Genomic DNA, 64,692 nt, shown 5'->3' with positions numbered 1-64,692 from the left:
GATTCGTACGATTTTCGGACCGTGTGTGGAGAGTGCCGACATTTTTCGTCCGTCCGAGATTGGTCGTTTGGTCAATTGGACAGTTTGGTTTTGTCCTGATCCCGCCGGTGCCCATTGCGCATCGTAATCAGATCGTTCGGCCATAGGGCCGCACGTTCAGATTATCCCCCGATATAGCCATGCCTGTTAGTGGCATATCGGGGAAAGATCCGCTCGTTTGGCGATGTCGCCAAATGAGCGGATCTTTGCGTCTATGGCCACCTTTAGACTGACACCCATTTGCTCTTTTTCTGGCAGTTTCCCCGTGCCTTCATGCTTCATGGACATGAATTCTAAGGCTGGATCTACAGCTGCAGGGGTCAGGTCTATTGTGTTATTATTATTATTATTAACATGTATTTATATAGCGCCAACATATTGCGTAGCACTGTAAAGTAAATGTGATTATACAACTACATCACATGAATTACATACATAGAATATATGGAGTAACAAACATCACAATCAATACAGGTACAAAAAGGTGAGGAAGGCCCTATGCATAGGCATGCAGTCTAAAGGGAAGGGAGTAATACACAAGGTGTGGGAGTGGGCAAGATCGAATTAAGTGGGTGAGAAATGTGGTATTGCGTTTGGTAGTTAAGCAGAGTGAGGGTAGGCTTCTCGAAAGAAGTGCGTTTTCAGAGATTTCTTGAAAGTAGAAAGGTTGGGAGAAAGTCGGACAGACCGTGGGAGAGCGTTCCAGAGGAGGTGTTCTGCCTGCTCATCGACTGCTATCAATCCTATTCCCAGAGCACAGGATGCGTGAGTTGTGAGTATTAGTGATTCTGCCACAGAGGTTGCTGACAGTACTGCTCTACCCACATTATCTTATAGGTGAGCTGACTCAACATCAAAAGAAGAACCCCAAAGGGAGTGAAAACCCCAGAAGGAAGAAAAGTCAATCTCCAGGTTTAGCAATAAAATCACATCCAAAAATTAAAAACTAAACCCCATGAAAAAATATTTAAAAAGGAACAAATCACTGGTTATTTCATATAGGAACACATTAAGAATAATGCTGTTAGGCACCACACACACAGACCAAAAATGTATGCGGGTGCCCACTTCAACCAACTTTAAACGACACAACTGTGAAGTCACCAAACTTGAAAGATTAGGCAAACATCAAACTGCAATATTATAACCGAGGATAGAAAGATGGCACTCCTGTTAAAAAGCCTATGTTTGTTAATGAAGCCTATGAGTAAGGGAGTTACTCCCGAAACGTGTCAGGTTTGTGACCTGTTGCAAGAAACCGCCTTTCTTTTTAACAGTGGGAACGCTGGTGGCAGAGCACCCGGTAAATTAAAATGGAGCTGCACTAAGGAGATCACACAGGAGGTGAGTCTGGAGCGGCCCAAACCTTTTTTATTATAACCATATGTCTAGTTCAGCACCACAAATACAGGTGGCAAATTGCTCCAATTGAAAATGTTCATTTAGCCCCACAATGTTGGACAATTTGATGTTTGGGGAATTCACATTTGTGTAGTTTGTGGTGTAAAAGCAGGTACCCAGGTATATAGTTGCTCTGAGTTTGTTGGCAAATTCTTTGCCTAATATCAATATTCTTAATGTGTTTCTATATGACATAAACATTGCTTTGTTTCTCTATTTTATCATTGGGTTTCATGTTTGAATTGTGGTACTTTTTGAAGATGTGCTTTTATTGGGATTACTAGGTTTGGAAATCAATTATCTATTCATCCCTATGGGGGTTCTCTTTTCCTGTTGTAATATTGCAACTATAAGTACTGCTGCACCCTGCACACTCAGTGAGTGCTACTGATTCTGCCTCTAGCAGGCATTATGTGCAGCTGCAGGGGTCAGTCCTCTGCCTTTACCAGGACTGATGCAGTCACCCCAGTGCAAGCAAAACAGAAAGCTAATGCCAGTGTTGGCTCTTTTCCGCAGGCTCAGATCAGCCCCTGTCCGTCCCAGACTGGCAATCTGTGGATTCTGGCAAATGCCAGAGGGGCTGCGTAATGTGCCATAGAAAGTCAGTATTTATTGGGCTGGTTCTAGGCTGTTTGGGCCTCTGTGAACCTGAAATTCCAGGGACTATTTTGAATCCCAGTCTAGACCTGGCCCCCATGTGCCATTAGCCTAAATGCTTCTGTGTCCTGCCCATTCATTGAGTATTGCCGATACTACTCCAAGCAGAATTATGTTTGACTGCAGGCAGGCTCCCTTTTAGTGTTGATTCTGCTTCCAGCAGACTTTATGTGCAAATCTGCTCTCACTGCTTAGTGAGTACTACTGATTGTACTCCTAGAAGGCAGGATATGCAGCTGCAGTTGGAAGCAGAGTAGAAGTGTTGACAGAGAAGTGCTGGCACTGACCCAGACTGTACAGACTGGATAGGGTTTGTAATGTGGCTGTGAATTCTTCTGTCCCATTTTAGGGTGGCCCTGGAGCATCTGGATGTTGATATGGTAACTTTGAAGAGATTGGACCCAACAACACTTTCCTGAAGCCGAGAAACACAACTTGGATAACAAAGTGAGCTTATTCATGTCTAGCTCTGTTATTTACTTGCTGATAAATAGGTCAGTTACTCCTTCACTGGAAATGAATGGATCAGTATAGGTTTGTGATGTTCTGGACTTGACATCCCCTTTGACAAAACCAATAAGATATTAGGATTTAAGTTAACCATCCAGGCATATTAGAACAGTATAATGCATGTTCTGTTTTATTCTCATCATTTGTAAATAGGTGACCAGAACTACTTCCTTCTGCCTCTGGCAGACATTTTCCATAGTAGGAATAATCCTCATTCCAAGTAGCATTCATTCCTCATGAATTTTGTTACCCTTAGAGAACTCACAGTTCTTGCTAGACAAGGAGAAGTACCAAGGGGACGTGTGTGAGGTGGGTTACATTTGTGCTCTGATGTGACCAGTGGGAGGTATCACAGAGGAAAAAACAGTGAGAACTTGTTTTGTCCTCTTTTATACTTGAGAAATCTGCAGTTATGGCTCTTGTAATTTAAGTTTTAGCACTCAGTCTAGCTGAGCCCTAAATAATTGTACTGGGCTAAAATAAGTCACCCTGGGAAATGTGACAGATATCACCTAATAATGTATACAAGAGAACCTTTGAACTGCTTGCTGAGGGGACATGGGGGGAGCACAGTTCCATAATTCTGGTTACTGCAAATTTATGTGTGGGATACACAGAAATAAGAGATAAAAAGGTTCATAAATATCATGGAAATAAGAAAAGACATGATTCTTTCCTTGTTCCTCGCTATGCTTCCCAATTGCACGGTGTGCTCCCTTGTTCCTCTCTCTGCTTCCCATTTCTTCTCTGTGCTTCCATATTCCTCAATCTTCTTCCCATTTCCTCGTTGTGCTCCCTTGTTTCTCAATCTGCTTCCCATTCCCTCTTTGTGCTCCCTTGTTCCTCGCTCTGCCCATTTCCTCTGTGTGCTCCCTTGTTCCTAACTCTGCTTCCCATTTCTTCTCTGTGCTTCCATATTCCTCAATCTGCTTCCCATTTCCTCTGTGTGCTCCATTGTTTCCAATCTGCTTCCCATTCCCTCTTTGTGCTCCCTTGTTCCTCATTCTGCTTCCCACTTCCCCCATGCTCCCTTGTTCCTCACTCTGCTTTCCATTTCCCAAATGCTCCATTGTTCCTCACTCTGCTTTTCATTTGCTCTCTGTGCTCCATTGCTCCTCACTCTGCTTCCAATTTCCTCTGTGTGCTCCCTTGTTTCTCAATCTGCCTTCCATTTCCTCTGTGTGATCTCTTGTTTCTTAATCTGCTTCCCATTTCCCCTTTATACTCCCTTGTTCCTCACTCTGCTTCCAATTTGTTCTTACTCTGTTTTCCAATTTCCCTCTATGCTCCATTGTTCCTCACTCTGCTTCCAATGTCCTCTGGGTTCTCCTTTGTTCCTCACTATGCTTCCCTTGTTCCTCACTCTGCTTCCCATTTCCTCTGTGCGCTCCCTTGTTCCTCACACCTTTTTATTTCCTCCCTGTGCTAACCTGTTCCTTATTCTTCTTCCCATTTCCCTCTGTGCTTCGCTGTTCCTCATTGTTCCCATTTTCTCTCCATGCTCCCTTGTTCCTAAATCTGCTTCTTATTTCCTCCTTGTTCCTCACTCTGCTCAGGTCCTCTGTGCTCCTGTATTCCTCACAGTGCCTCCTTTTCTTATTTAGGTTTTAGATGTTAGACTGACGTAATATGCCCGCTGTGTGATGTGTAAAAAAAATTGAGAATTAACTGCAACAGCTAGTTAAAACCATAACACTTTTATTCACACCAGTGGTTTTACCCCAGGCAAAATCAATGGGGAGTAAAAAGGGAGGGGCCCCTCCAAAAGTCTTCAAAATAAGTTTTTTTTTTTTTTAATTTTTAATCTGTACATATCATTGAGACTTGCATTATACTCCTTTTATAACATCATGTTGCTTCTCACACATCACTGCAAACCAATAATCACTATTAGAAGAGATACCATTTAATATACATTTAATAAGTATTTAGCTTGTCATGTCAAGACCATTTTAGATTCTCTTTTCTCTCTTTCAATTTTCCCTCTAATTTCACCTCTTCCTCCCTTTAGCTACCTGTGACTCTCAAATTTCCTATTTCCCATGGATTATTTCCCTATTCTATTTTAGCCTAAAGGTGGCCATAGACGCACAGATAATATCGTACGAAACGAATTTTCGTCCGATATTCGTTGCGTGTATGGTGGAAAAAGAGCCGACCGATATCGGCAGAAGACTTGGATATCGGTCGGCTTGTCGATCGGGCTGGACGGAAAATTTTGATCGGGTGCCTTTGAAGGGACCCAAACATCGGCCATTGTTAGTGCTGAATCGTCAGATACAGGTAGAATTCTATTGTTTATTCCCGTATATCTACCTGTATATCTGACGATTCAGCTCTACACGTGTGTATTGAAACGAACGATCTTTCTTGGAAAGAACTTTTCCAAGAAAGATCGTAATTGTTACATCTATGGCCAGCTTAACTCCCGCCAGCTCACTGTGAATCTTTTTCTAACTTCCCATATATACCGTTCTTTTCAGATTTGCAATGATTTCCTATCTGTCTCTCCTTTCAACCCCCTGTGATTCTCTTTATAATTCCTCATTTCTTATTCCCGTCTCCCTATGATTATATCTGATTCCCCATTTTTCTTTTCTCCCCATCAAGCTGCTATTGATTCTCACTATGAGCCCCATTTGTCCCACTCTAATTCCCCTCTCCCTGATTCCCCATGTCTCCATCCTGCTGCCAGTGACTCACTCTCTAATTTCCCAGCTTTCACTCTCCCTTCTGCTCCCTTTGATTTTGATTTTTTTATTGTCTTCCTCTTACCCTCTCTTTGCCTCATTGTTTTTCATTCTCTTACTGATTCCCCATATCTTTCTCTCAACCTCTGACTCATTGTGATTCTATCATTCTCTCACTGATTCCCCATTACTCTGTCTCTCTCCCTCTCGCTCACAGTGCTCCCCTCCCCCTGGATGCCTCCCTCCTGCTCTTGATGTCATACACTGTACAATAAGGGGAGCTGGTGATGGCGGCTGAAGGCAGGCAGAGGTGCTGGGGGAAGGCCACTTAGTGTTCCTGATGGAGAGTGGTGGCTTCTCTCCAGGGGACCAGGCGCACTTGGTGCTCTTCCTGCACAGGCTCAAGCAGGTGTTTGATGTGTGCGATGAGGATGCGGATGGATTTATCAAGGTGGAGCATTTCATAGCTGTGGGCTTACAGTTTGCTCAAGGAGATGAGGTGAGAGGTTTCCATCCATGGACTAAGAGTATGGTGAGCAACAGGGCTGAATCCCAATCTCTGTCCCCACCATCATAGCTAATTGTCCCCTGGGCAGGAGATGGAGTGACAACTTGACATGACAGGACTTGAGATTGTTCCTATTATTATAGAATATTATCTTTGTATCTGTCATACTCTGCCCTTTACATACAAACCAGTTTGTCCCTTTGCCTGTCTGTATCTGTCCTGCTTTCGTTGTATGGTTAGCTGTATTATCTGTCAGTCTGTATCTATTTATTATTGTATGGTTAGCTGCCTGTCTGTCTCTCAGCTTGTCTGTATTTGTCCTGCTATCAGTGTATGGTAAGCTGTCTGACTGTTTGTCCTCTGCCTGTCACTCTGTTTCTGGCGTACTAACAGTGTATGGATAGCTGTCTATATGTCACTTTGTATATGCCTGTCAGTCTCTATCTAGAGAACAGTGTATGGCTGACTATCTGTCTGTTTGTATGTATGTGTTCTGCTGTTAATGTATGGTTCGTTTTTTGTCTGTCTATCTCCCTGTCTGTCAGTCTGTACCTGTTATCTATATATATTTATATAGTAAGCTCTCTGTCTAACACACATTACCTGGGCCAAATTCAACATACAGTCATATGAAAAATTTTGGGAACCCCTCTTAATTCTTTGAAGTTTTGTTTATCATTGGCTTAACAGAAAAAATGCAATATGCATTGTCACAAAATTAGTCCCTAACTAGCCACACAGCCCCACAGTATGATGGAACCTCCACCAAATTTGACAGTAGGTAGCAGGTGTTTTTTTTGGAATGCGGTGTTCTTCTTCCGCCGTGCAAAGCACTTTTTGTTATGACCAAATAACTACATTGTCTCAGCAGTCCAAAGCACTTTGTTCCAAAATGACTGTGGCTTGTCTAAATGAGCTTTTGCATACAACAGCAGAATTCTGCACTGAAATCAATTTCTCAGAAGAGCAAACAGATTTTTTTATATTCAGTTTTGAAATCTGACACGGGGCTAGACATTTTGTCAATTTCCCAGCTGCCCCTGGTCATGTGACTTGTGCCTGCACTTTAGGAGAGAAATTCTTTCTGTCAGGCTGCTGTTTTTCCTTCTCAATGTAACTGAATGTGTCTCAGTGGGACATGGGTTTTTACTATTGAGTGTTGTTCTTAGATCTACCAGGCAGCTGTTATCTTGTGTTAGGGAGCTGTTATCTGGTTACCTTCCCATTGTTCTTTTGTTTGGCTGCTGGGGGGGAAAGGGAGGGGGTGATATCACTCCAACTTGCAGTACAGCAGTAAAGAGTGACTGAAGTTTATCAGAGCACAAGTCACATGACTTGGGGCAGCTGGGAAATTGACAATATGTCTAGTACCATGTCAGATTTCAAAATTGAATATAAAAAAATCTGTTTGCTCTTTTGAGAAATGGATTTCAGTGCAGAATTCTGCTGGAGCAGCACTATTAACTGATTCATTTTGAAAAAAAAATTTTTCCCCATGACAGTATCCCTTTAAATACCTTTTCTCATGATTGACACACCTGCCTATGAAGTTCAAGGCTTAATGAGCTAATCCAACCAATTTGGTGTTGCTAGTAATCAGTATTAAGCAGTTACATGCATTCACATAAGCAAAATAACAAGGGAACCCACATTTTTGCACAGCCAGTTTTTCACATTTGATTTAATTTCATACAACTGAATACTGCTTCACTAAAACTTTCTTCAGAAAACACCCCAGTACTCAGATGTTCCTGAGAAATAAAAGACATACCACTGTTATATTTTTTGTTGTGGAATAAATTATTATGCAGGTTGAGAGGGGTTCCCAAACTTTTGCATATGATTGTAGATACTGAATGATGGGTAAGTCATAGGGGCCTGTAACAAGTTGTTTATATAAGTATTTTCACATTGCCTTTACTGATTGAGTTAGTACAGCAGGGGCAGGGGGTGTTGCAAGGAAGGCTGTACATGATCAGCATTGTTATAAATGGCAAACATTTGGGTTAGAACTGTAACGCTTTCTTGGCCTATTCTGCCAATTAGGAGTTAAGGGTCACCAGCTAGGTAGTGAGCATGGGTTACATTGCGAATCTTCACCCAGGGCAGAGCCTTCGCCAAATGGAAGCTTCCCCTTTAAACTGTAGTTGAACTACAACTCACAGGCATATAAGTGCAAATAGAATAATGGACGCCAGGAGGTTCTTTAAAAAGGTAAAACAGGAGCAAGATTTATAATGCCAGAGGCAAATGACCACAGGTTTACTTACAAATATACTGAGGACACAGCAGGTGGAATCACTTTGGACAGTACAAGGTTCACAGTCAAACAGGTGCGACTCCCAAAGGATATTGCAGATAGGTGTACATCAATTCCCAGTTCAACCGACGTTGCACAGTGAGGGGATCGGGATCTATCAGGTAGGGTACAGGTAGTCCTTTGCTCACCTAGATGCCTATCAACTGAGTTCCCTGCTCTAAAGGCAAACTGGCCTTGTGGGAAGCTACTCCCTACTACAATCCTTGTTGGAGCGACAACTGCTCTTTCTGCTACACCTCTCTGTCTTTCTCTCCTAGAGAGACTATAACAAGATCTTACTATCTTAGCTGGTCCTCGTTCACGGGGTTACCTGGTCCCCGACTTAGCACCAAAGGTGTCAGGTCCCTCTGGGGTAAATGCTTACTGGGGCCTATGGTGATCCCAGGCTCAATGGGGATTCACCTAGCAGCAGCACCAGGAGCCAAAGAGGAAGAGGACACTCCCTGCACAACACTATATAGCAGTGTTGCAGGGGAGTGTCATTACACTCTTTGTCCAATAGGTGTGGGTGTTACACTTTACCAGTTACAAGGGCTTGGCCCAATAACAAGGGAAAAGAGAACTACATACAAAAGGTAGGGGATTAACTCTATAGGGATAGGATATCCTATAGGTCCCTACAGAACTATTTCAGATGTGAGCCTGGTGCCAAACCACACATAGCTGTCCATATCTTGGTGAGCGTTGCGTCCCTTTTCCCCGCTTTCTCATAATAGCTTACCAGCCACCAATGGGCACATATGCTGCATCAGACATATATAATGGCATCAGTGACAGGAGGTTGCTGGGGCTGTACATGCACAAGCAAATACTAACCATATACCCTGCCACCATTTTCATAAATACCCACAATCGATCGCTGAGAATTATGCACAGGCCAAAGGCATCAGCAACTTATTTTAGTCAATGATTCTATCTGCCAGCCTACATGTCCTTAAAATGCTATCTCCACTCACATACACCACAAAAAAGAAAAAATCAATGATCCCTTTACATATTGTTACAGGCCTCTTTACTTACCCATGATTCTATTTATATGTGTCACATGGTATAAAGGAAATCGGGACAAAACCCCACCTATTAGTCTGACGTCAGTGGTAGGAAAGCTTTTCGAAGGGTTAATAAAGGATAGATAAGGATAAAAGATACTGGACTTTATAGCAAATTATAATACTATGAGTGTATGCCAGCATGGTTTTATGCGTAATAGATCTTGCCAGACTAACTTAATTTCTTTTTATGAGAAGGAAAGTCGAGCCCTCGATTCTGGGATGGCAGTGGATGTGATTTACTTAGACTTTGCTAAAGCATTTGATACAGTGCCACACAGAAGGTTACTGGTTAAATTAAGGAATGTTGGCCTGGAACATAGTATTTGTACCTGGATAGAGAACTGGCTAAAAGATAGGCTACAAAGAGTGGTGGTAAATGGAACATTTTCTAATTGGACCAGTGTTGTTAGTGGAGTACCGCAGGGCTTTGTACTAGGCCCCTTGCTTTTCAACTTGTTTATTAATGACCTGGAGGTGGGCATTGAATGTACTGTTTCTATTTTTGCAGATGATACTAAATTGTGCAGAACTATAGGTTCCATGCAGGATGCTGCCACTTTGCAGAATGATTTGTCTAAACTGGAAAACTGGGCAGCAAACTGGAAAATGAGGTTCAATGTTGATAAATGCAAGGTTATGTACTTTGGCAAAAAATATAATGATTACACTTTACAATTACATTAGAGGACATTATCGACCAATAGCAAGGAACCTTTTTACCCATAAAGAGGATCACCGTACCAGAGGCCACCCCTTTAGACTAGAAGAAAAGAACTTTCATTTGAAGCAACGTAGGGGGTTCTTCACAGTCAGGACAGTGAGGTTGTGGAATGCACTGCCGGATGATGTTGTGATGGCTGATTCAGTTAATGCCTTTAAGAATGGCTTGGATGATTTTTTGGACAGACATAATATCAAAGGCTATTGTGATACTAAACTCTATAGTTAGTATAGGTATATATATATATAATTTATATAATTTATGTTAGGGAGGGGTGTGTGTATGGATGCTGGATTTTCATCTGGAAGGGTTGAACTTGATGGAATTTGTCTTTTTTCAACCCAGTTTAACTATGTAACTATGTAAGTATATACATGATGAGTCTCTCATCTAAGCTACATGCAACAGGCCACTACCCATTTACCCATGATTCTATTTGTGTTTTACATGGTATAATCAGTGCACCCATCTGCATTCTTCTCTAATACATGCTATTTATGCTTATTCTGCATACAGTCATATCTACCCAACATTTCTTATCTAGTCTTATCTAGGGTGGTTCACTTTTAAATAAACTTTTAGCATGTTATAGAATAGCCACTCGCAGAGACAGTCCAGAGGCAAGAGATCTTGATGCAGGCAGTTCTTAGAGTGAGGACACTGAAGAGGATGCCATAGATAGAGGATTCTGACCTTAATTTTGATTTAGTGGAGCCTCTAATTAAAGCCATGCAGGCAAACCTGGAGATGCAACATATTGTGCTTTCAGACCAGTTGGGACCAGAAGCCAGACATGTCTCTGAGTCAAGTAGGAGGCAGGTTATTCCTATTTGAATCAGAGTGGGCTTTGCCAGTTTCAGAGCTTTGGGCACTAAATATAGTGTCTCTAGTATTCATCTCAAATTGAAAAGCAGTCTTGCTTTTTCATGTCATCAGACAAGCCAAGAGCACCGATATTGGTGGAAGCCTTATTAGATATTATTCAACATCTGCTTTCAAAACATGTAATTATTAGAGTTCACCAAAAGGAAAAAAATCCTCAGGAGTTTCTTCCCACGTCTTTCTCAGGGCAGAGAATTTACAATGGTAAATGTAATGTAAATGTAAGTTTGTTCAAGGTGCAGACACTCCGATCCATAGTTCGAACTCTGAACTCAGATGACTAGTTAGCGAATGTTGAATTAAAAGATGTGAAGCCCGATCCACAGAAGCCGCAGGAAACTCCCGAGATGTTGTATTCTGGGAGAAACATTCAGTACAGGGTTCTGCCTTTGGACCTAGTGACAATATTAAAATTCATTGTCAAAACCTGTAGCAACTTCTTACACAATATTGCTAAAATCTGTCACAAACAACAGCAAAGACGCTCATGCATGCTCTCATTCTAGCCCATATAGACAACCGCAACTTTCTAATAACTGGTTTCCCTAACTCCCATCTTTCCCCACTACACACTATTAAATACTGCTGCCAAAATTGTTCTCCTCCTGTCCAACTAGCAGTCATGCAGGTTTTATATAAACATAAAAGGTTGAACTCAATGAACGTGTGTTATTATGTTTTTATGTTATTATGCAAGAGTACAGACTCCTCCAATGAAACGATGCATACTCCTCATAGGCACATTGGTGTTTCACCTTGTCTTCCAGATGACTGATATGATAAACCAAGTTGTGAATATAATCAATCATCCATCCCATCACAACAGCAAGAGTAATTCAGCGGGTGATTGGCAAGCTAGTCTCCTCCATAGAATCAGTGGCATAACTGGATATTACTGGGCCCCACAGCCAGAGGAGGGCCATTTCCAGCCGGGGTGCCCTAGGCAACCCAGCCGGCCAACTCACCCCCTCCTTCCCCTGTGGCTCGGTGACATTGCACGCGTATGGGATGTAACATTGTATGCGCATTGACGTTGCGCGCATGATCAAAAGGGGAGCGGGCAAGCTGGGAGTAAGGTGCGTCCGGTCTAGAGGTAGGCAGAAGAGGCAGCTGCTCAGCGCCCCTCAATCGTTGCGCCCTAGGCAGCTGCCTCTTCTGCCTACCCCTAGTTCCAGCCCTGCCCACAGCAAATTCTTTTTCAGGCCAAAATGTCTAGAGGTTGATCTGTTTTACCAAAATGTATTGAAATTGAACATGAGTTAGGGCCTCATGGGGCCCCTATACCTCCTTGGCACTCCTGCAGTTGCAGAGTCTGCTTCCTCTGTAGTTACGCCCCTGCATAGTATCGTAGTCTTGAAAAAATTTAGCAACTATAACAACAGTAAGATATTTGTCGAAAGATTAAAGTCTTGTTTTTGCTTGACCATAATTATTTTTGATTGGGCAGAAAACAACTTCAAAGAATTAAGAGAAGAAATTATCTCAGTTAACACATGCTAGGCAACAGGCTAAGAGGTTTCTAAATCAGCAAGTATTCCTTGATTTCCAGAAGGAAGGGTGTGGTTCTCAATAAAACAGAAAGATGGAAGTGTGGTGTTCCTGGACCCCAGATCTTTGAGCAAATCTGGTAGATGCTTTTTGCTTAAATGGGACTTCCCGTTGGCTTACATTTGTTTCTTCTATATTGCTCATCCCTTGTACACTAAAGAAGATCAGAGAAGCCTATGTTCTCATTGTCCCCTGGTGGCCAAGTAGGATTTGCTTTCTGCAGCTCTGAAATCTAATGGACACCATGCATGAAGAAGTTCTTTTGAGCTATAAAAAGAATTAGGCTTTTCTCCCGAATCAAAGTGGGATCTCAGTGGGATCTCTGTAGTCCTCAGAATGTTGATGTTGCCTAGTTTCGTGCTACTCAGGAAGTACAGATCATCGTTCTGACTCTTAAAATGTTTTTTTTACAATAATAGAGATACAGTACATGTCCACTGTATTGATATTGGAAATCCGAGTTTCTGTCCTGCAAAGTGTTTTTGATGACACCAGATTTGATTCTTCCCAAAGTGATTTCCGATTTTCATCATAGCCAAGATATAATATTAGCTACATTTTTTTCACGATACTACGTCTCAGATGTAGAACCATTTGAAGACATTTCACCAGTCATCTGACTGGCTTTCTCAATTTAGAATTAAGAAAGTCAGTCGGGTAAATGATGAAACATCTTTAAAAAAAAACACAGCAAGTCCAGTTGATTTGACTTATTACTACAGATATACTCAGGAAGTCTTTGTTCATCAGGTAGTTGAATAAGCCCCAAATATTAAAGCATATTTAATTAGGGCTAATACAGAATCCTGGGTTCCCCGTTCTCAGGCTTCTTTAGAAGCAATTTTATGGTCAGCGGTGTGCTTGTCCAATGTTGATTTTCCTCAGTCAGATGTTTATTCTTAGGCTGTGTCTAATATCGAAAGTTCTGTCTTTCAGGGATCATTACATTTGCAATCATCATCCACCCCTTGTGGTTTTATGCTTGTTACATCTCATTCATTGCCTACTGCCATGCAAAAGGAACTGTGAGGCACTGGCCAAGGCTTTCCAACAGTTTGGCCTGGTACAGTTAAGATGGTAGACTGGAGAAACTTTTTTTTTACTAGGTATCGTTTTCTGTCCTTTCAAACAGGCATGGCTAAAATTGCTGTGGTCAAAAGGGTGACTGCTTTAACAATGTGTATTTGCATATCTATCTTCTGATTCAACCTGCAAACACCACTAACCTTGGTGCATCTGTCACCCTGCTATATTTCTAGGGGGTACCCCCAAATAAGAACCCCAAAATCTTACATAACTAGCCAAATCTGGGCTGACAGGGCAGTCCCAATTGTGGGGGCCTACAATATAATTATTGTCCATGCTGTTGGATAGTAACACTGAGATCTGTTCCCAGGTGGAGAAACTTGCTAAACGTTTGGACCCAAATGCCCAGGGACGAATCGGCTTTAAGGATTTTTGCCATGGAGTACTGGCAATAAAAGGTATGAGTCCAGACTACTTTGGGATGATTTGTACACAGGTAGGTTAATAAATGGACAGAGAGTAGTGCACACTGTACTGTTCAGGCATCATCCCATATAGAAAAGTGCTGGGCTCATCCACTGGTCTGATGACTCAAGCTCTGTTCTATATGGGATGATATTGAAAATCACCTTCAAACAGAAAGTGCTAACCAGGGCCGGCCTTAGGCCAATTGGACCAATTGGGCCCAATTGGGCCCCGCACCTCTGGGGGGCCCCGCACCACAGGGCAGCACAGATAATATTTCCCTCAGCACATGATGCTGCCTGGCCTGCCCCCAACTTTGAGAGTCCAGCCCATCCCCAAATCCATAGGTCTAGCCTGCCCCCAACTCTCATAGGCCCAGCTTTCCTCCAACCTTGATAGGCCCTGCCTGCCCCCAATCCAACCAAGCCTGCTCCCAAGCTGAATCGACCCAGCCCCAAACTAATTGGCCCAGTCCACTCTCCTATTTCCTCCCTCTCTCTCTTACCCTGTGTGCCCCTATTATGTGCCCCTATTTCCTCCCTCTCTCTCTTACCCTGTGTGCCCCTATTATGTTACCTTGTCTGCCCCTTTCCTTTCTATTTTGTGCCTGTATGCCCTTATTTTCCTAAATACTTGGTGTGTCAGTAGCCAGCAACACTTTGTCTAGGGGCCCCGCCAACATGGTCCCAATTGGGCCCCACATTTGATAGGACCAGCCCTGGTGCTAACTGCAAGGTCAAACCACTCTCCCCAATGTTTATGAACAACAACAATTTTGCCTTGGAATTTCCCTTCAAACAGGAAGTGGGAACTGCAAGTAAAAAAACATTTTCTCCAAGGTTTATGAGCAACAAAGTAATAATAAATGAGTACTAGTAAGGGAGCAGTACATTACACAGTTTTGGAACAGTCAGAGACACGTTTTCCTGTTCTTCTTGTTCCCAGTATCACAGCAAATATTGTGGGAGGGACGGAGATCTCAAATATAACTGCACCCACCACATGTAATATACAGGTAGAGCTTCCCTATTATCTGTAATACTGGGGTTTTCTGGATATGAGATCTTGCCGTACTTTGAATCACCATACTGTAAGGCTATAAAAAATCATTTAAACATTAAATAAACCCAATAGGATTATTTTGCCCCATGCAGCTAAGTCAGGATCAAGTATAAGATTCTGTTTTATTATCCTTATAATAAAAAGGAAATCATGTTTTAACAATTATAATTATTTGGGTAAAATACACTATATGGGAGGTTTAGGATAAAGGATCCCATAACTGTACTATATATTGACTGGAACCAACTTGTACTTGCTTTTTCTAGGCTGCGACGAGATTGTGAAAGGTATCCTTGGGGTTACAAGCACTGCACCCCTACATTATGAGACGCCGTATACACCATACTATTACCAGGTATCAAGGGGGGGGTAATTGTATATTCATATGGGTTGACCTGAACCTGAGATCTCACTTTGTAGGGTCGATGCTTATGCTGGTATAGATTCATGGTATTTAGAAACATCCAAAAATCAGGTATATGTCTGATATGTGCAAGTTGCGAGGCTGCAGTGACTGCAGTGTTTTTGCAGCTCTTCTATCTGAATTTGCTATATTGTATGTCTTTTAGTTTGTAGCCATCCCCCTACTGTCATCAACATTATGCAGATGTAACTGTGTATCTATTCTGGGAAAAATTTTGTCTGTTTATGTAACTGTTGTGTCTTGTATTTGTATCTCTTAATCTGAAATACACTGTGAGGAATAATGTGCCTTCCTGATTTTTTCTCATGGTTGGCCAACCTGTCTCACTGCTAGATTGGTCTGTGCTTAAAGTTTTAAATGGAGTACTGCAGGTTCTCTCCAGCAGGTGGCACTGCATTATAACATCAGTTCTTTGTAGTAATCTTTATCCCTGCTGATTCTGCTGAAACCAGGGATGTGATGTACAACCAGTAGTATAAGCCCCTGCATATGACACATATAAAGCACTGCGTATCTTGACAGCACGCACATGTGTGGACAAGGCAGGTCTGAGACTTGGCCAGCCGTGTTGCCTAGGGTGCCCAACCGGCATAGCCCACCTCTGCCCATTAGCCACCATAATGTTGCCCATTATCCACCATAATTTCGCCCACTATCCACCATCATGTTAGCCACTACCCACTTTCATGTCTCTGACAATCCACCATGATGTCATCCATTTTGTCCACCGTGTCAGCCATTTCCCACCATCATGTCTCCCACTATCTACCATTATGTCACCAATTATCCACCATCATGTCAGCAAGCAGCCACCATTATGTTAGCCACTAGTAACCATCATGTTGCCTATTATCCACCATCCTGTCTCCCACTAACAATTGTTATGTTAACCACTACCCACCATCGTGTCTTACATTATCCACAATCAGGTCACTTACAATCCACCATCATATCACCCATTATCAACAGTCATGTCACACATTATCCACCATCATGCTGCACCCTATCTACCATGATATTGCCCAGTATCCACCATCATGAATCTGACAATTAGCCATCATGTCTCCAAGTATTCACCATAATGTAAGTCACTATTCAACATTATGTCCTACTATACACCATCATGTCTCCCACAATCTAACCTCATGCAGCCCACTACCCACTATCATGTCATCCATTATCCACCATCAGGTCTCCAGGTCACCCACTATTCACCATCATGTCAGCCACTACCCATCATGTCCCCCACCATGACCCATCATGTAACCCATGATCCACAAGCATGTCCACTATCCACCATTATGTTTCTCCCAATCCATAAGCATGTTGCCCACTATCCTCCCTCATGTCTTCCACTATCTAACATCATGTCACCCAGTACCCACTAACATTTACCCCACTATCCACCATCCTATTTTCCACTATCCACCATCATGTCACCCATTATCCACCATTATGTCTTCCACTGTCCACCATTATGCTGCCCACTATCCACTGTCATATCTTCCACTACCCACCATCATGTCTATCCACCAAGTCTTCCCCTATCCACCATCATATTGCTCACTATTCACCATCATCTCAACCATTATCCACTATCATATCAGTCATTATCCACCATGATGCTGTCCACTATTTGTCATTATGTCTCCCACTATCCACCATCATGTCTCTCACAAGCCACCATCATATCTTTTACAATCAACCATTATGTCTCCTACTATCCTCCATCATGTCTCTTTAATCCATCGTCAAATCTCTCACAATTCACCATCATATCTCCTATTATCTACCATCATGTCACCAATTATACACCATCATGTCACTCAAAATCCACCGTCATATCTCTCACAATCCACCATTAACTACCTCTAGCCATCATCATACGTTGTCACTTTGAACCTTGTTACGTTCAAGGAGAAGGAAAGGCTTGGTGCACTTGGGGGTGCCAAATGTTAGGGATCCCCAAGTGATTGTAGTTACTTACCTGAAGCTCCTGTCAGAAGAAAATTGCACTGGCCTGGGGTTATACCAGTGAGCACCACGGAGCGATCCACTTCCGTCTTCTTCTGTCTTCAAATTTCCCGGAGCAAACACATGCGCAGTTGAACTAAATAGCCGACTTTTTAGTTTAAAATTCGGCTTTCCATTCTACTGCGCATGCACAGCCGCGCAAAGAAAGAGGAAGACGGAAGAAGATCGATCCATGGTGCTCACTGGTATAACCCCAGGCCGGGGCAGTTTTCTGCTGATAGGAGCACCGGTTTCAAGTAATTCAATACAATCACTTGGTGGTGCCTAATATTTGGCACCCCAAGGTGCACCAAGCCTTTACTTCTTCTTTAAACCAGGATAGATCAGCACCAGACTGCAAGCAGGATTAATCACATTATGATATTCTGGAACTCTCTGAATCATAATATCATATACATTTCAGCCTTTAACCAGCCAAAAGACATAGAATAAATTTGGGTTTGGATTCATGTTACTAGTCAGCGTAGAGACAGGATAGTACATAAACTATATAGCATCCCTATGGGTATGGATTCAAGTTACTAGTCAGTCAAGTGACATAGATAGGATAGAATATAAACACTGTAGTCTCTCATTGAGTTTTGGATTCAGTTGCTAGCCAAGAGTTTCCATGACAGTGTCCATAGTGATGATCCCACTTTCCTTCTGATAAAATATTATTTCCTGCTCTTGCTTACAAGTCAGGAAGTGTCCCAGTCCAGAGGAGGGGTATAAAAACTGAAGCCCAGTGAACAGTCTCACCTCTCTTCTATTGTGCTGTTAGATAAAACACAAAACAAGAACAGAAGAGGTAATGTGCTGGAATGTCACTGCATACAATAGTTGTATTCTGACTTTTTGGAAGCAGGCCCCTTTTGCTGGGGAGATGGAGGAATTATCTCAGAACAGTGTTACAGATGCAAAAAAGCAAAATCAGTCATCCAGTGATGGTTTCACAGAAAAGTAGAATTAAAGGTATTCTGTCATGATTTTTATGGTGTAGTTTTTATTTCTAAATTACACTGCAAATAATTCACGCTACCAAGTAAAATTTTATTTCTAACCCAACAAGTTTATTTTTTTAGTTGCAATATTGGTGTGTAGGCAGCCATCTCAAGTAATTTTGCCTGGTCATGTGCTTTTAGAAAGAGCCAGCACTTTAGGATGGAACTGCTGACAGGCTGTTGCTTCTACTCAATGTAACTGAAGGAGTTGGACATGGGTTTTACTATTATACTACTTATATCTACCTGGGAGCTGCTATCTGGTTACCTTCCCATTGTTCTGCTGATGAGCTGCTGGGGGGGGAGGGGTGATATCACTCCAACTTACAGTGAAGCAGTAAAGAGTGAATGAAGTTTATCAGAGACTTGGTCACCTGGGAAACTAACAATATGTCTAGCCCATGTCAAATTTCAAAATTAAATATTAAAAAATCTGTTTGCTCTTTTGAAAAACAAATTTCAGTGCAGAAGTGTGCTGAAGCAGCATTATTAACTGTTGCCTTTTGAAAAAAACATGTTTTCCCACGACAGTATCCATTTAAAAATGTAAAATTTGTAATTTTTTTAAAACAAATTGTTTTTGGATGACAATGGGTCTATTTGAAATCCTAGTCCATATACTTAGATTACCTGTCTGTCTGTTAGTGCTATGTGTGTTTGTCAGAAAATGCTGCACATCTAAAGCAAGTTGAAACCAATGGATATACCGTGTCCTTATGTGGCACCTTTTACTTCCCCTGTAACTGTGCCCAGCAGGCACAATTGAAAATGATTCATTGAGCAAAAGCCGCAAAACTCTAAACCTGACTCAAAAATAAAAGTAACTAAAACTCATTTAGGCTAATTTATCTAGAATGCCAAATTAGGATTGCAAATTATCTTTTAGTCAGCCTGTGTGCAGGCCGTATTTATATATAGGCCCCCGAGGTGTTTGTGCCTAGGGTTTTGGGGGCGGCCTAGGGGTGCCTATTTTTTGTGTTTGTTTTTTTAAACCCTCCCCACCCTCCGCCACGGATTTCCATAGGAAATCTGTAACTGAGGTGAGGGGTAGAGGGGCGATAAAGAACGCGGAAGTGACGTCATGTGCACGGCGCACTGACATCACTTCCGCTGAATACATCATGTGACGTCAGCGAGCACAACTTAGGGAGTCATCGGGCCTAAATACAGCCCTGCCTGTGCAGTGGCGGAACTACCGGGGGTGCAGGGGGTAGAGCGGGCCAGGGACCGCACCCCCTCAGGGCCCCCGGCAGTCCGTTCGCCGCTGAAAATGCGGCCAAATGCGGCTGTACGGAGGGGGGCGGGGCCCAGCTGCACGTCACGCACCAGGGCCCTCCCACTGTGCCTGTGTGTGTGCACATTTAGCCTACCCAACCAAAATAATCCCCGTCCACTTATGGTCATATCCTACCTTTTGGAGTACTAGAACAGTAACGGAACTTAGGAGGTGCGGGCCCGTGTGCAGGCCATGCAGCCGGGCCCCCACCCCTCTCCGGAGGCAGTTTTCTGTGCAACTCTGCAGAAAACTCAGTGGTAGAATCACATCCTATGGCTTCTTCTACTTCTTCTATGTTGATGACAGATATTTCTTTCCTGCCCTGATCTCACCCTGCTATTCAGGCAAAAATTATACACTGTCTCCGTTCCCTGCCTTGGCATCTTGGGCGGCTGCTTGCCACCTGAAATTGAATATGTAGGAAATTTTCCACTGCCATCCACCATAACCATCCTTCTTAACCTGAGAAATGATTACCAAGACCGAACCCATACATGAAAAGGGACGAGTCAGACCATTGCAAAGAAGGTGTGTACAAATAACATGAGCAACGTTGTGAAAACAGCCAGGAAGAGGCACTTTATTGGCATCAGGTGTCTAGTGGGTCCATGTTAGGAATTCTGTACAATGAAATTGAATTATAGTAACATATAATATTGCTTTTAAGCTACTAATAAAGTTACCAGTTGTGCATAAACTGTGCTAAAAATCCTGGGGGCCACTGAGGAATGTGGAAGATACCAGAGCTTGTAGGGTGCGTGCACAGGGTGTAAATAGGCCCTTGTGGTCACTAACAAAAGGATTTGTCCTGTTCACAATGGGATTGAAACATTTATGCTCCTTTAGGTATTTGTTTGGCTGGGAATCTGAGCGCTTCACATGTTGCTCTTAGTTACTCAGCAACCGCGAGGTTAAACAGAAAGAGATTCTGTTCTGCCCTAGGAGCTTCTTCCTGCTCTAAAAGTAACGTGCCCCTAATCCTCTACTCCTCTGTGCCAATAATATACCCGCAATACTGGACTTTGTACCTTTGTGTCCATTATGTGCCTCCATCCAATACTGTGCCCCATCTGTGCCTATAATGTGCTCCCATCATATTCTGTGCTCCATCTGTGCATTTCCCTATAATGTACTTCCATCCTGTTATGTACCTCATCTGTAGCTATAATATGTTCTCGACCAGTGGTGTAACTATATGGTGCAAGATCCTCTTGCAAAAATATCTTTGGAGGGTCGCAGCACGCTCTGCAACTACTATCTATCAGTTACATCCCCCCCAGCTGGTCGTGCTCCTCTCCCTGTCCACTCTCTCGCAGGTAGGAGCAGGGCCACTATCAGTGGGACATAGGGGGTACAGTCATCCCGGGCCTGATGTATTGCAAGTGCTAAGGGGGGCCTGGAAAGCTACTAAAGCCGCCGAGGGAGCCAAAGCCACCAAAGGCTACCAAAGCCACATTTGAAAAATGAAAAGAGGGGAAAAAAGAAATGCCACACACCCTAATTACCATGTCAATTTTACAAAATTTGTCAGGTTATTTGTTTGAACACATTTCTGGGAATTTTAGAGCCATGTTTTAAGTGTAATACCAGTTTTGCTATTGAAGGTGAAATTACCCTTTAAGCTATAAGACTCAGTTCCACCAAGAGACTAGTTCATCTTAAATAATTAAGAATGTATTGAAATGCAAGTGCTGAGTTTTCTGGGCTCTCTGCCACAAGCCTCTTATTTAATTACATTTCAGAAACTTTGTATCTTTTTCAGGCATAAGTGCATGAAATCAAAGAGAAACTCGGGACATTTTAATATAAATCTGGGATTGTGGGTCAAAATCTGGACTGTCCCTCAGAAAACGATTGGGAGGAATGCATTAACATAAACTGACATTACTCACACATGAATTGGTGCATCCAAATGGATATCTTTCACACATGCATTAGCACAACTAAACTGACATCATACAGACAACAAGGCACGACAAGAATGACATTTTTTACACACGTATATGATGAGATTTGGTGTGAGTTTTTATTTGTGCCCTAGGTACCCCTGAACCTAGTACAGGGTGACTGTTACCCCAATGTTTCTATATATCTGTAACCTTGTTATGAGCTAATAAGGCCCAACCTGAAGGCCAGTTAGGGTGAGATTTGGGGTGTGTGCTTATTTGTGCCCTGGGTACCCCTGGAACTAGAGCAGGGTGACTGTTACCTGCGACACCAGGGGCCCACCAAAAAACTTCAGACCAGGGGCCCACCAAAAGTTTTTAGACCAGGGACCCACCCTCAGTACTATTTTCTTCCTCTCCTCACTCAACCTCTATTCTCTTCTCTTTACATACTATAATATATTATTTCATCTATTTACCCACTTTGTTCTCATAGAAATAGGGAATGGCCATGAAATAGGCCAAAAGTTTAGCAGCATGAGGGCCCACTGCCACCTGGGCCCACCGGGAGTTTTCCTGGTATCCCGGTGGGCCAGTCCGACACTGACTGTTACCCCAATGTTTCTATATATCTGTTACCTTCTTATGGGCTAAGGGTACCCAGCCTGAAGGCCAGTTAGCATGAGATTTGGGGTGAGTGCTTATTTGTGCCCTGGGTAACCCTGGAACTAGTGCAGGGTGATTGTTACCCCAATGTTTCTATATGTGTGTAACCTTTTTGTGAACTAAGGGTACCGAGTCTGAAGGCCAGTCAGCGTGAGATTTGGGGTGAGTGCTTATTTGTGCCCTGGGTACCCCTGGAACAATAGTAAGGTGACTGTTGTGAAGCCAAGTACAGGAATGGAGAGGAGTTCTTGTAAACAAACACAGTTGTGTTAAAAATGGAAGTGTTGGAAAGCGCATGGCCATGGACTGGGTTTGGTGATACAGTGATTGCCATTTGTTAAAAGGGGATCTATCCGGCTTCATAACACCAGCTGCAGATATTAAAACAGTGACTTGGCAATTCTCCCTGTAGGGAACTGGCCACCTACCATGGGCGCATGATATTTATTCATTTATTCAAGTGATGTGCTTTATTTATTTTTATGGGAAAGGGTATTTTAACCTGAGCAGTGTATAAATAAAATGTACATTACATTGTATGGCTTTGTTACACCTAGTTTTATGCTAAGATCTCTAAGATGGGAGTTGTACTGTAGTTCATCTCTAGTGTTATTGAGGTTGATTGTTATCCCAATGTTTCTATATACCTTGTTTTGAGCTAATGGAACCAAGCATCATCTTGAACCTCAAACAGTTTTAACTAAAACCCCCAAAAGGCACTGGGTGTAGCAGCAAGAAACAGTTATGATTTAATGAAAAAACTTCATGTAAGGCAGTGTTTTTTTTGTTTGTTTGTTTGTTTAACCATAGAGCCACATTCACATGTAAAAAGTTGGGGAACAACACAAACAGGGAGATGTGCTGAGGCAAAAGGGACTTGATAAAATATGATAAAACATTACTCAGGGCAGTTCTGCATTACTTTTTGCCCAGTAGATTACTAAGCAAAATCACATTCAAGATGCAAAGCACTTTGAGTGCAATACTCTGCTAAAGAGCTAAGTAACATATCAGAGCTATGTAAATAAAATATCATTTGTACAGAATAATACAAACTCATTTGATCTCGCCTGATACAAGTGCTATTAAGTGAAAAAGTGCTGGGTGACTCCATACAAGTAGAAATATAAATAATACACTAATAGCGTAGGGTGATGTTAACTGGTAGGGAATGTTCTGGGCACACAATAATGAGAATTTGGTTTTGAATAGGGTTTATTTCCCCTTTAAGGGAGAATAGAGTTAGGGAGCTGTGGGAGAGTGCTGAGCAGTAGGAACACAGGAAGAATAAATAACCGCAGGAAGAATAAATAACCGCTGCTCCATCCTGATCAGAAGCCTCCAGTAGAGTGTAAGGCAAGGAAAAGGTTAAATAATCTGTAACTGGGTTAGATCACTCCCAGGCTGAGAAGGGGGGGTCCCACCGACACTATTTGCAAAGTGTGTGTTTGGGTGGGGTGGAAACCAAAACTTCCCCTCTCCTCTCTCCCTGAGCCTGACACCCAGTCTGGTGATATCATGGCTAATAGGCAGCTTCAGACAGTGCTTGTCTCTTAGCAACAGGGACAGTGGGAAGGGCTTGAGAACAGTGTTCAACCCACTTCTTGCACAGTGATCAAGCAAAACCTTCCATACTGCTGTATAGTATAGTCAGCTGTTTCCCTCATAGCCACTGCTGGCTGCAGAACCTCCACATCAGACTGTACCACTCTTAGGGGTGAATGTCTGCACTGGCCAGTCAGAGTCTGCAATATGGCAGCCCAACACTTCTCAGGAACAAGGTAAGAATGGCCCCCTGGTTACTGCCTTCATCTCACAGGGTCAGTTCTACCCAGGCCACGTCCTCTTGCCTTATAGCACTATCCCCAGATGTTACTGTCTGTATAGCCTTCCCATCTTCTGTTAATCTCTATATAAACATCCTTAGTCTTGTCACTCTTGGTATAGCAGTCCCAAGTCTAGTTATTAGCTGTGTAACCATCCTGAGTCTGGCTACTCTCTGTGTAACTATTTAGAGTCTTTTTATTCACTGTATACCCTTATTACTCACTGTATAACCTTCCAGCGTCTTGTTACTCTCTGTATAACCATGCTGAATCTTGTTTCTCTCTGTGTGACCATCCAAAGTATTGTTACTCTCTGTTTATCCATCCTCAGCCTTGTCACTCTTTGTGTTATCATCACAAGTCTTGTTACTCTCCATGTAACCATACAGAGTCTTGTTATTATCTGTGTAAGAATCCAGAGTGTGGTTACTCTCTGTTCATATTACCCACTATATAACCATCCAGAGTCTTGTTACTCTCCATATAACCATCCAGAGTCTTGTCACTCTCTGCGTAACCATGCAGGGTCATGTTACTCACTGTATAACAAGCCCAAGTCTTGTTGCTCACTGAAACTATCCATAATCATGTCACGCTCTGTATAACCATGCTGAGTTTTGTTACTCTCTGTGTAACCATACAGAGTATTGTTATTCACTGTATAACCATCCAGAGTCTTGTTATTCTCTGTGTAACCATCCATAGACTTGTTATTAGCTGTGTGTGTAACCATCCAGAGTTTGGTTACTCTTTATGTAACCATTCAGAGTCTTGTTACTCATTGTATAACCATCCCTACGCATATTACTGTATAATCTTCCAGAGTCTTGTTATTATCTGTGTAACAATCGGGAGTCTGGTTGCTCTATGTGTAACTATGCAGAGACTTGTTACTCAGTGTATAACCATCCAGAGTCTTGTTACTCTCTTTTTAACCATCTTTGGTCTTGTTACTCTTGGTATAACCATCCCCAGGCATATTACTCACTGTACAAAAATCCAAAGTCTTGTTACTCATTGTATAACCATGCTGAGCCGTGTTACTCTCTGTATAACCATCCAGAGTCTTGTAACCATCTAAAGTTGTGGTACTCTGTGTTACCATGCACAGACTTGTTACTCACTGTATAACAAGCACAAGTCTTGTTACTCCTGAAACCTCCAGAATCATGTTACTCTTTGTATAACCAGTCTTGTAACTTTTTGCGTCACCATCCAGAGTAATGTTACTCTCTATATAACCATCCAGAGTCTTTTTACTCACTTTTTACTCAATGCGAAGTCTTGTTACTCACTGTATAACCATGCTGAGTTATGTTACTCTCTGTGTAACCATCCTAAAGCTCATTATTTTTTGTGTAACCATCCAGAGTTTTGTTACTCACTGTATAACTATCCAGAATCTTGTTACTTTTTGTATAACCATCATCACCCTTGTTACTCTCTGTGTAATCATTACAAGCTACAAAAATCCGAGTTTTGTTATGCTTTGTATAACATCATAACTTGTCCTTAACTCTATAACTCACATATCATTATATATCAGATGTCGAGTTATTCTCTTTATAACCTTCCTTAACCTTAACTCTATTTAACCATCCCAAGTGTTTTTAGTCTCTGCATAATAATACCGAAGTATATGAGCTATTGTGACACAATATATCACCGCACCAAACCTTTTCCAATATATTCCCGACAAGTCCTGTCTCATTGTGTATAACAATTGAAAGCCTTGTTGTTCTCTGTATAAGCAACTGTGCTTATGCTCTGTAAGAATATTCCATGTCTTGTTACCATCTGTACAACCTGTAGCACATTGCTTTTGTTTCACTGAAGAGTAGAAGTGGATATTTTGAAATGAGTGTATTTACTGGGTTTACAACTGTTATTGTGTAACATACTTTAGAGTTGTTACTCATAGAACAGTATTGTTAGAGTATTAGTGAGTATTGTACTCAGTTTGTTATACGCAAGTCTTACTAATCAAGGTGGATATAGATTTTAATTTCATACTGTAAGTCCTTACTACTCTGCACTGTGATATCTTTTATATAACACAAATATGCAGTATGGCAATAGTAAGGAAAATGTCAGCTCACATGGCAAGGATAAGAGTGATTGGAGCTGAGGTATTGACTGCACAGTTAGATAAGAACAAATGATTTCTCTTACAGACATCACCCCCAGTGGCACATGCTGAGAGGAATGCGGGTGAGTGGGTTTGCACTATGTAGCAAGGCAGGCAAGGAGTAGAAAGAGAGGGCTGCCTTGGCTGGGATACAAGCACAATGTGTTCAGTTCACTTAGTACATTAATGCTCTGCCTTGTGTAATGCAAAACCTCTTATGCCCCATGTGTGCCTGGGAGGGAAAAGGAACCATTGAATTGCCTTTAATGTACCAGTATGTTGCTTTATGGCTGTGGCTCTCTGTGTGCACTTTCTGCACCAATGCCCAGCACAATCACTGCACTTCACTAAGAGCTGCATTAATGGCCCATACTCTCTAGCCTGCAGGTGTCCCTTAATCATAATAATATTACAGTAAGTCACTTGCCATATGTAAGGCCAGTGTTTCGTTTGCACGAGAGTCACTGTTGTAGTGCAGCATAGTAGCAAATTGTGTGTGTGTTTATTGTATTTACTAGTATCTTGCAAGGGTAGCACGGTAGCTGGGCAGCTTTGGGATAGCAGATGTGCCAATAGCTTTTATCTGTGAATACAAACTTGTATCTGTGGTCCAACGTGCCTGCCAGTACCAATGAATTCCCTAGTGCAATGATTGCCAACCAGTGGTTTGTGACTAACATGTTGCTCACCAACCCATTGAATGTTGCTACTAGTGGCCTCAAATCAGGGGCCTGTTTCCTGGCTTGGAGGCAAGTTATGGTTGCATAAAAACCCATAGTAATGCGAGTAGCAGTAGGCTGCCAGTTCCCATGGTGCTACCAAATAGCCAATCAAAAGCTCTTATGTGGCAACCCTGGAACTTTTTGTTTTCATGCTTGTGTTGCTCCCCAACACTTTTTCCACTTGAATATAGCTCATGCGTATAAAAGGTTGGGGATTCCTACCCTAGTGGGACCCAGCCTAGGACACAAAATATGTTCTAAGAGATGGTGGCTTTTGGGACACCCTAAAGGGACTGTACAGGTTAGTACTTGCCAAAACAAAAGCAGAAATCCTGGGAAGGAATCCAAGTTTTTTAATGTGTTTTTCATTTTGGTGAGCCGGTGCTCACCTTCTGGGGGATAAGGAAATGCTGTGTAGCTACTGATCAGATCTCAACTACAGAGTGCTTAAGTTATGTTACTGTTGGGTGCTGAGTCCCAGACCTTCATCTTATGGGAGCAGGAATCTGTAAAGATAGAGTAAAAAGGGGTGCACACTGTGATAGACTCCAACAAACAGGTCAAGTAAAAAATATTTATTTGTAACAACATATCAAAAAAGGAAAGCCTTACACATTTCAAACCTTCCTGGCACTGGCTACACCACAAATGCACACTTAGAAACCTATTTAAAGGGCAAGGCAACCCCAAAATCAAAGAACACATCATTTTAAGCAACTTTCCAATATAGATTTAAATATAATGGATTAAGATGTAAATTTGTATGAAATAAAAGCATTCGTCACAACTACAACAGTGAGTGCTGATTTTTTGAATTACAACTAATGTAATGTTTTATAGGGTAGTTTTTACCAGTTAAACAATTTGTAAAGGTACTGGAAGATGATCAGGTACCCACATCTGATTATACTCTTACAAGTATACTCTTATTAACCAGGTTCTCTCTCTCATCTCATTTCTCTACAAAATATTGGGGGATACTCTATTTGCCATAGTTCTAGGCCTACGTGAGATGAACTTGCAACCCTCAGACAAAATGTTATTCATAGTAGGGTCTGTCTGTAAAATCGGTAGATTTTGTTCTTAATTTGAGAGCACTGGGAGCTGACTGCAAAAATACAGGAAGGGGGGTCTCAGTAAAAGACCAAGAGCCTATTGTTCCTGACTCAGTATTACAGTATATGACAGGTTGGGACATTACATGAGTCTCATAAGAGTGTGAGCAAATTCATCTAAGTCTAAGAAACTGTCCCACAGGTATGTTCCATAATACACGTGGGGGGTGACATGAAGCAGCCTGTAATATCATATTGGCTATAAGTCTTTCTGATAAGAGTAGTACTGACCTTTTGTTTCTCACCCCATTGAATGTCCAGATAATTAATGGAATTATTTAAAAATATGCACATACATGTTAAATTTAGATCCTTATTATTTAAATACATCATACACTGTGTAAAGTGGTAGTTCAGCTTTAAGTTAACTTTTATTAGGTTATGGAATGGACAATTCTAAGCAACTTTTCAGTTAGTGAAATAGAAGAAGATTTCCATGTCACTGAATGCATGATACTAAGAATCATGACCATTGTCCTTAAAGGAACAGTTCAGTGTGAAAATAAAAACTGGGTAAATAGATAGGCTGTGCCCCCCCCCCCTCAAGTCTCTGATTGGTTACTGTCTGGTAGCCAGGGTAACCAGTCAGTGTAAACCAAGAGAGCTGAAAAGCAGGAAGTAGTGTTCTGACTGACATGTTATACATCAAATCACTTCAGCCTTTATACATTACATTTTTGGCTAACCAGCTATATTAGAAACATTTTTTATTTTGCATAGCCTATCTATTTACCCAGTTTTTATTTTTACACTGAACAATTCCTTTAACATAGCTAGAGAGATGTTGTAGAAGAAGTTAAAGAAGAATTCTATCAATTCTGAAAGCAGGTCACACAATTCCAGTCACTATAGGCCTGCCAACTGGGGACTTGGCTGCTTTACCAACTTTGGGAAGATTGTTGTATAAGGGGAGTTCACTTCAAAATACTCCCCAGTGGAACTATCGTTGATATGATTATCTGTTGAAGAGTGAATAAATGTAATGAAAAGTTTCCAAAACTTTTTTGAAATTAGAGCCTGCTAATTGGTCTCATCACTGTTATCTTTTAGCTTCAGAAACATAACTTGTTCTATCAAGATCTGCAGTCAATTACCCCCCCCCCGTCAGCAGGTAAACCATTATTTACCATTACCATAGATTCATCTCTTTTGGGATTATTAAAGGGGAACTCCACACAAACATAAGTTTGCAATATACATCAATTAAAAAATATGCAGACTTTTCATGATTTTTAATGGTTTGGAACAGTTCCCTAAGCCTAGCCCCCTGCTCCCTTGCTGATCTGTCTGACTACTTTGCTGAGCTGGCTGACTACTGTTACTTTGTATCAACAGCCAGCTCTCCTTAGACTGCATCCTCTAAACCCCACAATTCCCTGCACACTTGATTTCAATAAGGAACAGAACATCATAGTGCAATGCATTGTGTGTTATGTAGTTCCTGAGAAGTTGTTACAATTTGTAACATCAGCGTTTATTCCCTCCTTCCCTGCCAGGATTTCAAATGATGCAGAAAGAGAAGAACTGTTAAACAGCTGGACTTCAGCATAGAAAATTGCATCTATTCATACTTTTTGAATAAACAGGTGACCGTAATGGGTATATTAGGGGTTTCTGTGTTATGTGGGCCTCTTTATCAAATTCTGGTTTGGATCTGGAGTTCCCCTTTAAGTTAACATTTTTCATTTGAAGTTAAGTTGACTCCATGAAAAAGTGGGTGTACCATGAGAGTGCCTGTAGGCAGGAGAGCATGAGAAGCTATGTGAAAGTATATGTAGCTATCAGAATAACAAGCCAGAGCTCTGTGTGCTAACCTGGTTACTCCAGCTCGTGGCTCATGAGTTCACACTTAGATGAAGACACAAGTGGGTTAAAGGGATACTGTCATGGAAAAACATGTTTTTTGCAAAACACATCAGTTAATAGTGCTGCACCAGTGGAATTCTGCACTGAAATCCATTTCTCAAATTTTTTTATATTCAATTTTGAAATCTGACATGGGGCTAGACATTTTGTCAATTTCCCAGCTGCCCCAGTCATGTGACTTGGGGCAGAATTCTGCTGGAGTAGCACTATTAACTGATGCGTTTTGAAAAAAACGTTTTCCCGTGACAGTATCCCTTTAATGGCATAAGGTGCCACCTTTCCTGTAATGTCTTCCCTGAGCTTCACATGACATCATTCATCTCCATAGTTAGATTCATGAGCTGTACACAAGTGTGACATTCTGTAACTCTCACTAAAATTCTGCTCAACCTCAACTATACGTTATTGTGAAACCCTGTGACTCGCACGTCAGTAAGAGATTTTATTACTTACGCTAATATTGTGTTCAAGCTGACCTGTATGTGAGGGTGGCATCCAGGTTATTGGACAAGTGAGTTAGTGTGCAGAAACTAAACTAGTATGTAAGTATGAGGGGGAGATTCTGTGAACCACAAAATTACTGCACTTTTACTGAGCTGTGTGTAAGTGTGAGATTGTGGGGTTTGAGCAGCTCACTGGCAAACACAGCAGCTCATATACCAGTATTTGTCACAGATCTGTTTCTACGCTCATGGGGGTACATGCAGAAACACAAGGATCTAGTAACAGAACATGGTCTCATGATATACTATTGTAGGACTTGGGCTCCTCAGCCAATCACTTTCAATTCTCCTGTATTTCCATCTTGGGGCATTACATAATTCAAGGGAAAGGAGCAAAGGAATTTGCCCAAGAGGAAGAGTATCATGACAATACATTGTTGAGAATCCACAGACACTCCTCTGTTATTGTCTATGGAAACAAGATACGGGCCAAAACACTAGAGGTGGCAATGCTATTAATACCCTCTTGGCTCTGCTATCACCTTTTAGATGAAGCACCTGTAACAGGTAGGGGGTGGGGTCAAGTGATTTCCCTTCTTTCCCCATCTGCTGGCGAACAGGCAATTGTTACATACACCATAACACAGGTTGAAAAACTAACTTCTCCATCAAGTTCAACCTTTTATGTATTGTATAAGTGAAACCTGTCTAACTGCTAGTTGATCCAGAGGAAAGCAAAAAAAATCCTGTAGCCTCATCAATTTTTCAATTTTCAAAAATCCTTCCTGACAAGATGGTAATCAGAGCAGTTCCTTTGTACCAAGAGCTATTTTCTGTAACCCTGTATTTTTCCCTTGCTAAAAACCCTACAACTCTTTCTTAAAGGAGAACTAAACCCCCGTCAATGCTAAGTCCCCACTGCCCCCCTCCCTGCCTCTCCCTGAACAGTCTTACCCCAGAATTCTGTCCCCTCTTGAAATAGTGACCAAACATGCAGAGTGAGCCCAGCGGAGCTCACGGACGCCATCTTCTTCTCTTCTGTCATCTTCTTGGTTCAGGGAGAGAATCCCATAACTTTACAGCTCTCATGGCAAAAAAAAACACCCTTTACAAATTATAAAATGGAACCTCTCTTATAATTGGAATGGATGCCTTTGTGTCATTTTGAAGGACCTTCTGGGATAAATAACTTTGCAACCACCTTTCTCAGCTGGGCCCTGACAAAGGCACTGGAGTAAAGAATAGCAAGCTGAACTATAATCACTCACACACACACACAAACACACGGATCCCCTCCATTTCATGGAGTAGACAGTGTTTCCTATGCTGTATGTGTATGTTGTACAGAAGCAGTATAAGCACTAGGATGGTTATTAGAGTATTGGGTACATAGTCAGGGCAGTGTTTCTTTTCTGCATTTGGTGCATGCAGCAAGCATACAGCTAAATATAGGCACTATTTCGCAGTGGCCTGAATATTGTATTTCTGTAGAGCACAGGGTTCCCCTGAGGATACTGAGCCAGAAGAATGGAATGATTGCTAACAAGTCCTCAGTCCAATGGCAGTAATAATTAATAGTCTCATAAGCGCAGGGAAGTGTCCTCTAAGAGCAAGTGAGCATCTGGCTGCAGCGCAGGGAAACAATGCTCAGTACGTCTCCCTGCATTTATAAAGTGTGTAAGGGAGATATTCATTTTTAGTGTGCTATTGATGGGGCTATTCAAAGCCACTTTTCAATTGGTTTTCGTTATTTATTTTGTGTGTCTTTTAGATAGATCCTGTCCTGCCTCTTGTATATATGAGGCATATGATTCCCAACCCATTAATTCATCAGGGCATAAATATGATTTCAACTGCCCCAATGTTAATATACAGCCCCACCCCCCACAGCAAAGCAACAAGCCAAATCTTTATTATATGAACAGAATGTGTATGCGTGCCAGTTTGTTACAGTATTAGAAATTCCACTTCCCAACCTGTCAGGTCTCCATAGAAATAGACCCAAGACAATGCATCCAGAGTAAACAGTGAGTCCATTTTACAGTTAACTGGTTCCTTTATCTGGATGATTCATTAGTAGGGGCCCGGGCAAGTTCCTCTCTCATCTGTACACTAATATTTTTACTTCAGTATCAGTCGTCTTTAGGTTGGGGCATGAGAACCCATACCATTCCCTTCTATCACCAAGACCAGTGGTTCAAGTGCAAGCCTTCAGGCCTGTGGAATCCACCATGAAGTAGTTTGTGTTTTCCAGAATCATAGCTGAGCTGATAGGTCTGAGCTTGGTTTGCAGTAGGTTATAGAGAAATGCACTTTATTGCCCAGAAGTTCTGGTGGGATGAGGGCCTGCATCTCCATTGGGTAAGTTAAGATAACAACAATAAAACACTATCGGTGACAGATGTTACGCCCATAAATATTCACTTGCACCAATTTATAATCCTCTATCATTATTATAGTTTTTATAACAGAATTTCCTGTTATTTTTGGGTCTTTAGCTCAGACGGACCAGTCTCTGTCCAGGGTACATAGGACTGTGTTTAGCAGTGTACTGAAGGGACCAGATAGTTCCCCCAAGTCTCATTCCAATGACACCTGATAGTTCTGAGATCACTAAATATACACTATAGTGATTCCATTTACAGGGAAATGATACAGTATTTCTCACGCACCCAGAACTTTATTGTTTCACAGGTCACAGCCTCAGCAAGCAAGCTATACATGTGCAGTTCTTTTCCTCGCTGACACTGCGGTGAAATTTAAAGAAATACTACCAGCATATGTTACTATGAAAGGAACCATATTCTGTCTCGTGTTTGGATACAACTAGATTCAGTATGTTCCCAACAAAGAATTTATTCTTTCTTTTGTACAGTCCCATGAAAGAACCAGTCTCTCTCTCTCAGGCCCCGGTAGAACCAAGCTCTGTACAGTCCCATGAAAGAACCAGTCTCTCTCTCTCTCTCATGCCTCGGTAGAACCAAGCTCTATATAGTCACATGAAAGAACCAGTCTCTCTCTCATGCCTCAGTAGAACCAAGCTCTGTACAGTCCCATGAAAGGAACCACTCTCAGTATGTTCTGGCAAATCTAGTTTCTGTACAGTCCTATGAAGGAACTAGTCCATATGTTTTGGTGGCAGCAGTCTCTGTACAGTTCCAGTCTAAGTATGGTAAATCTGAAGGGGGCGGAGCCGCATGCCGAGCCGGTAAGCAGCGCAAAAGGGGAGCTCCGTGTACAGTATCCTGCGCAGCCCATACTACGGTCCCAAAAAACTTTTGAAACTTAGCTCCAGTAACGCCGAACATACCCAGGCACTTGCAGGACGCGGTAATGGGGAAGCATACGCAGTGGGTGCGAGCAGATGCTGCCTCAAAGCTGGAGCAGTATGCACGCAGCACGGTCCAAGATGGCGCCCGCAGTTCCCCTCCTCCTGCTGATCATAGCAATCAGCCAGGCACTGCTACTGAGGCACAGGAGGCCCCTGCTCCAACAATGCAGGATGTACTTAACGCCATCACCTCCTGCCAAACCACTATCACGGCCACGCTGACTGCCAAAATAGAGGAGGTTAAAGTGGAATTGTCCCTTTTGAAACAAGATGTCCAAGGCATTTAGAGGAAGGACTGGGGCCCTGGAGGAGCGGGTGAGTGCCCTTGATGACCGCACTACTCTACTACCACATGAGATCACGCAACTGCATAAACTCCTTAAGCAAACAACGGATCGTATGGAGGACATGGAGAACAGGCAGAGGCCATCCAATATTAGAGTGGTAGGACTCCCTGAAAAGAGCGAGGGGCACAATGCTGAATTATTTGCCGAGCAATGGCTTAAAGATATGCTGGGAGCAGACATATTCTCTCATCAATTTGTGGCTGAGAGGGCGCACAGGGTCCCTACAAGACCACTGCCACCTGGCGCCCCACCAAGACCATTCCTGATCAAGTTATTGAATTACCGTGACAGGGATACAGCGCTGCAGGCTGCTCGGAGAAAGGGAGACATCTACTTCCAGGGGGCCCGTGTGTCTCTGTATCCGGATTATTCAGCAGCACTCCAGCGACAACGCAGCATGTTCAATGGGGTCAAGAGGCGGCTTCGGGACCTCGGGCTCAGCTACAGCATGCTCTTTCCAGCCAAGCTGCGCATCACTGAAGGGGGCAAAGTGCACATGTTTGACCAGCCAGACAGCGCACAGCAGTGGATAGACGCACGCCCGCAACCTCCTCACAACAGCCTGCCAAGTCAACCCACTATTCCACCACGCTCACCGCAACCTTGAGGAGTGAGACTTAAGGCCTACAAGTATGGTACTGTAAGTAACTAAACCCTGGGTACTTTCTGGCACTGGGACATTGGCCCCATCATTTATCTAAACAAAGGCTGATAGAGACTCATTATGGCCCTGGATATGGGAACTCTTGTACATGGTTATAACTTTAATTTGCAGGGGCCCAATGGACTTCCCTCCTTATGCATACATTGGGATCGGTACGCATAGCACTAGCGGCGCACTCCCATTCCAGCAGCACAGACTATACCAGGAACACAAGTGAACAGTTGACCAGAATCCGTTAGCTTCACGGACACACTGGTGTATTTGATTTCGTTGTGAGCTCTAGCTCAGTTAACCTGTTTTGGGAAAATGTATCTCCAGATATTTTGCGGGGGATACCGGGTGGGGGGTCTGTTGGGGTTGTTTTGTAAACTTTGCTCTTCTGTGTTTCAACCTTTCTCTTTTCACTTCTCTCGGATGGGTGTCCGCAAAAAATGTTTTAAGTTGTACTGTGGTATTCACTGCTTTAGGTCATATGCTGATACACAATACTATGGCAGGGACTAAACTTCAGATAGTATCATGGAATGTTCAGGGCATGAATGATAAAGTTAAACGGTCAGTGGTATTAGACCACCTTAAAAAACAGGGGACGGATATAATCCTACTCCAAGAGACGCACTTGATAGGCCAAAGGGTCAGAGCGCTGCAGAGACAGAGGCTACACCCCACTTTCCATGCAGAATATTCCTCCTACTCCCCGGGAGTGGCTATCCTGTTTAGAAAGACTGTACAACCGGCTGTTGAAGCAGTAATCTCAGACAGATATGGAAGGTATATAATTCTTAAGGTGACAATCAGTGGGTACACCATGATATTGGTCAATGTATACTCTCCCCCGCCAGGTGATATAACTCTGCTGCAACTGATTCTTGGGAAATTAGTTGGTATTGGGGACTTTCCCACATTCTGGTTTGGAGATTTTAATGCAGTCCCGAATCCAGAAGTGGATAGGTTGAGACCGCTCAGAAATGACACTGGGGTGTTGGGAGATTGGATTGGAGTTAATTTAACTGATGTTTGGAGGTGGTCTCATCCGTTAGAACGTCAATATACATGCTATACGGTGTCCACTTCTGCTCTTTCCCGGATAGACCTGGCCCTGGCCTCCCCTTTGGCTTTACAGCTGGTAGACTCTATTTCCTTTAAATTTCCTTAGAATTTGTTCGGATCATGCCCCGATACAGATGGTTATTAAAATAGGAGGGGTAGAAGGGTCACGACAGTGGAAACTCCCCCCAAAATGGATCCATCATGAATTTGTAAGTGAACCCTTTAGGAAGCTCTGTCAGGAGTTTTGGGAATGGAATGAGGGCACCACGAGCGAACAGGTTGCTTGGGACGCTAGTAAAGCATACACGAGAGGGCAGTACATCTCGCTAATTAAGGAAGCCAGGAATAGGCAGGACGCAGAACTTAAATCCCTTCGGGATAAGCTGAGTGTAGCTGAAAAAGAATTTGTTCGAGATCCAGCTGAGCAGCAGAAATCGGACCATGAGTTAGCCCACAGGGACCTTGATCTAGCCTATGTTCATAAGTACTCCCAATGGGAACTCCGCAGGATAGCTTCATGGTACGATAACGGTGACAAATGTGGCAAGCTCCTAGCGATTCTCTCCAGAGAACCCTCACAATTGACAGCCATCCCAAGATTGACTACTGCAGGGGGTCAAGAAATTAGGGATCGATAACAGATTCTTTCCCATTTTGTGGACTTTTACACTAACCTCTACAGCTCTAAATTCCGACGCCCCCCTGAATCCCTCGTTCAATACCTAGACAGTATTCCACTCCCTAGCCTACGAGTAGAAGAGGAAGAACCCCTTAATCAAAGAATCTCCATAGAAGAGGTTATAGCAGCTATTCATGACTTCCCAAATGGGAAAGCCCCAGGTCCAGATGGACTCCCCATAGAGTGGTATAAAGCACATAGTGCTATAGTTTCGCCCAGGCTTTGTTCTCTCTTTAACTCTATACTTCATGGGGCCAAAATACCAGACAGCTTGAAGGCAGCCACCATTATCTTAATACCGAAAGCAGGGAAACCCCCCAAAAAGTGTGAGTCGTATAGACCCATTTCCTTACTGAATACAGACGTTAAGGTCTTAGCCAAAATCCTTGCCACCAGGCTGAGAAGGGTGATAGAACACCTAATACACCCAGATCAGACAGGTTTCATGCCGAATAAGGCCACAGACATAAATATCAGGAGACTATATAATAATATCTGGGCGACGCATGAAGTTACAGGAGAGAGAGTAGTAGTCGCACTGGACACCGAAAAGGCGTTTGACACTGTTGAATGGCCGTATTTGTGGGCCTTGTTGGAACGGTATGGCCTGGGGAACCACTTTATTAAGTGGGTAAAAGCCTTGTATGATGTCCCGGTGGCTCGAGTGCAGGTGAACGCAAAACTCTCCCACAGTTTCCCACTGGCAAGGGGTACCAGGCAAGGATGCCCCATGTCGCCCCTCTTATTTGCCCTGGCCATAGAACCCCTGGCAGTGCTAGTCCGCAATAACAGAGAAATTGAAGGGCTTAAAATACAGAGACTTGAAGAGAAAATCTCGCTTTATGAGGATGATATGCTGGTGTATCTGGCCAATCCCAGGGAGGCTCTCACGAAATTGTTGAGGGAGGGTACAAACTTTGGAGATTACTCTGGCCTTAGGGTAAACTGGGCAAAGTCAGTCCTATTCCCATTGACAAATGTGGTACTAGGAACCCGCACCCTCAATTACAATGGGTATCCTCCTTTACTTATCTAGGCATGGCAATACACAGAGACCCGTTAAAGTTTACAGAATTTAATCTAGCCCCGATACTCAGTTCCCTAAGAGTGAAAGTGCAGCATTGGTCCACTCTGCCATTGTCCCATTCTGAAGATGGTTTTCCTCCCCAAGTTTCTCTTTGCCTTTCACAACGCACCAATTATACCTCCCATGCAATGGTTTAAAGGGCTGGATGCATGTGTATGAAACTTTGTGTGGGCAGGTGAGCGTCCACGTATAGCCACCCGGATGCTTCGAGACCCAGCTACGAAAGGAGGTTTAGCCCTTCCAAATTTTCTGCTATATTTCTATGCCAGCCAGTTTGTGTATGCCCGGTGGTGGCTCAATCCAGACCCGAACAATCAGGCTACAGTGATAGAAGCAGCAGTAATCTCCTCGTTTGAAGCTTTAGCCAACCAGCTGCACAGGGGGCTCCCATCAATTTACCAGTTGACACCTCCCCTGAAGACGGTAGTTCAGGTGTTCCAAAAAACTGTGGCTGTGGCATATCGGAGGGGGCACAGCTGGTCCAAATGGACCCCACTATGGGGTAACAAAGCACTTTTACACTTTACGACTATCCCTAATGTCAGTGAGTGGGCAACTGTAGGGATTAAACATTTACATAATATAGTTAAGCCAGAAGGTATTAAACAATTTGATCAGTTAAAGCAAGAATTTGGTCTGAATAATCGTATGCTTTTTAGATTCATACAATTGAGGCATGCTTACTCTGCCCAGTTTCCAGAAGGAATCCCCACAGTTACGGAAACTACCTTGGAAAACCACTCCTCCCCAAATCACTCTATACTATTCTGGTGCAAGAAAACTTTGATTCTATTAAGCATGTATGTCACAAATGGGCTCAGGATTTCCCTCATCTTGATGAGGGAACCTGGAAAGATTTACTTGAACAAATACCAGACAACAACATATCAAGCAGGGATAGGTTCATCAATATTAAATTTATTAACAAAGTCTATTTAACACCACACAGGCTGGCACGTATTTATCAAGGGTATCCGGATGTATGTGTAAAATGTAACAGTGAACAAGGTAACTACATGCATGTGTTCTGGGAATGCCCTAAAGTGTAAAGGTTCTGGTCGGCGATTCTTACACATCTTGATACTGCACTGGGTCTGCCTGTAATTCGGACTCCAGAATACTGTCTCCTGGGGCACACCAAAGGATTAAACCTTCCTCCTTGTGATAGACTGTGCCTTCGACAACTTTTTCACTTTGCAAAAAAAGCCATCCTTTTGACGTGGAAAGACATTGAAGCTCCAACCATTGGCTATTGGAAAAAACTAATAAATGATGTGCTTCCAAAGCAAAAGCTTACTTACATGGCGAGAGGCTGTCCTGCTAAATTTGGAAAAGTGTGGAATTGCTGGTTGGCTGACCAACAAGCTGCTGGGACTGCCTCACAGTAAAGCAGAGCCTAGGTACACAGACTTTATGTATGATATGGCTATTGAGTGTAACATGATTGAATACCCGGACTTTATTTGATGTGGGTTTGGAATGTAATGTAAATGGATAACCCATCCTCTTGTCTCTTATCTCTCGTTCTTCTTCAGCCTTTTCTTTCTTCTTTTTCTATGTTAAAATCAATAAATAAAATCTTTCAAAAAAAAAGTATGGTAAATCTAGGCTCTGTACTAAAAGAAACCATTCCCAATATGATTTGGTTGAACCAGTCTCTCTCTTGTCTCAGTACAATCATTCTTGTACTTTCTCATGAAAGCTACCAATCTCGCTCATGGGTAGAACCAGTGTATTTCTACAATTGTAGCCATTTTCTTTTCTGGTTGGGCACAACTCATCATGTATAATAAATCTCTATCCCATGATACCCTAAGAAGCGAAGGAACAAATGACAAATGCCTTATTGGCCAAAAGAGAGAAAAGGAGCTCCTGTGATGAGGTATACTTTCTGCTTTATCATGAGTGTTCCATGGGTAGCAAGTTGGTGACCAATAATTTGGAATAGAGCCCACAGCTGGAATCTGTACTTGGCTTTATACAATCGAGTCTAGTCTCAGCCCTTATTAAGAAAAGGAAAACAGCAGATATTTTAGAGTTGGGCCCCAAAGCCCAAGTCTTTTCTCCCAGTGCCAAGGTCAGAGGATGCATTCCTGGTGTGATTGTGAGTGGAAGAGCCAACATATCAGTCCTCAGTACTAATGGGATGTGCTTTGTGTTTCTATAGAGCCCTGAGATCATAGAGGGGGCTTTCCTGGACACAGAGAGTACATACAGCGACTCTGAGTTCTTTGCATATGAGGATGGTCTCACCTTAGCTCAGAGAGATGCCCAACATGAATCGGATTTGGACAGCGCCATCTACAGTGTGCCAAGCTCAGAGGCATCTGACGAGTGCAGGAATGAAGATAAAGCAGGAGGCCTTGGTAGCCTCTATCTTCCTGGGGACCAGTAAGTGTTACATTGTTACATTATATATCTTATTACCTTAGTGGGTAAGCGTGTGTTGATATGGCCACCAGACCGTAATTTGGGTCGTAATTAGTAGTTAGGCAATGGGCAGCCCAGATGGGCCAGTAACCACAAGAACACAGAACCCAGTAAAGAAAGAAACCTGTGATAGACACAGACCTTTCCTGAGCAGGAAGTAAAATAGAACATTAATATTATGATCTCTGGCAGTTATGTAATGGCCAACCCAGATGGATGAGAAATGGAACCCTTGCTCTATCAGGCATTCCTCGAGGTTCTAAGAATATCTAAGGCAGCAAATGTGTTCAACTTCAAATCTCAATTTAAATTGTTAATAGTTTTGGGGTGAGTGACATAGATCATCAAATACACAAGTAGGAGAAAGTCTGGGATATAAACTTGACTCCACTGAGGATGCAGTAAGATGGAATATTATTAGTACCGTTCCATGGTTCCAATGACACATCCATCGTCCTTACCTTTAATCATATTATGTGTATGGAATCAGCAGGGGGAAATTTCTACAGAAATCTATCTTAGCTGAAGATGCACTTCACTCTCACTAGCTGGCTTGTTCAAGTCATTGACTGAATGAATAGTCGGACAATATGTGACCATTCTGGTTATAAAATGATTGACCTTATAATACAAAATAAGCTAGAAATGCATTTTGAGAGTTTTCTCGCTGAACAGATTGATATAACTTCAGTAAAATATATTAGGGCTCATTTATGTCTCCAAGTGCAGTTATGGTCCACACTATTTTCCCATAGTCAGTTGCATGTAAAACCAGGTACTAGTGTCAAAATGTATTCCGAATTAAGTGCTGCCAAGCCTATTGATGCAGCAGAACCATGCAGTTACCGCCACCTCCTGCCAAGGTGTTGGCTGCAGGGTTCTCTTAGCGCTCATCATTAAAAGAATCATCCATAGTTGGCATTCACACAAAATATCAATAATTATGGCAGACAGACTTCTTTGCAACTTGCAACAAAATGTGCATGCAGTTGCATTAATTTTGGTGGATGCAATTACACCAGACATCTAGCATACCAGCCTGTTGCAACTGCAATGACCCTGGAATTCTGGGGGGAAATGGTGCATTTTGGGAACAAGATGTTGATTGCACTCCATATTGCACTTTGCACACTATATAAATGAGCCCTTTGGCTTTATTTCCAGGAAAGATACACTGGCACACAAGGTCAATTGCAGTGCAGGGTGACCCCTTGCTGTTTATTTGTGCGGACGTGTACGTCCGCACAAATAAACAGCAAGGGGTCACCCTGCACTGCAATTGACCTTGTGTGCCAGTGTATCTTTCCTGGAAGTATTCGTTTGGGGATTGCCGTACCCTGTACTCTGTGCACCAGGTTATCTGCTAACAGAAGTGAGGAGTGTGCTCTGCCTCATCCTTGTCCCAGCCCTTTGGCTTTATTACCACAACCCCCAATCTGTATAGTGGCTGTTTCTCTCCCATGTTCCTTAATCAGGTGGTTACTATGTATGTACACTGTAACCCCAGGCACAAATCAGCTCCCTTTAATATGTTTTCTCCACAGTTTCCCCTTTCTCTTCCCTAGGAATCTTCTTAACCCCTCAGCAGGCTCAGATTTCTCAACTCATTCCACTGCCTCCTTAATCAGCAACGAGGAGCAGTTTGAAGATTATGGAGAAGGAGATGATGTTGACTACAGTCCTGGCAGCCCATGTGCTGATGATGAGAGTAGAACCAATGCGCTCTCTGACCTGGGCTCCTCTGTTCCTTCTAGGTACATACCCTTACTCTTTGCTTTCCAATGAGCCTTGTACTATTCCACATTTATATATACATATATACAGACAAGAGTGTACACTATAGCCTACAATGAGAGAGGATATGACAGTTATAACTATAATCAGCATAAACATACAGAAACAGACCTTTGTGGGCACAATAGGCTGTTTTGATACCACTGGGCATTTCCATGACGTCTGAGTATTCTCCAACAGTGCTGGACAAACACCCAGGAAAACTAGACACACGTACAACAGTGAATTACTGGACATCTACTGCACTCAGTGCAGCAAAAAGATCACTCTGTTGAATGATCTGGAGGCTCGTCTGAAGAACCTGAAAGCCAACAGGTAAGGTACTGAACTGAGCTCTCTTTACTAACTCAGTCTACTATGTGAGAGGCTGAATTTTTAAATTTCACTGTCTGATCTCATTCCCTGGGAAAGAAGCCGTACAGATGGAGCAATCTTTACCCAGGCATTTGGTTTAGAAGGCTCAACATGCCACATTATATTTCCAGTATTGATGTTTGCTTTCACTGATGTGTTTGTTCGTTTCCCACAGCCCCAACAGGAAGATTTCAAGCACAGCATTTGGGAGGTAAGAGAGAGATGCAAACTTGCACTATATTAGTAATAAATAAGGAAGCACATTCTTCTACCCAAGACCACTTTGGGATCATTGTGCAGGCATGACTAATTTTATACAGGGGGGGAAAGACAATTTATTTAGATACCCAGTGAGTCATATCTTCCACTTCAGTGAATTCACTGTATCATAGACACATATACAGGTCCTACAGTTGCAATGGAAATCTGAGCATTCTGAACAGAGAGGGTGCTGTAAAATGCCATAGACAGTCACTATTTATTGGGCTGATGGGGGGGCTGTTTGGGCCTCTATGTATTTGAAATTCCAGGGCCTATTTTGAATCTCAGTCTGCACCTATTAACCCCTGTCTCTGGCCAGAAACTTAACATCGACCCAAGCCCTTCCAACAATCATGTCTTTCCTCTCTGTAGTTTGCCTCCAGTTTTCTTGTACCCTCCTTGTTCTGCAATTTTGAAGATTTTGAACTGGCCACTATGGTGCCATTTATTCCAATGGTATTTTCATTGGCAGAAGTGACTTGCTGAAATGTGCCCCCCAATTAAAACATCACTGGGGTGCAGCAGTGTATGAGGGAACAATGATTCTCAACAATGTGACTACAGTCCTTAATGCAATTTTGTCTGCTATTCCTTAGTGTAACATTCCAAATTAGACTGGTTAGACTTCATGTTCCTGAGCTCCTAATGAGGTTCTCTGGTTTGCAGGCAACTATTTCACAACAGCAACTTAAGCAGCAGCAATGGCAGCACGGAAGATCTGTTCAGGGACAGTATTGACTCATGTGAAAATGACATTACTGAGAAGGTGAGAAGCACATATATATATATACTGTATGTGTGTGTGTGACAGTACAGAAAGGATGGGTAGCATGCTTGTGTGATAGTGAACCACTAGCAGAAAATAATACACATCACATCAGGCACAGAGAGCCTAAACTTAGCCCTACTCTTGAGAGAGTAGCCAGTCAGTAGACTTTTTTTTTTTTTTTTTTGGCAGATGCAAATCCATTCTTTTGCAAAGCTGGCATGTACTTACCCTTTCCTTTGTACCATCTCTGTGGCTCCTAATGCTCTCACCACCAGCTAGCCTGTGGCACCAACATGTTATAGTGGGGCACTAATGCTTTAGTGGTATAACATGATGGCACAGTTGTTCTTCTGGCCCACATGTATTGCTTAGGTACTATCTTATCATGCAGGCACTAAAAAAATGTTATAGCAGAAAGGTCAGGCAAGTGTCACTATAGCACATATTTATATAGAACCAGTGCTGTACTACATATTACAGGGGATTAATAATGTGTTTGTATATTTGGTACCAGGTGAGTTTCCTAGAGAAGAAGGTGACGGAACTGGAAAATGATAACTTGACTAATGGGGATGTGAAGAACAAACTGAAGCAGGAGAACATACATCTGGTACATCGGTGAGAAACATGGTTTTTTTGTATGGCAGATTATAAAAAAAACTATATTATGGCACCTTTTGACACGACACTGTGTTCAGCTGTTGTATTTTGTGATTTCCATTCCCTCACACAGTCTGAGGGTGTCTTCCTGTTACTTACATGGGAGCCCAAATCCACTGTATTCTTTCCATGCCTGGTTTATTTTCTACCACTGCCCCTTAAACTCCTGGACAAGTTTTTTTGCTGTGATCACCAAACAGAGTGAAACAAGGAAATAGTTGTAGTGTAGTTTGGGAGGAATCATATGGGGATTGGTACCCATCTAACATCCTGATTTCTTTATAGGGTCCATGAACTGGAAGAGCTTCTAAAAGATCAGGAGACAAAGTCTGAGCAGGTGTTGGATGAGGAAAGCAAACGCCATAGAGAGACCTACAGTAAGCTGGAGAAGGAGAGACGCACTGAGATCGAACTGCTGAGTGCCAGGTAATGTGCCAAACATGCCATAGCCTTTGAACTTTAAAGGTGAACGTTATTCACTTTCTAAACAATTTTCTAGCTTCAGTTGTCTTCGCCAGAAATGAACTATTTTCACTTACTTCCTATTTTACTGTTTTTTCAAAATCAAAGTTGAAAGAGGTGGTTTACCCTTAAATTAACTTTTAGTATATTAGAGAAAAGCCAATTCTGCATTGTTTATGTATTTATTTTTTATAGTTTTTGAATTATTTGCTTTCTTCTTCTTACGCTTTCCCGCTTTCATATAGGGGTCACTGACCCCATCTAAAAAACAGATGCTCTGTAAGGCTACAACTTTATTGTTATAGCTACTTTTTATTACTCATCATTTTATTCATGCTCTATTCATACTCTTATTCAGATTAGTGCATGGTTGACATAGTCATTTGGACCATAGCAACCAGATGGGTGAAATTGCAAACTGTTAAATTAAAAAAAAAATTAAAAAAGCTAAATAATTTAAAAAATTAAAACCAATTCTCAGAGTAGCACTCTCTACAAAAATTAATCCAAATGTTTTTGCCTCTGGTGTTTCAGACTGGTAACCTCAGTAATCCAGGTGCAGATTTTGAACTGTTACAATTTGTTACGTTTAGTTGATACAATTAGTTGATACATGTCTCAGCAGTATCTGTGGAATATCAGCAACTATTGTATCAATTCTAACAGCTGCCTTTAATGAAACTCAGGGATTCCCCTCAGCAGGGACAAAAATGAATTGACACATTTTTATTTTTTTTATCATTTTAGAATATTGTAGAGAGTACGTGACCCCCGCCCCAGAGCTGCTTTAGAAAATCATAAGAACATGAAAATCAAACTTTGAATATTAGAAAAACAGCCACAAATAGAAAGTAGAGGGAAAAAAGTCTTTATTTCTAGTGAACTATCCGAAAACAAATAAACTGAAAAAAGTGTTAAGAAATCCATCCAACTGAGTATAATGTTCTGCATAAGAAATCCAAACAGAAAAGCTGAACTCACTGTGAATGTTGCTGTTGTGTGGCCGCCAGGTCCATTTGCTGCTTGATATTCATTCCTTGGACTCATGTGCCTTTGCTCCTCAGGGTTCAAGAGCTGGAAGAAGAAAATGAAGAATTACTGACTTCATTAGCCAGGCTAAAGTCACATACAGTGAAAATAGATGAGGTAAGCTCATATCATGTCTGTTCCCCTTATACTTCTCTAGAATAAATACTGGTATTGTTGGTTATGGCATTTAAGTGGCCACAGAAAAGCCAAAGTATTGTTTGACCTGAGGAATCCAGGTGTAGGGCACAGCACCAATATTCTCCCTGTAAGTAGGGTATGAGTGCACAAATGATCTGGGCACTGTAGTCTGAGCAAGTACTGAATACACTTTCTGTGTACTGCACAATTTGTTGTGCTGGGATCATCTATTGTGTGTATTGCCCAGCACCCTTTTCACTTGGCATCATGATTCCCTACCCTAAATAAATCACCCCATGTTTAAATGGAATATTGCTGCTGATATGGGGGCAGACGTATAGGGCCACCATCAGAGGGGCACAGGGGGTACAAGTGTACCGGGCCTACCGGGCTTTTTGGCGGTTCAGCACTTCGGAAGATGCGGCACGTTTTCGGCGCTGGCAAGAGGGGCCCGGCTATTTCAAAAACTGCAGCACAGCCGGCCCCCCTTGGCAGCGCCGAAAACTTGCCACCTCTTCCGAAGTGCTGAACCGATGAAACGCTGAACTCCCAAAAAGAGCCAACCTGATGAAGTCCCGAAGCCGTGAAATGACCCAAAGTCATGGAAAGAGCCGAACTTGAAGTCCTGAAGGCGCGAAAAGACCGAAAGTCCTGAAGCCACGAGTTCAGTTCTACTGAACACCAATGTGTGTTTTTTTAATTTTTTTAAAGCCCTAGCCTCCAATGTATTATTTTAATACTCTACAGGCCCTTGCCACCAATGTTTTTTTTTAAATATACTCTGGGGCCCCAATTTTTTTTAACTTGTAAGAGGGGCCCTGGCGCCAATATTTTATTTTTAACTTATGCCCTGACTACCAATTATTTAAAAAAAAAAAAAACTTTTATGGGGGTCCCTGGTGCCAATGTTTTTTTTAAGAATAAAAACCTTTATGGGAGGCCCTGGTGCCATTCTTATAGGGGGGCCCCGACCATCAATGGCTTTTTATAACTTGTGTGTGGGGGAGTTTAGCGTTTTTAGCACTGATGTCTGTGTGGTCTTTTCACTGTGGTTTGGAGTGGGCAGGATCTGGGGTGGGGCTTGGGGGCTGGGGTGGGTGAAAATTTTGTTGTAAGGACCCCTTGATTTCTAATGGCGGCCCTGCAGACTTATACAGAAAAATGCTTCTCCATTTGCTCAGGACCGGCAGAGAATGTCAGACAAACTGGAAGACACCAGCCTGCGGCTGAAGGATGAGATGGATTTATATAAGAAAATGATGGACAAGCTGAGGCAGAACCGCCTTCATTTCCAAAAGGAGAGAGAAGCCACGCAGGATGTGAGCTCTATATTATTAAATATGCATTGTCAAATCACTTATCTGGTGCTCCCAGAGGTGGAGAATAATGTAGAGGGTGAGTATGGAGGGCACTTTGTTTTTTGCTATCTAATGACCTTTGGCCCTTTCCTTTTGGCAGCTCATAGAAGACTTGAGACGGGAACTGGAACACTTGCAGATCTACAAACTAGAATGTGAAAAGTCTGGCCGTGGTCGGGGCTCTTCTTCTGGGCTCTCTGAGTTTAATGTGAAGACCAGGGAAGTGGAACTAGAGCATGAAATCAGGCGACTAAAGCAGGTATGAGCCAGCCAGCAGCCAATCCTAGTCATTATAGAACTGCATATAGCCTGTGTGTATGATGGGACACCTTATAAACAGAGCCCTAACAACAACATAGCAAAGATTGCAGCAATGCTGGGGTTTGAGTAGAATACACAGCTGGTGAGTTTTATATTTCTGTGGATGACCTCCTGTGCATGTCATCGCATAGTTACATGTAGTCATGTCGATGGTGGCCAACTCTGACTGATAATCTGTCCATAGGATAATCAGAAACTCCGGGACCAGAATGATGACCTGGGTGGACAAATCCTCAGCCTTAGTCTGTATGAAGCAAAACATCTCTTTTCAACCCAGTCCAAAGCTCAGTCTCTGGCTGCAGAAATAGACTCGGCTTCAAAGGATGAGGTAAGAGACCAGCAATGCTTATATCCTAAGAGATGGTATTCGCATCCCTTCTGCTGTGCTCTAATGCACCCATAGAACTCCCAGTGAGAGTAAAGGTACAAAGAGTAGAGGTAATTAACATGCAAACCTGGATCAGACTTTAACAGAAATCTTAACAGAACCCTCTTGGAGATAATATGGGAATCATCTGTGCCACATACAGACTGGCACACGGGAACCTTGGTATGTGGCCGGATACCCCCAACATAAGGCTTTTGTGTTAAGTACTGATCCATGTCCTGTTAAGGAAGAGTAAAGCTGCTGCTACTCAATGGTGACCATCATGGTGTTTGCTGAGGCCAGCCCCAATTCTCTCTCAATGTCTGAACCATTTCAACCATCTGACAAATGTAATGTGCCCATTTTGCCCATTACAGAAATGTGACTCTTGCACTTGTTCAATGCCTTAAGGGGGGATGTTGCTTTCATTTGGAGCCAAGACTAATTTATTGCATCCTGACCTAATACCCAGCCTTAAATCATAACTAGTTGGTTAGTGGCTGAATATATGGCACAGACAATCCTAATATCCTCTGTTTTATTTCTTTCAGCTGATGGAGGCCTTAAAGGAACAGGAAGACATTAACTACCGTTTACGGCAGTACATGGATAAGATCATCTTGGCCATCCTGGACCATAACCCTTCCATACTGGAAATAAAGAACTAAGTGATTCTGGGAGAAGAAAATTCGGGATCACTTGTACTTTAGCTCATATAAATAGTTTTATATATTTTTAATCTTAGTGTCCCAGTGAATGTCTGTGGCTTTGGCAGATTAACTCTCCTGTGACCTGCAGCCCACACCAATGTATTTGTTCTGTTGCACTTTTGGAAGTCACTTTAGTCCATGTTGCTGCTGTGCCCGGAAGAGAAGACTTTTATCTATTTGATGCTTCTTCTTATCCAGATACAACGTAAACTGTTGGGCAGAGCATCACATGATTTCTCCCCATCAGGCCTGTTTGAAGAACACACCCTTGTTTTGCCATGAGAGATCCTTGGTAATGGTTAACCGTGTGTATGCCAACGGACTCCAATCCATCACATTCTCCCCTGCACTCCCAGTTACAGGTTGCTGAAGAACTTCTTACAGAATATCTGAATGGAGAAATAATGAAGGTACTGGAAGTTAAGATAATAACTGGAATAAGTCACTGCAGATATATTAAAAGGTTGTTGGCTTACAACCTTTATATCTTACTGACCTCAACAGGAGAGGATCCATGAATACTTATACTTGGGAATGGATACCATCTACAAAGAGTGAGCACTGGATTGATGCCAAGCGAATCCCCTAGAGGCCCCCAGCCTGTAGGAATTGTGGGTATATATTGAAAGAATCTGTTGCACTTGAAGTCTCAATACTGAATGTATTGTATATTGTCTGTCCCTGTCCCGCATGGACATTGCTGTGTTTGTGCCTTCACACTGATGTGTCACAGCCTGATTTGTACCTTTTCCATGCAGAGTTTAGTAGCATTTTCCACTCAATGTAAATGTGTAAATAAATAGAGAGATTTGTATTCTTGGTGCCACCAACTTACTGACTGCCCTAGCCCTGGTCCCTTTACAACTGGCTCTGATGAAATCTCAGTGTCGGTTGTTGTCATTGTGATTAAATGTCCTGCGTTCCGATGAGTGCGACGTCTGTTATAGAGTTAGTGGCTCTTGGACCTCCTGCAGATCTGGGCTCACACAGTGCTTGTTGGTTCCATGATGTTGCATTCACTGAAAGCAATATGCATCTGTCCCCATTCTCTGAATTTACAGAGGAACTTTTTCCAGAGCTGGGTGTATTGCTGTGATTAGATATATAATGGGAACTGGCTGCTGCAGATAAAATATATACACTAGGATTTAAATATTAATCAGAAGAACCAGATGCATATGGCTGTAGTCAACCCAAACCTGTTTGCACCAAAGTCATGTGGTTCTTTATTATAGGATTATCCAAATGAAGCTATACGTTGCAGGCACTCTGTCTGTGTGACATGATCACCTTATATAATGCTATGTAAGCTATGGCTGGATATCCGACCTGCAAGTCTGCAGTTGAACAACCAGCTTTGAAAGGTAATGATCCCATTTTGCACATGTGCTGGGGAGCACTGAGTACTTTGTTCCATTCTCAGGCACACAGGCATGCTGCTCACTTGGCTATTCCTGCAACACATATGCCTGATTCTGGGGTCAATCTGTTCAAATGTCATAACAATCAGTCAGATGTCAGTACACTTATACACACATGGAAATGGCATTGTACAAGCCTGACTGTAAGTGGGGTGAGCAAAGGTGCTGTTACTAAAATGTGCTGCCCAAAGCAGTATCAGCTTCTTTACACCCAAGCACATGAGCAGTTGGTCGTCATCAGCTATTTGCCATTGCCTCAGAGATATACCCCCACATTGACCAGGCCTTTCACTTACACAGAATAGTATAAATTCTACTAACAACAAGCTTACAATTGGCTGCCTATAACTGTGGCCAGGAGGCAGCTGTTCTAGTATGTATATATATAAGAGAATGCCTCAAAATACCTAGAAGGGATAGAAAGTAATGTGGATGGGAAGATACTACCCATGGGTTCTCAGACTGCTGTAAAAAAGCAGAACTTTCTGACCTACAGTTTGAGCTGCTGCCGATCCATGGCCACACACTATCTAAGCACTGAATACGCCTGGAACCCTAAGTACTGGTTACATAAGGGATTTCTGCACCATGTCTTGTACTGGAAGCACATACTAAATAGCAAGGGGAGAAACCCAGTTAATTGTATGTTTTTGTTACTGTAAGTAAATCCCTTTTCCTTGTTTTAATGTGTGATGTGTAAATAAACATGAATTCTGTTGCACAAGTGACAGTGACTTTTGTACTAAATAAAGGAAGGAGATCAGTCTGACTGAGGTTCATTTTTCAATTCATATGGCACAGAAGTACCAGCACTTGGGTCTCCTTTAAAGGAGAACTAAACCCCCCCCATAAGAAAATCCCCTACCTACTATCCTAGGTAGTCCCCCTCCCTGCTCCCCCCCTCCCTGCATAGTTAGTTACCCCTGAAATTGCCCCTAAGAGTTTGCTCACGTATCAGTGCAGAGTAAGCGCAGCAGAGCGCATGGAAGCCACCTTCCGGACCTTTGTCTTCTTCTGTAAGTGAGAGCCATATTGCTCATGTGGCAAAAGTGCGGAAAATTTCTGAAGGGAAGGAAGAGGACCTGAAAAAGACCAGAGATCCGGAAGGTGGCGCCCATGAGCCCAACTGCACTTACTATGCAACGATACGTGAGAAAAGTGTTGGGGCAATTTCAGGGGGTAACAAACTATGCGGGGGAAGCTGTTAGGGGGCTACCTAGGGTAGTAAGTTGGGGCTTTTCTTATTGGGGGGGGGTTATTTCCCCTTTAAGCCATTTGGTACATGGGGTATATCCTTACACAGTGTCACATTCGGCACCCTAAATCCAGAACCAGTGCTAGGCTCCCTGGTCTCGGCTCTTTCTTCTGCCTAAAACAGCCGCCTTTGACTTCAGGAGGAGTCCTCCGCTATTTGGATGCTGCCAGCTGCCAGGTCTTAATAAGAGGAGAGGAGCAAAGCAAAAGGTTCTGGATGAGCAAAGGGGCACGATTGGTTTACCAAAGATACTGGATGGAAGGCAGGCTCAGAAGACAGGCCAGACAGACAGACAAAGGTGATCAGGCAGACTGGGCTCAAGCAGAGTTGAGAATAGTCAGACAGGCCGGGTAGGTGCATGCAGAGTTCAAGGAATGGTCAGACAGGACAAGTCAGTGCAGGCAGAGTACAAGGAATGGTCAGACAGGCTAGGATCAGGATTGGAGAGCGTAGAATAGTCAGGTAGGCAAGGGTCAGCTTGGAGAGTTCAGAATGGTCAAAACAGGCAGGCAAGGGTCAAAACCAGGATAATCAGAAAAGGTTTACTAGGAATATACAGCAAGGAACCAACTAAGCTGAACCTAACAACGGGCAATGTGTTGCATACAAACACAACAGCGCGTAAAACCAGGAAGTGCGCGCCGCGTGTGCCGTAGGAGTGCTGGCGCTGGAAGAAGACAGCAGCATGCGGGGGGCGTCCCCACCGGCCCCTAGACCACCAGGGTGAGCGGTCCTTGTGGACTGTACACACCGTAGGTAATTATGTCCAGATTACCTCTTGACTAAAAGTATTTTGCAGCACCCTGGGATCTCCTTATACTGAATAGTTGGTCTTCCCTAGATAGTTTAGCTGTGGATACAATGGGACAGGCCTTCTGTTTCACACCTATAATGTACAAAAGTGACCACATTTATACAGAAGTCACTGAGGGGTTCTGTGACTATATAAAAGCACAAGGCTGCAGGAGTTATACAGGGAACTCTGAGTATCACTCATGTATTATAAGGGATATGTACCCCCTACTGTAAATTATTAGGATATTAGAAGTCACTGAGGGGTATAGAAAGGCACAAGGATGCAGGCTGAGTTATACAGGAGTTCTGAATGTCACTCATGCATTATAATGGATAATGAACCTCCTAATGAAAAAAGGGTATTAGAAGTCACCAATAAATTTCACAACAATATAAAGGCATAAGCAAGTTCTTTTATACAGGCTATTGGACCCACATATCAAGTAAATCCAGCCATATTACACTCCTCCTTGTAAACACTATGTTACAGCGCAATCTTGTGTTCACATTAATGTCTGATTCATAACATAAATGTAAATGCAGTGCCCTGGGAAACTAAGGAAACTCAGATACTAGTGATAAGTGGTCCACCTGAAACCGGTCAGACTGCATGTTTACCTGTGGTTCAGTTAGGGTTGGTTGGGGGCAAGAAAGTAGGCCAGGTGCAGGATGGGCATCCAGGGGGTTAAACTTTATATAGTGCCCCTCCCCTTTAATTGCTCACCCACCTATGTCATTATTGGGCTGGAAGTGGGTGATAAATGTATGAGGGATTTGGACTAGGTTGGGAAGCAGCAGATTTTGTCAGCTGCATGTTAAAAAAATTTAGGTTCCATCAATATCAAGTTAGTATTGGTCCCTCCATCTGTCCAGCCCTACCTGCCTGCAGGAAATAAAAGAGGAAAGAACAGGTAGCCATGTGTAGCAGCATCTGCACTAAGTAGTCAGGTTCATTATGGAGGAAGAACATGTGGCATCAGACCTAAATACAGCCCTGTTCCTTAGTGCAAGATATGCAGAGGAGACGGCAGCATTGAGCCAGCAAAGAATCAGACATTTGTTGAGTTAGGGTAGGACTACATGGACGTTTTTGGTGCGATCCGACGCGCTGCAACAAAACGCCGGCAGTCGTGTCGCTACATCGATGATATCTTTGCATTTTGGATGGGGCGACATTCGGACCTTATTGATTTTGTTGACAGACTAAATGGATGTACTGCATGTATCAAATTTACCATACATTGTGACATGGTTAGCATTGCTTTTCTGGATGTGATGGTGAAAAATGCTACAGAGGGTTACCTGGAAACAGATTTATATGTTAAACATACAGATAGAAATACGTTGCTTAGATATGATTCTTTTCATCCACCACATATTAATAAATCCCTACCAAAGTCACAAATAATGTGGGTAAAACGTATAGTTAAAAATGAACAACAGCATGTTGAAAGCGTATCTGCATGGGTATCTGAAATGAAAGAAAGAGACACATTGGATAAGGAGATTAGGAACTACTGTATGTCCCCCCAAGGTCTGAATCATGACTACGATCTGAGCCAGTTTTTATTGAAATTCTTTTAAAAAAAACTTGTTTTATGTTTTACAGGTATCATTCAAACATGTTGAGCGGGTTATTATCTTGATGGGACATTTCATAATCCAGATAAATTAATTATTTTTATGGATACATTTTGTGGACAATTAACTCAAGAAGTCAAAAGGAAATTATTCGGAGATTATATTGACATATTTGTATCTGAAACTCATGTTTATATGGATACATTGTTATACTATGTAATAATATGTGGTAACACAAGGGGGCATTGTACCTCAGGCTATTTAAGGTCATGTGCTAGTGTGGTTTTTTATGCTTGCCGAAGATTGGAGTGCCACTCGAAATGTTGCATCGTGTTGCTGTCCTGCTATTCATATTTGCAAACATTAAAGATGGTTTTAATGAAATTGGAGTGCTGTCTATGGATATATATTAGAGCAAAGTTCAGATACAGTGCACTACAAACTGAAACAAAGGAATAGAAAGCCAAGTGCCTCCCTGACAACTGCAGCTCTTATCGCTTGGCTATTTGAAAAAAAAATCTTTATTTGTAACATCATCTGTAAAGTCTTACACATTTCATGCCTAACATACACTAAATCATAGGCTATGGCAAGCCTTCATTTCCAAGGGGAGCATTTTGGGCTGATATGTAATCAATGCTGTAATTTATAAATGGTTGTATCTTCATAGATAGGGGGAACCCTAAGATGCCGAGTGAAGTCTTCTCTATTTATTCACACTGGAATCCATTTAAATAAAGTATTGTTTGGATTATTGGGGTTAAAATGTTACTCTATTTTTATATTCAAAAATAGTCTTAATTTCTATCATGCCTAATGTTGTTCAGGACTAAACTGAGAGACAAGACAGGTGATGGCAAACGTGGCTCAAGGATTACATTTTGCTCAACTTTGCCAGACATGAATTCAGGGCTAGACCAAGCCAGCCGGACGCCCTTAGCAATCCAGTAAGCTTTGGTACTCCCCCCTCCTCTGTGCAACATGGGTAATGCTGGCAGGGAGAACCCTTGCTATTTTATTGCGGATGCAATAAACTAGCAAGGGTTCTCCCTGCCAGCATTACCCAAGTTGTGCCAGTGAATTACTTCTCTTCTACATTGATGACGAGATCGTTGATTCCTCTTTCACCAGGCACCGGGGATTCGCATTGATCAGACGGCCAGGGTGTGCGAGGGCAATTCCTTTTCTCTGAAGGTAAATTATGAAACTGCGCGTACAGATTCCAAGAGGTAAATACATTTATTGTGTTAATTACTTAAAGTCTTGGAGAAATGAGGTCACCATGTTTGTTCGCCCTGTCCAAGATTATGCAGATTTGTGAACGCATCTTCCCATCATTAAAAGTGCTAGCAGTCACCCGGTAATTAAGGGTCAGCAGCTCACAATAACCCAGGAAAATGATCTGCTGGTTCTAATCTACATGAGGTCAGTGTAATACCTAATTGTGATGCTTACCCAATGCCCCCATGCAGTTGAGCCCTTAGACTCCGTGGGGAGGCATCTTAACAAAGGGTTATTTGTGGATTCCCCTTGAAGTAAAGTCTAAATATAATGTCTTTGCATTTACTTGTTGCTTATATCAATTTGGAGTTGGCCATTTGGCTTATATGGATTTGGAGCCTCTGCTACCTTCCAGAGGCTGGTGTATACAGTGCTATGCTTTTGTGCAAGTTATGCTGCTGTCAGTGCTGGAATTGGGACGGGATGCAGCGGGATGGCATCCTTTTTTCTTCACTAAATTGCAGGATGCAGAGACTGAGAATACCGGAGCCATTGTTTTTTTCTGAGCTAAAAACCTGGTGCCAAAAATCTGTTTATATAGCCAGCAAATATACAATCCCCTGAAACAGTTAACAGCAGCCGGTAAGCATGTGCAGCATGTGGCAGCATTGGACTGCATGAGCACCTGTAGTTCTTGTCTCATGCACTGTAATTGAGAGAAGTGCACACTATTAATGGCTGGAGTTTAAAAGAAGTAAAGGGACAGGAGATCATTGTATTCTTGCTGGAATGTGAAAAGATTTATGGTACCCGTGGCAAGGTTAGGGCTTTCTTTTAGCAGTCATTATTTATTTACTGGACTTCCTCAAGAGATTGAAAAGGGCAAATGGAGTCACATTCCAAAGAGAAAGGGAAAAATGGGAGATAAAAAGAATAGATGGGTGCTAGCAGAAAACTGGAAGAGGCAAAGTTCGGTAAAAAGAAGTAAAGAAATGCTAGAAGAAAGAAAGAAGACAAAAGTGGAAAGCAAGACAGAGATGTATAAGAATATAAAAGGGAAAGGCAAGCAGAGCAGGGAACAAAAACATAATGTTAGTAATACTGTATTTATACATGAAATTGCCACTGTGCCATTTTAATGGGCATTCTGGGGGAATTATACATGGAAGTGCCACTCTGTTTATTTATGTATTTATATTTCAAATTTTCATTGTCAGTAAAATGGGGAGTGGTTTGATTGGGGTGTGTACACCAAATGTGGGCATGGCTTTTTCCTCCAATTTAAGCACTGGCTGCTGCCTATCTTGATTATGTTGTAGTTTACAGTAAACCTTGGCAAGGTCACCTGGACCTGACAGCAAATCCCAAGAAGTGTGCATTGGGTAAAACTGAGACTAAGCCCCAACAAAGGTAGTCTGGTCAAATTGATGGTAACCACATTAAAAAATGTTAGTCATGTGTACCTACTTTAAAAAGACTGGATTTTGCACAAAAAAAAATTCTGCAGACAGACACCTCAGAGGGTGGCTCAAGGGTTGACAAAAATCGTTAACTTTTCCCCAGATATATAAACTACTCTGTAATTGAGAAAGAGTACTTAGCTGTTAAGTAGGCCATTGAGGCACTAAAGTGCTACCTGGCTGGAGTACAGTTTGTCTTGGTTGCAGACCCCAAGCCTTTAAAATGGCTTCAGGCCATGAAAGATACAATCCCTGACTGATGAGCTGGCATATGGCTCTCTAACCCTTTCTATCTTAAGAGTAAGGGCACACGGACAGAGTCGCGGCGATTAGTCGCCCCGGTGACAAATGGCCTCTTCTTCGGGGCGACAATCTCCCCGAACTGCCTTCCCCTACCTTCCTGCCAGCTATAATGAAAAATCACTAGTGGGATGGCAATCGAGGTGCTTCGTTTTCCAAAGGGACCATCAGGGAACATCAGTTCACACATCACGGGTCCCCAATGGAGATCAGGGTTTGCATGGATGGAGCTACCCTGTTACTGCTTTTCAGCTGGTGTCATAGCTCGTCCAACTGAGCCAGCAGCCCCACACACACTCGGCTCCCCCTGCAGACTGCACGCTGACGTTGCCCACACAATCAAATCATCATAATCACACGAGACAAGCTGAGGAATTTGGAGCAGCCGAGGAGGGAGGAGGAGGAGGGAGGAGGGAGGAAGAGGAGGAGGGGGCAGCGAGGGAGGAGGGAGAAACAGAGCGAAACAGAAAGTAAGTGGCTTTTCCTCCCTGCAAAAAATTACCGGCCATGTAATTGCCGTTATTATCTTAATGCCGGTATTATCTTAATACCAGCACCGGCCTCAATACCTGTTTTACCGGCTAGGCCGGTAAAATACCGACTGGGTGGCAACCCTACCTTGGCTTACTCTTGGTTCTCTTCCACCTATTGTGTTATTTGCTCAGAAACCTGTCTCTCCTTTTTATGGTTCTTGGTTATTTACAAAAGGACCCGGAAGCAACAAAGGAATATTTTCTTAAATGCTCCAACAGCAGGCAGGCAAACGTGGCAACCAATGACAGGTTCCCATTCCAGACCCAGTGCTTGGAGTCATATTGCATTTTGGAATCCTGAATGACAACAAGTAAGTTGTCTTTGTTCAGGAGCAGTAGAACTGGTTTCAGTAGTAGGGTGGTAGGAACAACCTGAGGGAAGAGCCTGTCTAGCAGCTTCTGTCTTCTTCCCCCAGGAACCTGTTTAATGGTATAACAGCTGTGGATACATATTCCCTTCAGGTAAGTGTTGGCTAGAATGTGAATAGGTGGGCACTGGGTTATTCTGTAGGCTGCTGGGAGTCATTATATGTTGTCTTGTGAACAAAAGAAATAAGCCAGCTTTAGGCCACAGATAGCTCTGAGCTACCGGTAGAAGAGTGTGCCAGCCATAGGTCCTATAAATGCCATTAAGTAAAGCTCTGTCACACGCAGAGACTCATTTGGCACTGAAGAGCTTCCTCTCCCTGTTTGGTCACAGGTCATTAACACTGAGGGGGGAGCCATGTCTCCCTATAGGAAACCTCATACCGTATCAAACTAGTTGGAGATAAGTAACCTACCAGCTTGTGTTCAAATGCAACAAACTGTATTCAGCACAAGTTTATGCAACATTTCTGTGCATCTGTGACTTTGTTTACCTGCAACTGATCAAACCCCGCCCTGCCTAGGCATTCTTTGTTATACAGGGAACCAAATGTTACACTATTCCGTCCCTAGGGCTATTATATCATAACACTGATATCTGAATATGGAAATTGGATTCAGATCGGGTTTGTCAGCTAAAGGTTAGCATTTGGAATTCAATGAATACATATTATAGTTTTGTTAATTGCTGCTTATGCTTACAAATATGATGTTTATCACACACGCACAGAAAACTGAATATATATCTATGTTGCTGTAGGTGCAATTAACCTTACTCACTGTCCTCCCCATGCATCTGCCAACTTAAATAGGAAGAAAGTTCCCTGGAATCAGTGGGGGGCAGAAAGACCTAGGGAAAAGGCTGTGAATGTATGAAGATTGTTGTTGTGTGGGGGGTGAAGAATTGGTAAGGACAATGACACATGGTGATATATATATATATATATATATAGTCCGTAGGGTGGCACACAGCTTTAACTGTTTAATACCCAGGTGCATGGTAAACAAGCGTATGTAGCATTCAAGAAGACCAGCGACACTGGGAATTTTGGTGAAACAAGTAAAAATTGTATTAGTAAGTGCATATACGGCTGTATATATATAGATACATACATACACATATATATATATATATATATATATATATATATATATTGGCTCAAAAGAAGCTAGCACACACAGGACTTATGGAGAAAAAAAGGTTTTTATTTTAACAGAAAAAAACGTTTCGGCTTAGTCCCTAGCCTTTCTCAAAGTGAATGAAACAAACAATTACAACCATTTTAAAGCATCAAAGGCAGGAAAAGGGTATGGGTGACATCATAGAGTGTCATGGATGTGGGTGGGGCAATACACAAACATAAAAACAACAATAAAGTGTGTGAAATATACAAAAAACAGTTTGCAAACACAAAAGGTGACAGAAAACAACATCACATGTACAGGAACTGAGGAGTAGTCCGTAAAGTTGCAATAATGTACAATGTTGCCAAAACAATCATAGTGACATGTAACAATGTATACAGAGTAAAGATAAGAACATCCTGTTCAAGTGAACTCTATCTAGAAGTACTGATTAGTAGTGCAATGTATCAATCTTAGTACATAAACAGATCCTGCATAAAGCTGCTGCCTCGCCAAACACCACGTAAGTACAGACTCCCTTCAATATATATTATACGTATTGATACACTTTACCGCTTCTCTGTTTCCTTATCGGTTATTATGTTTAATGATTTAACGATCTTACACCTTTCTTGCTATATACCACTAATAGCTTTACATGCTGCCGCATATCAGCTCTATTTAGCGGCTGTACATTTTAGGATCTGTTTATGAAAGACATAGACCTTTTGAACAGTAGACCCTTTTTCAGCTCTTGCGCATACTCACCTTGCTGCACCCTTGCTTTCCCCCTAAATGTTGGTCTCAATAACCTAGGTGGCTTTATTTACAAAGTACCTGCACTCCTTGGTCAATCAGAGTATACAATGTTCAAAGTGGACCAGCACACCAAATCTTCAATCAAAAAAAAGGTTTATTTCAACATCACTCATGTGTCCACATGGAGTGTCCACTCATGGACACATGAGTGATGTTGAAATAAACCTTTTTTTTTAATATATATATATATGACCCTGCGACAGAAAATAGTGAGAACTGTCTCTGCTTAATTACACACAGGGGCGATGTGCCAATGAGGCCTTAGGTGGCAGCGCCCCACTGGGTACCAGGAGTGCCACTCCTGGTACCTTAAGAGCCAAATCTCTGTTTTTCAAAACTGGAAATTTGACTTTTCTTGCACAGATTGTGCAATTATGCTCTCTGCGCTAACGTCCTGGCCCTATCTGCCGCCCTTGTGGACCCCCCCGGACCCCGTTTGGTGCAAAAAGGTGAGCGAACGTGGGAGGGGGACGGCAGCAACAGCAAGCTCCCTCAGGTGGCGGAGGGACCAGGATTGCCCCTGAATACACAAATCACATAATCCTTTAAAAATGCCTTTGTACAAGGCATTTATCACCAATATCACCATGTGTCATTGCCCTACCAAAGGAGTAGGATGCACAGAGGTTACTAGGCGTGTTGAATGGATTATAGGGAAGAAGCTGTGAGGACACAGAGATTGTTAAATGGGTGCAGTATGGTTAGCAGGGATACACACGTGCAGATGAACAATGATCTGATTAGAATATATATATATATATATATATACTCCACGGATTATGGAATATAAATTTTGTATCTCTTGTTTCCCTACAGGTCATTGTAATGGAGCGTTTTTTTAACAAGATGCGCCTTTTATCGCCTGATGGACCCTCGGCCTATATAATAATGTTTATCTCTGGTTTGTTGGTATTCACCTTGATATTCAGATATTGTTGCAGGAAAAGAGCTATAAAGAACCGTAAGGATGAGTATGAGGAGCTACTACAACAGGTTGCATCTCTCCTGTTGGAAAAAAACCAGTGGGAGGAAGAAGCTACTCAGTTAATAGAACATAATCACAACTTGCAGAAAAGCAACACCAGACTCAGGTAACACTTTCATACAGACTGTACCCACCTAAAGGTTTCTATAACTTTCATGGTATGATTCTCCCCAATACCACCAAATCTGTCCTAAACATAGCCCAGTAGTATTGGTGCCTAAGCCTGCCCACCCCTCACTGCCTGGTATTTAGCGGTACCAGTTCTCGTCATTATACCGAGTTGCAGAAGTGTGCTTTGGTTGCTGCTAGAGTCTATAAGGCAGATTATACAGCCCTTTCTATACACTCACATATATAAATTATATACACATACTTATGCATACCTAGGTATTCTCTGACATATATATAAACTATATTACAATATCTATACTAACTAACTGTAGCCTTTGCTATTTAACTTGCTGAAGAAATCATCCAAGCTACTCTTAAAAGCATTATTTGAATTTGCCATCACAACATCACCTGAAAAACCTGAAAGTTCTGTTCCTCTAGTCTAAAGGGTGGTCAAATCTCTCAACACCATGCCAGAACTCAAAGAATCCTGAAAAATTAAGATGTTTTGGCAAGCACAGAGCTTAGCTTGCTCAGTACTTAAGAAGAATACCATCCTGGACCTTTGCTTATCTTTATATGTTCTATCCTCTTTTGAATAGCTATATTATTAGAACTAGATTAATGTGTTTGTTGAATAAAAGGTCCTCAGTACAGATGGGGTATAATTGTTTCTACTGATTAAAGTACTTGGGTAGGATTGAGGTACTAATGTATCTGTGATTTTAGCAAGCAATACTTCATCTCATTGTATTTTTGACCCAGGAAGAGGAATTTGGAAGACATTGATGAGGAGAACAACCAACTGTTTCATGATGTTGCTTTGCTCTCATTGGAAAATAAACAATGTGAAGAAAAGAATAAGAAGTTAAAGGAAGAGATCAAACATCTTCTGCAGACTGTTGGAGAGATCAGGTATCTACTTAATGACGGGAATATTAACATGTCATCTGTAGCAGAAATAGGGATGTGAAGTGGCCATAACTGTGACATTTTAGAGTAGAGAAACCAATGCCCAATACCTTACTTGAAAAGCTTTAAACATCTCTTGAATGTCTTTTGCGAGGGACCCAGGTTCCTCTTCCCCCTCTCTATGAGATCCATGCTCCTGTCGTTTTCCACTGGGCCCTCAATGCTATCTGGCTTCCTAAACCTCAGGTATAATGAACTGATTCTGATAATTAACTTGATATTGTACATCAGTCAGAACTACGGTACATTCAGGGGTGTTGTAGCCCTCTCTGCCACCCTAAGGCAAAGCAATGCCATCTCAAGCCACAGCATAGCTTTTTCACAATTAGCTTGATGTTGTTCACCAGTCAGGAACCCCTCTGGGCCCTCTATACTACTGCCCCCTCCCCCCAAAAAAATAAAACCTTGGGGACAATGATCTGTTTCTCACACATATATTATACTTCAGTCAAGTAGTAAAGGATATCAGTAGGGTCTGACATAGCAGTGTATCTGTTGAGTTAAATGTTCCTCAGTAGGTTTGGGGTAGCAGGGTATTACTTGATTAAAGGTCTGATTAAAGAGATTGGTTCATTCTTAACCCACCAGTGGTCATTGGCTGTGATGCTTTGAGTACTGTCCTATTCTTTGAGAAGAGAACAAATAAATATTCTGATTGTCTGAATGATTTGTATCGCATAATATAAATAAAAAAGCACATATGCCCATCCAAGCTGGGAAAACTGGTAAAATCATGGAAGAATAATTTGTGATTTTTCCTGTAGAGAAAACTTTAGGCTGAAAGAAGGGTATAGTCCTGAAAATAACTTTATCATGAAAGAGAAAAGTATAAGGAGGATTTACTGCTACTGCCTGTAGTTCTCCAACCCTCATTTCTGCTTTGTGCATTGAGCATTGTGCCAGGGCTGGAACTAGGGGTAGGCAGAAGACGCACCTGCCTTGGGGGCAATGCTGTGGGGTTGCTGGGCAGATGCCTGTCCAAGATTCTTATGCCTACCCCTAGTCCAGATTCGCTCCCCTCTGCAGGTCTTGCCTACCCCCCTCTGTCGCTAGCTCCTCTATCCCTCCCTACTCTGTCCCTCCCTCCCCTGCCCCAAACTGCACCTCCGCTTCCCCTTCATTGCACCTTTGTTATGGTGCACACACGCGGGGGGCGGGGTAAGCCTTGATTGTGACTGCTACCAGAAATGTTACACTGATTTGAGGCAAAGTCACAAAGGGAAAATCTCAAAGGGCAGATGAGATCTGGATCACAAAGATGCATAGAAGACCTTATTCTTGGTCTGCGTCTTACTAAAATCCGAATATTTCTCAGTATTTTATTAAAACCACTTCAACCAAACTCCCAGCCACATTTTTACCTTATTTATCAATAAATCAACTTTAAAAAAATCTGGTGCAAGAAAAATCCAAATTGCATGATTTCAGATTGTCCGCCGAAAACGACAAATTATTCGGATTATTGTATGAAACCCAGCGCAGATCATGATATCTTCCAGTTGTAAAAGACATCTGCCATTGACTTCTACATGACCTCAGCAGGTTTGAGATGGAGTATTTTTTTATTTGAACAATTTTCTAAAATTAGAAAAATTTCTGTTTTTTTTCTACTAAAATTTTGTTTTCCCCTTTAAAATGCTGACCTGCAAAAAAACGGAATTTAGCAAATAACCCCCATAAAGTGGCTTTTAGGAATTTTTAATCAGAGTGTTAAGTATCAGGCCTTTTGCAAACCCATCCTGTAGAAACTATAATGTCATTGGAACAGAAGATTGCTCATAACAAGGATCCTTATTCTTCACTACTGAAAATCAGTCTCTGCTGTTAAAGTGATTGACTCTCTCCTAGAATGCGGTTGCATCTTCGCTGCTTCCTTTGAAAAGCCTTGATTATCCTTTTTCTTGTCAATCTTCAGCCAGTTGAGGTGAAATATATCTGAGAGCTTTAAATAATTGCCTCTGAGTTTGAAAAACCAAGTTCTCCTGGGCTGAAATGGGGCTATCGTGATGCCTGTTGACCTCCTCCCCCTCTCGGACCTTGTGAAAAGTCCTCTGAATCATGGGAACGGGAGGGAATGCAGAAACCTGATAGAAATTCCAGGAAATTTATATTGTGTCTGGATGAGTGGGAGACACTTCTTCTTGACCAACATTTCAAAGACCTGCTAATTAAGTTCCATCTCTCTCTGATTCACCTATGACCTTCTAAGATTATGCGCAAAAAACAGTGGTGTAACTTGGTAGCGTCGGCCCCCCCCCGTCAAGAAATCTACTGAGGGGGCCCGGGACCAACAGTCTGCCTCCCCTGCCCCCCCTCCCGACCTGTTGTGGATCCAGAACACACCGCTATTTTGAAGGTAAAAGATAGGTCGGGAGGGGGACTATGATATGGCAGACCCAGAAGTCCGGGCTGCTCTCTTGCCCGGGCCACCCCGCGGCTGTGGGGTCTGCCTTATAGTAGTAATGCCAGTGGCAAAGACATTAGCTGGTTCTATTGAATAAAAGCCCATGGTAGGGTTGGGGTACTAATGCATCATTTGACAATGATGCTGGTGTCAATAACAACCATCAATAGATGACTGAGTTCAGCCCATTACATATTTTTTGCCATAGGAAGCAGAATGTGGGAGATTTTAATGAGGAGACTAGTAAACTGTTTCATGATGTTGCTTTGCTCACAACGGAAAATAAAAATTATGAAGAGCAGAATAAGAAGTTCAAGGAAGAGATCAGAAATCTAATACAGACTGTTGGAGAGATCAGGTATCTGATGTATATAGTACCTGGTATATTAACCTACCGGCATCTAATTGTGTGTATCAAAAATGAGTGTGAATGCCTGTAACTGGGACATTTTGGGGTAGAGAAACAAACACACAATAACTCAATTGAAAAGGTTTGGTGATCCAAGCGCCTCTCTTTACCTCATTCCACTTTGTCCGAGGCATCCTGCCAGGGGCAATTCAGAAATCTGTGCCGCTCTGAGGCGGTTTTTGCAACGCTACCCCCCTGTCCCCATCGTTCTTACCTTTCCAGTGCCAGAGGGAGTTTTGAGGTGGCGTCACTAGTGCAGAAAGTGCAACTGTTTGTGTACTAGAAAAGCCTAAATTCTGGCCTAAATTTGGCTCTAAAAGTTACCAGGAGCTATTTTTGTCGCCCCTGGTAACTTGCATTTACACCTTGCTTCATGGCAGGTGTGCCCCACACCCAGCTCTTCTCTCTCTGTCTGTCTCTTGTGGGATTGATGTTCCTTTATTCTTGTCTTCTGGGCATCCAACTCTTCTCTCACTCCCTTTCTCTTGTGGGACTTACTGTATGTTCCTCTATCTCTGTCTCCTAGAAGATCCATATTCCTTCCTCTCCTAGCATATACTCTCCCTACTGCTGTGCATCACCTGGCTACATGGCTAATGCAAATGTATTGTCTTGTGCCTGACATGTTATATATCCAATGTATTTCCTTAGGGGTGGAACCAATAAATCCTGCAGTGAGGAAAATAAATTGCTCCTTCAGGGCTACGGGACCTTATTAGAAGAAAATGAGAACCTTAAAAGTAGGAATACAAGGCTTACAGAGCATGTTGACTGGCTGTCGCATGAAAACAGAGGCACACAACGAAAGGACTGTAATGTCTCCTAAATTCCATGTACAACATAAATACCATATATATACACAATAATCTGTAGG

The 64,692-nt window shown here is 42.4% G+C and overlaps 1 protein-coding gene across 3 annotated transcripts; it reads left to right on the top strand.

The window, feature by feature from the left end:
* Positions 1-5,477: 5,477 nt before the first annotated feature.
* Positions 5,478-50,251, top strand: LOC108702867 (rab11 family-interacting protein 4). 3 transcript variants are annotated; one of them, XM_041578154.1, is made up of 15 exons: positions 5,478-5,796; positions 13,725-13,812; positions 15,148-15,236; positions 39,576-39,799; positions 41,383-41,592; positions 41,813-41,947; positions 42,162-42,197; positions 42,914-43,013; positions 43,531-43,634; positions 43,962-44,102; positions 45,203-45,284; positions 46,487-46,624; positions 46,764-46,922; positions 47,169-47,312; positions 47,903-50,251. In XM_041578154.1, the coding sequence occupies exons 1-15, from the start codon at positions 5,638-5,640 to the stop codon at positions 48,017-48,019; spliced, it is 1,926 nt and encodes a 641-aa protein (XP_041434088.1). In that variant the 5' UTR covers positions 5,478-5,637; the 3' UTR covers positions 48,020-50,251. The 3 variants fall into 3 exon arrangements, with proteins under 3 accessions (XP_041434088.1, XP_018094110.1, XP_018094108.1); XM_018238621.2 differs by having other exon boundaries at positions 5,482-5,796; positions 41,404-41,592; XM_018238619.2 differs by lacking the exons at positions 5,478-5,796; positions 13,725-13,812; positions 15,148-15,236 and adding an exon at positions 23,744-23,931.
* The last annotated feature ends 14,441 nt before the right edge of the window (positions 50,252-64,692 follow it).

The sequence above is a fragment of the Xenopus laevis genome, chromosome 9_10S (assembly GCF_017654675.1).
Source record: "Xenopus laevis strain J_2021 chromosome 9_10S, Xenopus_laevis_v10.1, whole genome shotgun sequence".
NCBI classification, from domain to species: domain Eukaryota; kingdom Metazoa; phylum Chordata; class Amphibia; order Anura; family Pipidae; genus Xenopus; species Xenopus laevis.
This window is presented reverse-complemented; position numbering and strand designations above follow the sequence as displayed.

Excerpts from the sequence above, each read along its gene's own strand:
- LOC108702867 (XM_041578154.1), top strand. The coding sequence starts at position 5,638 with ATGGAGAGTGGTGGCTTCTCTCCAGGGGACCAGGCGCACTTGGTGCTC. Across the intron at positions 5,797-13,724 it reads AGTTTGCTCAAGGAGATGAG|GTGGAGAAACTTGCTAAACG; the intron begins GTGAGAGGTTTC and ends ATCTGTTCCCAG. Across the intron at positions 13,813-15,147 it reads TGGAGTACTGGCAATAAAAG|GCTGCGACGAGATTGTGAAA; the intron begins GTATGAGTCCAG and ends TGCTTTTTCTAG.